Source organism: Camellia sinensis, chromosome 10 (genome assembly GCF_055761805.1).
Source record: "Camellia sinensis isolate YWXY chromosome 10, ASM5576180v1, whole genome shotgun sequence".
In the NCBI taxonomy this organism is placed as follows: domain Eukaryota; kingdom Viridiplantae; phylum Streptophyta; class Magnoliopsida; order Ericales; family Theaceae; genus Camellia; species Camellia sinensis.
Window position 1 is genome coordinate 179,850,167 of NC_138970.1, and position 72,089 is coordinate 179,922,255.

Below are 72,089 nucleotides of genomic sequence, written 5' to 3' on the forward strand. Positions count from 1 at the left end.
TCTTCAACAAAGACGACTTCACCTAGAAGAATCTTTAGAAGTGAACTTAAGTGAAATACTATTGACGCAACCAGTACCGATCAAAAATATCATAGAGTATAACCCAGCGCCGTCGGAAGCGAACCTGGATCAACGCTACACCAAAACACATGTCCGGAGCCGACAAAGTAGCTCGATGTCGCGGATCTTCAGTCCGGCGTAGGAGATGAAGATGAGCGCCAGGATCACGAGGGCTTCGGAGACGAAGATGTATGCGATTGCGATGAGAGGAAAGGAGAGAAGGAGAACGAGGCCGGGAATCTCCACTGGGTAAAGCTTTGGGAAGTATTGGAAGATGAGGAGGACTGAGAGTTGGGTTGTTGGGGATGGCAGTGGGTCAGATGATGAAGATAATATAAAGGACTGAAATTTCTCTGTTGTATGTTTAGGGATCTTAGACATCAAAAAATAATTTTGTGGATCTCTTCCATTATGAAAAGTGGGAGAGGGACCTTAGACCAATTTTCCCTATTCTATATCTTTCGGACATCGTGCTCATAAATATGTTTTAGAATGGTTCCTAAAAATAGCATGTTGTTAAGATACCACTTTTTGCACTAAAACCAGTGTTACAAAGGATTTCGTTTAGGGTAAATTACACTTTATCCCCTGTAATTTATCTAGAAAATATGAAAGTCTCTTTATAGTTTCGTTTATAACACTTACATCTTTGAATTTCATATCAAAGTGTAATTTTGAACGGAACCATTTGTTTCAATAGAGTGTGTGTTGCATGATCATAAAATCAAAATTTCCCCTTCTTAGCCACATTGGATAATTCCTTAGCTGCTTCTTCTTTTCAATTTTTTTGAAAACCAGAAAAGTTAGTTCTCTCTCTAAAATGCTTCCCTCTCTCTCTAGCTTATCTCCCCCATTTCTCCATCTTTCTCTTTCATTTTTGTTTCATTATTTTTCTAAAATCTATATTTATCATTCTCTTAACTCAAATAAAGTTAACTCATAATACACTATGTTTTTTTCAAATTAAAGCCATGCACACACATACATATATATACACTATGTATAGATAAATATGTATTATAAATATCAGTTAATATATATGTATATATATCATATATATATAATTGAAACTACCCATCAATTCTTTATTTGGCTACATTAGCAACAATTTTTGTCCTTTCCTTTATTTATTTTATTTATTTGGTTTATAGAAACTAACATGCATTACAATAAAAGTGCTTAAATAACACAAAGCTTTTTTGGACGGCATTTAACCTGTCTCAAAAAATGGTATTTTGTGACGATATTTTAAACCGTCGCCAATAATACCTTTTGCGACGGTAGTGACCCCGTCTCGAATGAACATACAAGAATATGTGTGTTAAATACGGAAGTATTTACGACACCTTGTGTACTGTCGCAAAAAAAAAAAAAAATTGAGACAAGAAAAATGTGTTGTCGCAAATAGTGGACAAATTATGACGGCAATTATCCATCGCAAAAAAACACTTATTAAAACGGCGTCGATTTATTTGTTAGATTTATCATTTGTGACGGTTGAAATATGCCGTCGCAAAAAGTAATGAAAAATTTATATATCCCACTTTTTTAGTCCATTCGCGCTCGTTTTCCCCAAAATCCCTAAAACCTTTGAAGCAAAAATACCCAAAACCCTTAAAGATTCCATCGGCATATTACGATCTCTCTCTTGCAACTACGACGATAGTGAATGGTTAATGCCGAGCAGCAAGCGACGATGACGAGCAGGAGACGCGACGGCTAGCGGCAGTCAATCTCAATCGCGCCTCTCTCACTCACTCAGCTAGTGACGACGCTTGTATGCTCTCTGTCTCTCTCAAATTCAATTATACTCATTGTAGACACCCCATTTTGACCGGCCCTAAGACTTGGGCGTTTTCTTTTGATTACCCGATGATGACAATTAGAATGTGTTTCTTACAGAATCCTTAGTAAGAGAGATGGAATTTGAGCTTTAATCCCAACCTTCACACATTTTTGGCCAACCTATTTTAGATCTTAAAACCCTCTTTTCAAAATATTTTTTCAAATGTTTCTACGATGTTTTGAGGCTCCCATTTTAATTAAAATATTGCACCTTGCAGTAAACCGAGTAAGGACAAAGTGGAAATAAATGGAAGAGAGGTGAACTCTTTGAGAAATATTTAAAAAACATCTTGTTTATATGTTTGGAGTTGAAGGAAATGGGAGGGGATGGAAGAAAACTAGTTGAGGAAAAGAATGAGCATCAAATCATTAAGAAGGAAATGAACAGCCTTTACTAAATTAGGAATATCTCTTTGTACACTTGGAATTTAGATGTGAGGCCACCACCATTGGAAAGTAGACTTCTGGGGCTTCAATTTAGACCCAAGAATCACCTAAAACCAAGTCCAGATAAGGGAGATATGCCCATTTGAAGTTGGGCTTGAGAGCAGATTTTGTTGACCTGGCCCAAGAGAAATGAACAGCCTTCACTAAATTAGGCATATCTCTTTGTAAACTTAGAATTTGGATGTGAGGCCACCACCATTGTAAAATAGACTTCTGGAGCTTGAATTTAGACTCAAGAATCACCTAAAACTAAGTCCAGATAAGGGAGATATGGCCATTTGAAGTTGGGCTTAATAACAGATTTTGTTGACTCGGCCCAAAATAGCAGCAACCCCACTTTTCTTGGTTTTGGTTCGGTTAGGACACCCCATTTACCCATTTTTTGATCCATTCAAGTGCACCCACTCATCCTCCATTATACCTAATCATCCCACATTGTCAAAAAGAGGTTTTGTTGGCATCCATAAAGGAGTATCCCATGCAACTGCCTTGAAAATTTGTCCTCCTATCACATTCTTGTCTCCTATCTTCTTTTTAACCTTTACTCTCCCTCATTGCCTATATAGAATGAGCATATTGTAATAGAGAGGGAGGACCACGAAATTGACGAGAAAAGAGTCAGAAAAGGGTGAAAAAAGAGAGAAAAATTGAGTTTTTGAGCCAAAAATATTCCTATCTTCCATATACACCCCATACCTTCCATAGCTACTGAAATTCCTCATTTCCATACACTAAAACCACTCCAAAAATTCTGATATAGCCAAAGATAAATTTCCTTGATCATAAGGAAGAGTGTTTAGTGATTGAAAGTGAGAAAAAACTAGAGAGTTGGTCACTTTCCATACCACAAACTCCATAAACTCCATAATTTCGAATTGAGGATTTGAGAACACACTGCCTACACTTGAGGGTGATCAAGAGGAAGTTTAGAAATCAAGAAGTTCAATCTTTCTTTGGAAGGTGAATTCTTAGTCTTTCATTTTCTTATATTTTATATCTTATATTTATTTTCTTGCTTCTTATTTCATAGTGTTTTGTTATAATCCAAGTGGTTTGTTTATCTCATATTTATTTTCTTACTTTATATTTTATAGTGTGTTGTTATAATCCTAGTGGTTTGTTTAGTTCATAATTATTTATTTATTTATTTTTATTCGCATATTTTAATTTCATATTAGTTTTGTTGTAATCTTGCATGTTCTACCTTATATTTATTTTTTTTCTTGTATTAGTCTCATATTAGTTTTGTTGTAATCTTGCATGTTCTATGTTATATTTGTTTTATTGCTTTGGGTTTATGTTGTGAGTTTGCACTTTTTATTTTATTTTATATTTGTTTTCTTGTTTTTTTAATCTAACCAATAGTGGTTAGTTGAGCCAACTACGCATTGTTTGTTTGTTCCTTTTCTTGGTTTCGCAACAAGACAGGTTTTGCTTGGCCTAGTTGGCCGGCCAGCCTATTTGGCCGGTCGGTTAGCTTCTTCCGAACAAGATGGCGTAATCTTCCAATATTGACCAATTTTCGTCGGCAGTTCCAAAGAACATGAAACTTTTATTTTATTTATTTTTTATTTTGAGTGTATTGTGAGGTTTTTATTTTGTTGTAATATTCTTCTCATCCCTTTCTAATTTGGTTTGTAATTATTCTTTAAAATGTTGTAATAATTCCCCGCCCCGCTTCTTTCTATCCCGTTCTTTTATTTGCTCTCTTTATTTGTACATAAACATCATATTTATTTTTCATCATAGTTATGCTTTGCATCCATGTTTCATACATCTTGATTCGGCTAAGTTTGCATTTGTAGATTTAATCAATTCCTATGTGATTATGTGTGCTATCTCATGTTCTTGAGATGATTCACATATCATATTTTAGAAGTCGAATCTTTAGTTGCATCTCATGAGTAAATTGCATTAGGATTTTGTATATAAGATCATGCATATTTTACTAACTTTGTTTTGCAGCTTGTTCGTGGGACATCAAACATGTAAGTTTTTATGCTTTAGCATCCCTTTTGTGTGTGTTTTTCTTACTATGTTTAGCATTCTACCATGAGGCTATTTGCTTATGTGATATAACTCTATAAATGCCAGTGGATCGAGATTGTGTCGCTTAATTTGGAATGATGTTGATTTTTCATGCTTGTAAACTCAATTTATTTGGGCTGTACAGTGTCAAAACTCTTTCAAAATGCATGATATCAAATTGTTCCAAAATGAATGGCATAGTCTATACTTGTATGCTTCACATAGTAAATTTTAGGATTTATTAAATAATCAGAACATGAATATATAAATAAAATAAAATTCATATCATGGTTAGTAAAGGCCGATTTTTGATTGGGTGGGCAGGGTTGCTCATTATTGACCTTCCCCTCTGATACCTAGGTTCTGAGCCAAGCATCCTTGGTTACGACGAGCAGTGGCCTTGGCACGAGTCATGGGTTTCCTAATTTTCCCAAAATAAATATTAGGTGGCGACTCTGAGATCTGATGACGCAGTCCATTTTTGACAAAATTGCAATAAAATAGATTTTCAATAATAGTTGCCAAATCTGGACTCTCATCTATGTTTCACATTGCACTCGTGAGACTAGATCAAAGAGATCTCAAGGGTCCGAACTGTTTAACGCGCGCTGGTACCCCCTCGGGCATGTTACAGTTTCTGGCGACTCTGCTGGAGATTTTATGAAACCTTGAGTCGAACTCCATGATATGACCTTTATTTTCAATTATATGTTCATTGCATTGCATTCATTAATGCACTTCAAGTCCCTGTGTTGCCCAGATACTGGTGGGAACACATGCAAGCTTTTTGTGACACTACACCTATTTTTACAATACTTTAGAGGCCTTGTGTTGTAACCTTTTGAGATTTGTCAAAAGGGTAGCTTTGCTATGTAGCTCTGCTATCTAGCTTTGCTATCTAAGGTTCTCAGACTCCGAAGAGAGGCTATTTGACTCTTCTAATTTCTTGGGATCTTTATTGGTTATGACCCAAAGGACTCTTTGGTAACGTCACCTTGACTTTAACCTTGACTTTAGGGTTTAGGGTTTCGGGTTTAGAGTAGAGCCAACCTTGTGCATATAATGAGCTATAGTACTTTCTAAAATTAGGACAGGATGCTCTCCCATTTCTAGGATGTATGATGCCGCTTGTTTGAATAGTGAAACCCTAGATCATTTTAAAGTTAGGACAGGGTAACCCTAGCCCCCATATGGGTGTTTGTTCTCTTTCCTGCTATGTGTTATGTGCAATGTATGAGAATTCTCATATTCAGATGAGTGGTTTAGTCATTTCAGTTTGTGGGGTTGAGTTTAGTTTTTCACATGAGTTAACAATAATCAGTTGAGCTGGGATGCTAATGAAATTCTGATCGGGGGTCCCATTTTGTTTCAGCAAGGTAGTCAGGCACTATAGCTTCCGACATGTCTGATATCCCCCAAGTTCTGTGGACTCGCATTGGTAGACTTTGCAAAAGTGCAGATTTGGTTCAGGGTCAGCCAGTGTTAGTTTCTTTGCCACCAATTACATGAAGAAAAGCAGAAGCTTCATCAACTGTCTAGAATACTCCTTTTTCACTTGCTAGATCATCACCACTCAACTCACCAGAATCAGTGATGGCTTAGATTCCAGAAAACAAAGACAATGCCGTCGCAAAAGAGTTTTTGGCTACAGAGATAATGCCCTTGCAAAAAAAATATTTTTGCAAGAACATTTTTTTTCCGTGTCAAATAAAATTTATAGCGACGGTAGAAGCATTTCCGTCACAAAAGGTCTCATTTTTTTACATATTATAGGCGATAGTAAAACGTCATCGCAAATGCCAACATTTGCCGTCGCAACAAAAAAGCGACGACATCATGCTGCCGTCGTTAAAACGTTTTAACAACACCCTCTATTGTGACCCCCCTTTGCCATTGCTAAAAGTCATTTGCCATCGCTAAATAATTTTTTAGATGGCAATAGCGACAGCATTTTGCGATGCCGTCGCAAAAAACCAAATTTTTTGTTGTGATGGCTGCCCAGCCAAATTAGGCAAGAAAAAAGACCCTACACAACCCACGAATATATATATATATATGTTCAACATCTATGCCAAAAATGAAAGAAAAAAAAATAGAAAGTGGAGATAGTGGATAATGGCAAAAAGAAAGTGGGTAGTGGTGGGTGTTGGTTGAATGGAGGAGATGGGATGAGGTTGGTAAGTGTTTGCAGCTATGGATTGTTTGTTTGGGTCTAAATTCTAAAGACAGAAAGATTAGTGTTTGTTTGGGTATAAATTCTAGAGAGGGAGAGATGAGTATTTGTTTGGTTCTAAATTCTAGAGAGAGAGAGATATGTATTTGGTGATGGAATGAGAGGTGTGTGGTTTGCCATGGGATAAAAAAGAAGAATAAGAAGAGGAATACAAAAAATTTAAAGAAAAATGAGAGAATATTCTGGTTTGTAATGGCATCAAGAAGAAAATTAGAGAAAGAAATGAAGGAAAGACTTTTTACAACTTCTGTTACATCCATCCGAAATTACACTTTGGTATGAAGATCAGGGTTTTAAGTGTTACTCGAATTACACTTAAAATTTGAGTGTTGACGCACCAAAATCACCAAACGGTGTTTGACTAGCACAAAACTTGGCACACACAACCGCCTAAGCACGAGAGACTTGTTGGAGAATATGGGACTCAAATCGGATTCCCGGTTTGGGAGTTAGAGCCGAATTTCGGTCTCGGCAAACTAGTTCCTTAAGAAACTTAGAATTCGAGATGTTGACGCCCCAAAATCACCAAATGGCGTTGGATTAGCATGAAACTTGGCACACATGACCACTTAGGTACGAGAGACTTATGGAAGAAGACGAGATTCGAATCAGGTTCCCAATTTGGGAGTTAGAGCATGATTTTGGTCTCAGCAAATTAGTTCCTTAAGAAACTTAAAATTCGAGGTGTTGACGCCTCAAAATCACCAAACGGCGTTGGATTAGCATGAAACTTGGCACAGACGATTACCTAGGCACGAGAAATGTGTGGGAGAAGATGGGACTCGAATCGGATTCCCTGGTTGGGAGTTGAGTCGGATTTCGGTCTCGCCAAACTAGTTCCTTAAGAAACTTAGAATTTGAGAGGTTGACGCTCCAAAATCACCAAGTGGCATTAGATTAGCACGAAACTTGGCACACACGACCACCTTGGCACGAGAGACTTGTGGGAGAGGACAGGACTCGAATTGGATTCCCGATTTGGGAGTTAGAGTCGGATTTCGGTCTGAGCAAATTTGTTTACTTAATTATCTTTGTAATTGTATAGTACTTAAATTTTTATATTTTTTGTAATTAACATATTAACACATAATTATATTGTCATTAATTATTTTTATTTTTTGTTTTCAAATATTGCCTAAGTAAGAGTTTGCTTCTTGTGGAATGCATGCCCGTGAAGAATGCGACTAACTTTTGTTTTTGTTACCCACGGAGAATGATGAGGAAAACTTTTGTTTTGGGTTTATGTTATTTTGAATTGTGAACAACATTATGTACTTAAACATTATATATGTATTATGCAACATTATGTAGTGGGGTAATTCGCTGATGTTTAGTTATGAATGCAAGAATATTTTTATTATGGAGAAATTATTATTTCTATACAAGAATTTTTATATTATTATGCAATTATTGGTTTCTTTTTCAAAATTTTTCATTTAATACAGGTAATTTTAATATTTTTTAATAATTTTATTGTATGTTTTTTTTTATATTTATTTTACAGCACCATATTGTCGCAAAAATATTAGACCTAAAATGTAAATTTTTTTTTGGCGACATAGACAATGTCGTCGCAAAAGAGTTTTTGGCTACAGAGATAATGCCCTTGCAAAAAAAACATTTTTGCAACAACACTTTTTTGCCATCTCAAATAAAATTTATAGCGACGGTAGAAACATTTCCGTCACAAAAGGTTTTATTTTTTTACATATTATAGGCGATAGTAAAACGTCATCGCAAATGCCAACATTTGCCGTCGCAACAAAAAGGTGACGACATCATGCTGTCATCGTTAAAACGTTTTAACAACACCCTCTATTATGACCCCCTTTTGCCATCGCTAAAAGTCATTTGCCATCGCTAAACAATTTTTGAGGCGGCAATAGCGACGGCATTTTGCGATGCCGTCGCAAAAAACCAATATTTTTGTTGTGATGGCTGCCCAGCCAAATTAGGCAAGAAAAAAGACCCTACACAACCCACGAATATATATATATATATGTTCAACATCTATGCCAAAAAGGAAAGAAAAAAAAATAGAGAGAGGAGATAGTGGATAATGGCAAAAAGAAAGTGGGTAGTGGTGGGTGTTGGTTGAATGGAGGAGATGGGATGAGGTTGGTAGGTGTTTACAGCTATGGATTGTTTGTTTGGGTCTAAATTCTAAAGACAGAAAGATTAGTGTTTGCTTGGGTTTAAATTCTAGAGAGGGAGAGATGAGTATTTGTTTGGTTCTAAATTCTAGAGAGAGAGAGAGATATGTATTTGATGATGGTATGAGAGGTATGGTTTGCCATGGGATGAAAAAGAAGAATAAGAAGAGGAATACAAAAAATTTAAAGAAAAATGAGAGAATATTCTGGTTTATAATGGCATTAAGAAGAAAATTAGAGAAAGAAATGAGGGAAAGACTTTTTACAACCTCTGTTACATCCATCCGAAATTACACTTTGGTAGGAAGATGAGGGTTTTAAGTGTTACAAATGAAACTATAAGGGGCTCCGTATTTTTTGGGTAAACCATGGGGGATTAAAGTATAATTTACCCTTTCATTTATGTCTTTATATAACATTCAACGTATCGTTCGCTGATCTATTTTTAAAGCAATTATAGAGAGGGGGATGGTGTAATCAATAACATTTTTATAAGTAACCTTTTATATGGACAAATTTAAAATTTGTTTCTTTTTTTTCATTACAAAAATTAAAAACTTAATTATCATATTAACATGAGTTGTCAAGAAATTATAATTTTCATTATTTTGTACACCATGAAGTCATAAAAAAAATCTTTTTTTTTTTTTCTCTTTCTTTCACTACCATTACTTTTATTCTAAAATAATTTGTGCAACAATAAAAAAGGATTTCTTAACCTATAAAATATCCTTACAACAATAAAAAAGCACTCTATTTCTACTAAGTTTGATTTGGAGTTTTCAAAAATAATTTTTTAAAATTTTAATTCATATATTTTTGTTTTTAGTGACTTTTTTAGTTTTGTAATATTTTTTTTTTGTTTGGTGATTTTAGATTCATTTAATCTAGATTCATTTAAAAGATACGAAATTTGTGCAAAAATCTTTCAGAAATTCATTAAATACAACAAACTATAAAAATTTAAACCACCCATAAAATTTTCTATTACATCATTGGTTTGGACTATCATGTAGGTAATAATCCATGCAACAATACTACAAACTAGACTTATAAACTCAACATTTACTCAGAAAAATGAATTGATTGTTCAAATTCATTTTACTCATGAAACCCACATTTCATTAATTTAATTTCTACCATACAAACACATTTGAAGTAAATTATGAGTTGATAAAAATGAATTCATAGAATTTGTTATAATCCATGCCTTGAATGATCGTTGATCTGTTTGTGTGCACGACGTTCTTATACGCGGCGCTGTCCCAATGCGTTTCATTTATTTTGTCATGAGAAGAGAGAGAGAGAGAGAGAGAGAGAGAGAGTATAACTTTGTATATTTCAATGAATGAATATGAGTTAAAACAAGACTCTTTTATATTGGAGAATGAGAAGCTAAGTATGGTAAAAAACAATATGATAATATAGATATATACAACTAACACCCCCCCTCAAGCTCAAGGTGGCAATGCAAATATCAACTTGAGCTTGGAAAGTAAGTCAGAAAAGCATCCTAAAGGATGAGCCTTGGTGAAGATGTTAGCTGTCTAATAGGCGGAGGTAACAAAGATAAGACGAACAGTGCCTCTAGCAACATGTTGTCGCATGAAGTAACAATCAATCTCAATATACTTGGTGTGATCATGAAAGACATCATTATGTGTCATCTGAATAGCACTCTGATTGTCATAATAGAGGTTAGTGGCAGCAGGATAAGAAACTCCTTTATTATAAAGAAGCCAACAAAGCCACATAAGCTCTTGAGTAGTGTTAGCAAGAGCACGATACTCAACCTCAGTACTAGAATAAGCCATAAAAGTTTGCTTCTTGCTACGCCAGGCAATGAGAGAGTCACCCAAGAAGAAGCAAGACCCTATAGTAGAATGGCGGTCAGTAGGATCCCCTGCCCAATATACATCAAAAAAAGTGTGTAGCTGTAGAGAAAAGTGTACTGAGTAGTGAAGACTATGAAACATAGTGCCTTTGAGATAGCACAAAATAAGAACCAAAGCATCATAGTGTGGAGAGCGAGGAGCATCCATGAATTGACTAACAATGTGAACAGCATAGACAATGTCTGGACGAGTAAACGTAAGATAGACAAGACTGCCAATTGGCTGACGATATAAAGTAGCATTAGATAACAAGTGACCATCAAGAGGTGTGAGACAAATCTGAGGATCAACTAGGGTAGGCGCAGTCTTACAATCGATAAAACCAGCACGAGCTAAGAGATCAGATGTATACTTGGCCTGGGTGAGAAAGTAACTAAAAGGATCTTGAGAAATTTCCAAGCTAAGTAAATAGCTAAGTAGACCCAAATCTGTTATCTCAAATTGGCGACTGGGGAACTATTTGAGACTAGAGATACCAATTATGTCATCTCCAGTGATGATCATATCATCCACATAAAGAAAAAGAATAATAATACCACGCTCTGTCTTGTATATAAACAGAGTAGAATCATGGGCATTGGAGGAGGAGCTAAAGTCATAAATGGTGGAACTAAACTTGGCAAACCAAACATGGGGAGCTTGTTTTAAACCATACAAAGCACGACAAAGTTTTCAAACTTTGGTGGAAGGAACTGAGGAACCAGGAGGAGGTTGCATATAAACTTCCTCAGTGAGATCACCATTGAGAAAAGTGTTCTTAACATCCATCTGACAAAGACTCTAATGGCAAGCATCAACAATGGCAAGGAGGCTACGAACTAAAGTAAGATGAGCAATGGGGGGCAAATGTTTTCTCATAATCAATCCCATATTCTTGAGTAAACTCCTAGGCAACAAGTCGAGCTTTGTAACGCTCAATGGAACCATTATAATGGGTTTTGATCTTGTAAACCCATTTGCAACTAACAACACTCTTTCCAGGAGGAAAGTCAACTGCATCCCAGGTATGAGTTTTATCAAAAGCTTGCAGTTCATCAGTCATAGCTTGTTGCCAAAGAGAGTTAGAGTATGCCTTTCGATAAGAAATAGGTTAATGAGAAGAAAAAACAGTAGAACTAACAATGAAATCATAAAGAAGTACAGAAGGTTGTGTTACCCGAGTAAAATGATGAAGAGGTACCTCTGGTTTAGAAAATGATGGAGTAGAATCAAGGGATGCATGAGGCTCACTATGAGAGGGAATGAAGACAAGACTAGGAGGTGGAGCGGGAGTAAGAGCGTAAACAGGAGCAGGAGCAGGAGCAGGAGCAGGAGCAGGAGCAGGAGCAAGAGCAGGAGCAGGAGCAGGCTCAAGATCAGATAGTAAAGCAGTAGGACCAAGAGGCAGAGCAGAATCCTCAGGATGGGCTCGAGTCATCATGTCAAAATTAGGGTCTGTATCAAGCTCATCAAATAGAAGAGAATGATCTGTAAAGAATTGTGTAGTAAGAGGAACGGACAAATGAAACTTAGATAGAGAAAAGAACATCTTGTGTTCCTAAAATACCACATGAAGAGAGACATAGAGACGACGAGAAAGAGGATCCCAATAACTATAACCTTTACATTTAATCCCAGACCCCAAGAGATAACACAAATGGGCGCGAGGTTCTAATTTGGTATGCTCATGAGGTTGAAGAAGAACAAAACAAGCACATCCAAACACACGAAGACCAGTATAGGTAGGATGTGTGCCATACAAACGCTCATGTGGGGTTTGATTGTTGATGGTAAGGAAAGGGACACAGTTGATAGTATAGACGGCTGTGAGAACAACTTCTTCCCAAAAATGTTCAGGACAAGAAGAAGATATTAAAAGAGCACAGACAGTATATAGGATATGGCGATATTTGCACTCGGTACAACCATTTTGTTAGGAGGTACCAGGACAAGAATAGTGAGAAAGTGTACCATTTTGACGAAAGAATCTCAAAAAATAAGTTTCTTTATATTCCTGGGCATTATCAACACAAAAAATTTTGATGGTAGAAGAAATCTGAGTTTTGTCCATTTGTGAAAAATCATAGTATATTTGGTGTAACTTAGAACGAGATTTCATAAGAAATAACCAGGTAAAACAAGTGAAATCATTGACAAATATGATAAAGTATTTAGATCCCCACATAGTGGTATTAGGTGAAGGCCCCCAAATATCAGAGTGTATGAGGTCAAAAGGAGCATGAAACATAGAGGTACTAGTATGAAATGGTAAAGCAGGTTGTTTGGCAAGTTGACAAGATAGACAGTTTACTTTATCATTTGGAACAGGACCTAATTGACCACTTGAAACTATAGATCGTAAACGACCAAAAGACACATGACCTAACTGAGAATGCCATAAAGCAAGAGGAGAACTAGTAGTAGTAGGAGCAGCAGTCTGGATAGGAGAAGTACTAGATAATGAAATGTGCAGATAGATGAGCTCGTACAGATGACCATGTTTACAACCTATCCCAAGAGTATGTCCCGTCTTTGGATCCTACATAACACAACCAGTTGGAGAAAATAAAACAGTGAGGCCAAGATCACATAGTTGACCAATAGAGATAAGATTAACTATAAGGTTCGAGATCAAATAAGTGTGAGGCAGAGAGATATTAGAAGTGGAGATATGACCTATATGACTAACATGCATTTGAGAGCCATCAGCAGTGTGAATAACTGGTAAATTAGAAGAAGATGTAATGGCAGAAAAAAGTGTAGGGTCAGAGGTCATATGATTGTAACAAGTTGAATTAAAATACCAAAAGAGGTACCTAGAGTGACTGAGAGAGCAGTAGAAGATGTACTAGAGGTAGAGGTAGAGGTAAAGGTAGAAATAACTTTTTTCACAGTGGCTTCAATATTATAAGGAGTGTAGGCTGGTGAAGGTACAGAAGAGCGACCTAGAGAATGTTGAGTATATGGTTGGTGATGAGTAGCAATTGCAGCAAAATAAGTCGAAGAGTGATACCGATTATGAGTCGTAGATGGTTTAGAAAAACCACTGCGTTGAGAAGAGTTGTTTGAACGATCATGGAGTGAGCAAAAATGACTCACAAAAAGCATCTAGTGGTGTCAAAGTAGAACTGGGTAAAACTGAGTGCACCAGTGAATCCGGAAGGTTGAACATAGTAAGGAATCAATTTCAATCGGCTCAAAATAGGTCAAAAAATTGAGTGCACCAGCTTGAAAAGAGCCTAAACCAATCAGGAAGTACAGATGACTTCAGTGCATGGTAAGGCTGACATCAGCAGGTGCGTGACACACTTTAGCAGGAGGATGCATGGTGCACTTTAACGGTAGAGGCGTGCGGCGCACTGTAATGATGACGCTGACGTCAGGGAGATGCCTAGGGCTGATGCCAGCGAAGATTGTAGTGGAAGTACGCGTGCATGATAGACACATGATGTGTGATCATCTGGCAACTGGCGAGTGGTAGCGTGTGGAGAGACTGGTGGTGTCTTAAATGACGCGCTTGGAAATAGGTGGCGCGTGTGAGTGCGTCTGGGCTTCCTTTGAGGCGTGGTTAGTGGCTCTGGAATTGACTGGAAGAGACGAATATAATGGTAGTTGTATTTTTGTGATTACAGCCATTGGTGAGAGAGTAGAGAAACAACCAATTAAATTAAAGTTATCAGTGGCTGAGAGTGTCAGTGGGAGAGCCAAGGAGCAAGATTCAAAACCTATACTCTGATACCATGTTATGAGAATAAAAAGAAACTGAGAGAAAGAATATAATTCTGTATATTTTAATGAATGAATATGAGTGAATATAAGACTCCTTTATATAGCAGAAGGAGAAGCTAAGTATGGTTAAACACAATATGGTAACGCACAATATGATAATATAGATATATACAGTTAACATATTTATTATTTTTTTGGAGAAGTAATCATTGACTATTATTTTTATTTTTGTTTTCATGGATTTTCGAAAACAAGATTTTTTTTAAAAAAATTTAAATATTCGATTTTTGTTATTGAGTATTCAAAAATATTTTTTTAAGTTTTTAATTCGTATTTTTTGTTTTAGAATTTTTTTTAATATTTTAGTCATTTTTTTTTTACATCCACATAAACTAGATACATCTAAAAAATATAAAATCTATACAAAAATATTTTTAAAAAAACTCAATAAATACAAAAAAAAAAGTACAAAAATTTAGCATTTCACCTTTGTTATATATATGACAGATAAAGAATAATCCATAGTATAGATTATAATTTTACGAGAATACTACATAAACAACATTAAATAATAGTTCAAAATCATTTAATAATTTTTTCAAAGAGAAGACAACTAGCATCCAGTCGCAAAATTAAGGGTTGGTTTGGCAACCCTTCAAAAAGTCAAAAAGTTATTCAAAAAGTTAAAAAGTTATCACTATTCACCCAAAAAAATATTAAAAAAATAATATACACATATTAATACAAATAAAAAAAAAAGTCCCAACATTGGTACCGACGTGATGGTAGAGTTAGTGAGCAGGGGGAAAAAAAATTATAGTAAAATATTCATGAAATTGGATGGTAGAGCTGGGCCTGTGGGGGCCCACCATGGGTCCTATTTTGATAATCTGAACCGTTAATATGTAATAATTGTCCAGTACTATATGTCTGTAAAAAATCACGTCTATCGGATATCGCTAAATATATGAACAAATCAGTTTTGTATAAAAATGGATGGTGTTATAGTTAACAGTTAACAAAAAAAAATTAACACGATCAGATAGCTATCGATATCCAATCAATGTGATTGTTTACAAATATATAGTACTCGACGAGTTCTACACATTAAAATGTTCCAATTAGTAAAACGGGACTCGTGGTAGGCTCTCATGGGCCGAACAGAACCGACCAATTTATGCCCGAAAAGTAGAGAATCAATCTCCTACACTGCCCTCTGTCGCGCTGCCCTTTAGGCTTCCAACCGTACGGCCTATTCCATCACTTTATTCCCCTATACATTTATTTATACAATTTTTTAATACACATTTTTTTATAAAAAGTCAAAAAGTTAACCAGTGGGGACATAATTTTTGAATGACAACACATGGCCGATGTGTCACCGAAATGCCAACCGAGGTGCCACGTGTCCTGGTCATGACGTCGAGGTATTGTCTGCTAGGCCGAGGTTATCTGCGAGAATATCGGAATCCGAGATAAACAGATAAGAGACAAGAGTCCTAGAATGGGAGAAGACTTCAGTTTGGGTAAAGATGAGACTCTTAGAGAGTTTATCCTAATTCTACTGGGAGTCCAAGATTAGCAGTAATCCTAAGTCCATTAGAGCTAGGCTTCTATTGGGACTAAGATTGTGTTGGCTATAAAAAGAAGGCACCCCCATAGGTCTAAGGTACGCAATTTATATTCTGAACAGTGAGTTTAGCACTATTGATTATCTTTGAGAGATATACTGACTTGATCGTCGGAGTGCCCCCGGGTGGACGAACCACCGTCGGAATCTTCTCTTTCTGTTGCAGGTCAGACATGTGCCATCTATTCTGCCAGTGCTCTCCAACTGAATACTGAGTTGGCAGTGTGGTCAAAAAATCACCCACACAATTTGGCGCTGCCTGTGGGAAAGAAAGGAGAATAGATGGCCAACGACAGACAGAAAGCGAAGGTTGGGGACGACACCCTTACTGAGAGTGGGAAACATATTGACCTTGATGTCGGAAAAGACAACTGCAACAAAGAGACTCGTGATAAGAATCACAGAGGAAATGACATCGGCCAAGAGGGCGGCGTACCGAAGAAATCGGACCGGAGCGGGTATTATAATGAGGACGACCTTCAGGTATGGAAAGATAGATGCCTGTGGAGGTATGACGAGATAAAGGGAATGGCGGACTTGCAAACGGTCGTCAATTTCATGATGCAGAACAACGTCATGCAGCCACCGTTCCTGCTACAAGATACGCCGATTCCAGCGGCCAAGAAAGGGGGGCAAAAAATGGTTCCTGCAGTCCCTCAGCATGGCAGGACCAAGGGACATTCTCACCGGCCTTCGCGGGAGGTCGGGCATGGAGAATCCCAGAAGGCATGTCAAACAAAAGAAACCTGCACCAAAGAACATCGGGATGTTCAGGGGAAGGAACTCTGTTTCGACACGACCAGTGGAGGGAGGTCCAAAAGGACTCACGATGACACTAGAAGTAGTGCGCCAAAGAGGCTGAAATCTGAAGATAGCCGAGCCCTTGGACGAACCAAAGAGGATCTGGGAGATCACCTACAGAGGAAGCAACAAGATGCCGAGGTAACCTCCCCGGTCAAACCGAGAACGCCGTTCTCAGAAGAATTAGACAAAGTTGAGGTTCCGAAGAGATTCAGTATGCCGAGGTTCCAGATATACGATGGGAAGTCGGACCCCAACTTTTACGTCGGGTTATACCTGAACGCGATGGCATTATACACTGGGAACGAGTCGTTGCTCTACAAAGTGTTCCCCTCATCATTCGGGAAAATTGCATCGGACTGGTTTCACAAATTGCCGAAAGGAATTGTGAAAACCTGGGAAGGCCTGACTGAGATATTTGTGGCCAGGTTCGTGACAAACAAACTACAGCCATTAAGGGTAGACACCCTAATGGCCCTGAAGATCAGCAAGGATGAAAGCCGTAGGGCCTATGCCAAAAGGTATTATGAGGTATTCAGCCGAATACCAGGATGCAACCAAGAGGTGGCGGTCATGTCGTTTAAAAACGGCTTAAAGGATGACTGTCTGCTTCGAAAATCACTGGCAAAGACATTGCCGAAAAGCATGGAGGAGCTGATGACCAGAATAGAAAAGTATGCCAAAGCCGAGGAAGACACGCCAGGGACAAAGGCGTCCAAACAAGAGAAGAGAAATGGTTCGCCGAAGCAAAGCCGAGATAATACTAGACACGAGAAGACAAGAGCTTAGCCCAAGTGAGCAGATTCCAGATTCCAGATCTGGAATCCTAGATCCCAGAAGACAAGATCTTGGCTTAGATGATTAAGTCCGAGAAGAAAAGAGCTTAGCCTAAGTTAAAGAATTTTTTCCATAAAGGAGTATGTGGAAGCCATGCAGGGGGCAGATCCCCTACTCATAGAGCAATATCAAGGTCAAAGCCATGTGCCTAATGAGAACCCAAGTGGAACTTAAGTTCACATTAAGGGGCAAAGGACTGAAGAATGATGCTTGGGAGTTGAAATTTCACAAACCGAGATAATGTTTAACACTTGTTGAAACTTGAGAAAAGTTTACAAGTTGAAGTTAAACCAAGATGATGTTTAACACTTGTTGAAACTTGAGAAAAGTTTACAAGTTAAAGTTAAACCGAGATGATGTTTAACACTTATTGAAATTTTGAGAAAAGTTTACAAGTTAAAGTTAAACCGAGATTATATTTAACACTTGTTGAAACTTAAGAAAAGTTTATAAGTTGAAGTTAAACCAAGATCACATTCAACACTTGTTGAAATTTTGAGAAAATTTACAAGTTGAAGTTAAAGCTGAGGCCATGTTATAAGAAGACTGGTTTAACACTTGTTGAAATTTTGAGAAAATTTACAAGTTGAAGTTAAAGCCGAGGTCATGTTATAAGAAGACTGGTTTAAACACTTGTTGAAATTTTGAGAAAATTTACAAGTTGAGATTAAGCCAAGATTACGAGTGAAAGAAGTATCTATGCATGATTACTATGTGGCCAAGACTTGGAAGATAATGGAAGACAGAAGTCTTAAGAAGTAAAAAAGTGGCGAGTTTTGAACAAACACTTGAGAAAACATTTGTTGCAATGTTTTCAAGTGTTAAGCCTAGGCCGAGATAAACAAGACTAGAAGTTGTGTCTGAGGTATTTTACCCCGAAGAGATTACACAGTGAATGTGTACCTTGAAGACATGCAAATTATTTTAAGTATAGAATGCATTCAGAAAAGGAAAGAAGGCACTTCGGCCTAAACATTGAAGAATGATTGTACAGATTACAAAAGTGGTATGTCGGCCAAATTAAAGCTTACATTGTTTCAAAAGTAAGAAAAGAGTACTAAGTACAAAGGAAAAAATCATAAACGAAACTACTCGACGTTAGCAACGGACTATGTCTCACCCCCAGAAGACAGCTGGTAAGACTTCCCGGCAACCTTCTCGGCCTCGAGCTCAGCGTCGGTCTCTTGTAGAGTCTAGTCAATGCTCTTCTTGGCGATAGATACGTCAGATGTGGTCTTCTCAGGGATAGCGTCTTTGAGACCTCATCCCCTTCATCCTGAGTCAAGTCGAAGACTTGTTCATTCAGAGTTGAAGACTTGGCCTCATCAGCTTCTTCATTTCTTCTCGGCCTCAGTTTAAACCTCGGACTCAGCTTCGTCTTCAGACTGGATTGGAGATGGAGGGAATGACAGGACGAGGTTGCTAGCATTCTTGAGAGGAGAATCCTTAGGGACAGGAGCAAACGGATATGTTCAAACATGGCAAACAAGCAGAGACAACAACGTATGAAACTAAAGAGGAAAAAAAAGGAATAACTCATCGAAGAAAATGAAGCCGGTGTTCAGTATGCCGGAGTCAGATGACGGCAGCAATCAGAAAGGATCAGCAAAAGCTTCACCGGAGGAGAAGAATGAAAGTGGTTGCAGAGCTTGAGAGTTTGAAATATGGCAGATTTGGGAGAATAAAAAGAAAGAGAGTCTAGGGACACAGAAAGAAATGAAATGGTTTCGTTGGAATTAGAAATCCTGACATGCCTGTGCTGACGTCAGACAGCGGGGGGCAGAACTGATGCAACACAATGGGGGCGTGATTGGTATGTTCCAAATCTGATGATGATCTCTGATGATAGTGTGATCTTTGTTGAGATGTTGAACCTGGATAAGAAAGAACATGATGATTCTTGATTCTTAATTCTTGATGAATGGACATATGAGTCATAAATTCTTGGCGCCAACAAGCCATGAACTCGGCCGGAGGAGTACATGTATAGGTTCCGTCACCTCAGGATGCCGAGGTAATAGAACATAGGGGGTAGTTGTGGGGACATAATTTTTGAATGACAACACGTGGCCGAGGTGTCACCGAAATGCCAGCCGAGGTGCCACGTGTCCTGGTCATGACGCTGAGGTAATCTCGGCTAGGCCGAGATTATCTGCGAGAATACCGGAATCCGAGATAAGCGGATAAGGGACAAGGGTCCTAGAATGGGAGAAGACTTCAGTTTGGGTAAAGATGAGACTCTTAGAGAGTTTATTCTAATTCTACTGGGAGTCCAAGATTAGTAGTAATCCAAAGTTCATTAAAGCTAGGCTTCTATTGGGACTAGGATTGTGTTGGCTATAAAAGGGAGGCACCCCAATGGGTCTAAGGTACACAATTTATATTCTGAACAGTGAGTTTAGCACTATTGATTATCTTTGAGAGATATACTGACTTGATCGTCAAAGTGCCCCCGAGTGGACGAACCACCGCCGAAATCTTCTCTTTCTATTGCAGGTCAGACAGGTGCCATCTATTCTGCCAGTGCTTTCCAGCTGAATACTGAGTTGGCAGTGTAGTCAGAAAAACACCCACACAAATTAACTCAAACATTTATATTTTTTTCCTCAACTTTTTAATCTAAAAAGACAAAAAATACACACCCCAAACAACTCCTAACTATAGCACAACGACCCACACATGGTCTACCATCAAAACCCCTTGCACACAAACTCACCATTCACACCAGTCACCACATATATGTATAAATGTTTCTATCTATCCGTCGGACAGTAATTGATGTTTCTATCTATCTATCTATCTATCTATCTATCTATCTATCTATCTCGAGCGCTTATTGGAGTGTTCGTAAAATATGATCGTATGATATTTTAAATTGTTGTAATTAATGGAAAAGTTGAGATCCACTAGCAGTGATATATGATAAAAAAAATAAAAAAAATATTGACAATTTTCATCAAATAAATACAAATATGAAAAAGATGGGTCTTAAACACCACTTCTGTCTTATTGTGTAAACAATTTGGCTCCCTTTTAGTTTGCCCTTGCAATCATGATTTCAAAAGTAAACTTTTTAAATCATTTTTCAAAATTTATAATTAAATACATAATTTAAAATTATTCAAAACTTAATTTCAAAATTAATTTCAAAATTCATAATTAAAAATATAACTCAAAATTCAAAATTCTTTTAATGATATAGTGTTAAAGATGGTTAGTGATGGAATTGTTAAATTATTTTTATGAAAAATCTAAAAAAACTAATTTCTATATTTAAAAAATATCTAAAACAAATATAATTTTTTTTTTTCAAATAACATGTTGCAATCGCAAAAAAGAAATAAAAAAAAATTGCACTATTCTAGTCGACCGCCCGGATGTCTCAGAGAATGTCCTGGCGGACGACCAAGTAAATCCAATCCGCTCTTTTCAAAAATCAAAAATTTCTTTCAAAACGCATAACCAAACAAATTTTCAATTACTCAATACTCAAAACTCAACTCACAATTCCACACTCAAATCACAACTCCAAAACAAGAATTATAATTCTAAAACTAAACCAAACACAACCTTTGTTTTTCTAACATAGTTAAACAAAAAAATTATATAGAATATAGGGTAAATTACATTTTGCTCATTGTATTATTTTGATTCCAAAAATTTTAATTAGTTCAATTTTCATCATTAATTTTAAATTGTATATCAATTAATAACGATGATTAAGATTTTTGAACGAAAATAATCACTAAATTGATTGAGTTTAACTAACTTAATTGACTAAATTTATGATTTTACTCATAAAAGCATAGCACATGTTGTTTATGTGTTCATATTCTATATATATATATATATAATAAAAAAAAATACTAACGATTGTAATCAATTGAACCAAAATCATAATTTTAATTCAAAATCAAGCCAATTAAAATTACAGTGATTAAAATAACACAAAGGCCAAAATATAATAATTACTGCTATAATTTTTGTTTTCTCATATGACAAGATGTTAGGAGGTTAATAAGTTAAATTACAACAAAAGAGTCACAGTTGCTTTATTGATTCAAATCTTAAATGTCTGACATTATCACCAAGAGATAACTATGGATAATTATTCAGTATTTCCGGAATATAGACACGTGATACTCTATAAGGTTTTGATTGGAAAAGAAGGATACACTGCTAGAAAGTAGGCTTTTAGCGGCGTTTAAAAAACGCCGCTATAGGTATCAAAAACGTCGCTAATTATTTTTGTGACGTTTAGTACCAAACGCCGACGACGCGGCCGTCGCTATAACTTTATGGCGTTTTGAAAACGTCGCTGTATTAGTATAGGCGCAAAATGTCCTGCCCTAACAATACTGTGACGTCACTATGATTTTAGCGACGTTTTTAAAACGCCTTCATAGGTTTTTTTTAATTTTAAAAATTCCAACCGTTATAGTGGCATTTTAAAAACGCCGTCTTATATTTCTTTTTTCTTTCTTTTTTTTTTGGTTTTGAAATTGTGCTAATTTTATGTGATTGAACTAAAAGAACACCAATAATAAAACTAAATAACACTAATATGAAATAATAACTCCCATTCAAATAACAAATATAGCATTAATTCACTTTCGCATTCAATTTAATATAACATTAATTTTCCCACAAAATAACATATCCAAAAATTGAATTCACAATTTTCAATCAAAAAATTACTACCTTTATATACAAAGCCACAAAATAACATTACCCTCCTCTCTCTCTCACCACTCCCCCATTTAATACAAAAAATAAGAAGTGAACCAAAACACCCACTGTCAGATCTGAGGAAAAAAAGAAAAAATAAGAGAAATAAAAAACCAAAGGATTTTAACACAAAATCCTGAAAAAATTGCTGGCCCTTTGGCAACTAATTCAGAAGTTGTGGTTGGATCCGATGACAATTTAGTAAACAACTTCTTCACTTGCTCAACAAGGTCCTCATGGTTCACAGCTCCAGAAGCAACAATTACCTAGAATAGTAGCTCCAGGTAGAACACCCAATATTTAGGACTTCAAGAAAGTAAATTGACGGCATTGAATAATTGATAGATGAATGAAGGTGAAGCCAACATGTTAACAACTAAATAGAACTAGCAATAAATTATGAACAGACAAAATGCTCATAACTTTATGACACCACCTACCATTCTGGATGTGTGTGTGTCGATATATACTTTTGAAGATGATCTTTGGTGATTGTCCTGACATTTTGTCCTGACATTTAAAGTCAGTCATGTCAAGGTGCTACAAACTGTACCAAGTGAACTCACTATTATCTATTAAATTAACATCATCTCTGGAATACTGTTTTTTTTTCCTTCAAAACAAGAGATTGGTGATCTGGAGGCTGGAACCTCTGATCTTCTGAAGATTCATATGAAATCATTAATCAAGGAAAATAAGAGGCTTAATTCGCCTTGTGAGCTCCACAATCATGTCATACATATTTGAATGAAAGCAGTGTAAACACGTGTAGGGAAGAGAAGTACCCAGCCAACAATGTTGAAGCCCTTCTCAATAAATGCTGCATCAGTGGGTCGCTTTCCACTCACTACTTCAAGAACCAGAACCCCAAAACTATAAACATCAGTCTTTTTTGTTGCTCTACCGCTTTGCATTTATTCTGCCAGTGAAGTAATACACTCAATTCAGAATAGACTACTTTGAATGCTTATACCAAAATCACAGTAGCTATACTACAGCGTTACAAAATAGAAAAAACTTGGGCCACTGCAAAGACAAGTTGACATATTCTTCAGTCATGCACAGAGCAGTATGAATGAAGAGAAGATATAGATGATCGTGACAGATTAGTGTTACCTGCATCCAGGCTTGTCAGTTTCCCATTATTAGTAAATTGAAAAGTGTCACCATTCCATTTGGGTAGTCATTGAAATTGAAAAGTAGGTAGCTTCCTTTGTTAAGAAAACTGAGTCACAAAACTAAAATTTAACTCATAGACAACACCTTAGAAAGTGCAATGAACAGGAAAATAACAATGTCAGCTTTTGGAGATGTAGGTCTTTGGTAAATGTAGGTAAATCATTAATATTCTATCAAAAACAACTATGGATTGAATAACGCATGTCCCATAAGGTGTATTAAAATACTCTTAACTTAATGGAATAGGATACTCATTATCAGAATGATCTGTTCCTTCTAATTTGGGGTTCCCAGCATTGACTAGACCACCAAATATCTGCAAGCAAAAGAAGACACATGAAAGACTAATTATGTTAAATTTTATACCGCAGACAAAGACAATCAGTCAACTAAAAAGAAATAAAATTGAAGACGACATGAAAGCTTTTGACATGACTTGGAATTCAAATTAGGTGAATAAGGAGTTCCATGTTTTGTTCTGAAAGTGAAAGATGTCAGAAATGTTAAGCATAACTAAGCAGAAATTTAGGATGACAAAGGCCACATGAAAAACTGTCTCTACACACAAAAGCCAAGAGAACAAAATGGAAGCAGGTGAAGATAGAACTTGTTTTACCTGTAAACCAAGAGAGCAATAGATGCATAGAATGCAAAATATGATGCCCATAAATGGCATCAAACTTGGTATGAGGGTAAAAAACGTGGCAACAAAGGCACGGTACCGCTGGACTTGCATCAAGAGCCTAATTAATCGTAACATTCTAGCAAGAAGAAGATAACGGATCCTGTAATTGAGGAGAGCCAATTAAATCTATATCATGGAATTTAAAGAAATGATTGTGAGGCTAATCACTCTAGGCAACAGCTAGTACTAAACAAACTATTTTCCAGGCATGAGTATGAATCAAGAAATAGAACTATATGATATGCCGTGGCTATTTTTCACGACATACCTCGGGTTTTCAATAAGGTTCATGCAAGTGGCTCATGATCCATTTTATTTATTTATTTATATTGGGTATGTGTCTAGGGTCATTAAATTGTATGAGATGTCCTGCATAAAAGTGATGAGCACAATTTTTATGCATCTATCAGATAGTAATAAGTTTATAATAATTGTGACTTCACAAATCAGAATCTGTAATCTTCACTGGTCTTAGATACCAAGTGACTAGTAAACAAAACAAACTTAAGCTTTACTCATTAGCTGTTGGTAGCAACAATTAGAAACCTCTTTGTAATAGTCTAAAATCTAAAAAGATCTAAAAACCAAAAAGAAACTAGTATTCCTCAATTATCAAACACATCTGTTAGTAGAAAAATATGTGGGAACATGGACACGTGTTTTCCAATTCATGGTCCAAACCATATGATTTGACAGAGCTTGTAAACAATCAATTTGAATCCTAATGTTTGAATCCAGAAAATTCATTATTCAGAGACCATCAAGTTGTGTTGATGAACCAAAAGATTCACAAACTTAACTCCTAAAAATTAGCTAGAACCATTTGCAATCTCTAGTTCCACAAAGCAGATTTTGACTCTACTAGTACTACTCTATTCCAAATACATGTCTAAACCAAATAAATAACTACTGATCACTCAATAGATTGACAAATATTTGCATCAAACCATAATAGTTGACACTTGCAATAACATAAATGGTGTTCGTCGAACTAGTCCAATTCTTAAGGACACTTGCAAGATAAATCAGGAATGATTTAATTTCAATTATCAGGATGATCTGAACTTGGTAATTTTGGTCTAGCATATTAAAGAGGACACAATTAAACTTTCATCTTAATGCATGTGCATAACTCATCTATCAAATGCACAGAAAATGCCAGCACTAATGGTATACAAACAAATTGTCAACTTTAAATGGAATCTCACAGAAATGAAAAGCTGCTGCATAGTATAAGACTAGAAGGTTTAGAGTTTAGATTGTATACTACCTGGAACCAATTGGGGTTCTCTGGGCTTTGTTGAGCAGCAAGAACTTCAACAAAATTGCTAAGTACAGAAATCAGATCCTCAAGTTGTGATATTTCCTTACCTCCAAACTTTTTAATAATGGCATGCCGAGGAACTCCAGCTCTAAAAAGCATATATCTGAAATTGGTAAGTACACAACTATTTCCAATGAGAGATTGTAACAGAAAATTCAAGGTGATCTCTCTGCTCTAGATATCAAATGGTGACAACAGCCTCCCGTGTTGCCACAAATGACTTGTACTAAACACTGAAATTTAACCAATATATGCACAGCCAATGCAGTATGTAACAAGATTTGAATAAGAATAGAATTCAAGCATCAATCTAAATTCACATGATAAGGATAGACATACCCTGGTTCTGAAACATATACAAGGCCACAGTGGAAACGAAAATTTCTCGCCTGTCACCAAAAAAACAAGAGAAAACAAGTTAAGACATATTTACAACAATAAGCAGAGCAGGTTATCTTAACAGCAGATAAGCTACAACTAAAAAAACACTGGTATCCAACCGAAATTAAATAAAACATAATTATATTTTTTTTCCCTAGCATCAAATGAGAGAATATGAAATAACTAACATAGAATGATATGCTTGAATGTATTAGATATGAGATCACCTTGAAAAACTGTGATGGAATCAAGAATACCCTTCCCACCAGGGTAGGGAAATCATGTGCACCAAAAGCTACAAATTTGTGCAGGTCATGTTGCCAAAATGCAATGGTGCTCCAATCATTCATTTATTGTAATGACAAATGATGAAAACATTACACAAATATGTGCCTAGTTTTACGAGCTTAGAAACCATAAAATAAATGCAGTAGAAAAAATTAAATAGAAGGGATAAAATATATCTCTTTGTAATAGAAGAAAATAGATGAATAGGTAACATTTTCATATTAACCGAATATCTGAAGTTATAACAGCAATGATAAAGATAAAAATTCAGAAAAGTGTAACACTTGTTAGCATACAAAAGCAACTTGAGGTTACATCCTCAAATCTTGGGCCTTCAAGTTTAACAGAGGTCATGTAACGATTTTAGTAAAGAAAAATTAATAACATTTGTAGCAGAAAGTCCAAGCCATCCAGCAAATCTAACAATTAAATTCAGATATTTGAGTGGGAAAGTTCATGGTCACGATGAACTTTTGACTCTGTTCTAGTTATTGCTGTCAATGACCAGAAGTTCAATAACCAATTTAGTCTTCTCTATACTCAGAAATGCTGCTCAACTCAACTATCCCAATTTTTTGGTAATGCTTTTATATGCTCGGGCAATCAAAATATCTATCAACGATTCAACATTTCATTTTTTTTTTTTTTGCGCATTAAAGCAACCATTTTTTACATCTGTTAATGAGGAACAAACATACTTTCTTATTTAATTTTCTTTCAATTTACAACAATTTCTTACATTAATTATATAAATTCAGCAAAAGGGTAGTGTACAAACCGGAATTTTAGCTGCAATGGGGCAGTTTTTATAGGAATTTTCACAGCAAACATTTGTGACATCCTTAAGCACTGCCCTCCTCTTATGCTGAACAGGTGCAGCAGCAGAAGCACTGCTATTCATCTCATCTAAAGCTGCTCTTTTTGAACTTGTCCGTAAAACTTGCTTTTGACCTTGCTGCTTCAGTGCTTCTGTAGGTGGAATCCCTCCAAATGCATGACAAGCAGCAGCTCGAGCTCGTGTCATTCTAATAGTAGGCTCCCCAACATTAGCAATAGCAAGATTTTCTTCCTTCATGTTTACTGGCCTTAGAGAAGAGCAAGGCAAGGGTTTCTAAATTCAGATAAGACTCATGAAACCTGCAACAAAATGCATATCAGGACAAAGTGAAATAAAGGACAAGCTGCTGAAGTGAGAAGGGGCTCCAGAATAAGGAACTCATAGGCTGCTAAAGAAATATCGTAAGCGAGTAAAAGTACAAAATAAAGCATAACAACCTAGAGCATCTAATTTTCCAGATAATCAAAGTAATGTTTGTCTTTAAAGACATCAAAACAGATGCACAACCATGTACAACTGGTGTATAAAAAGCTACACACTGCTAGGGAGGTAAAGAAATGGTTCCAGAAAAGACTTTGAATCTAATAGAATGAAATAAAAGGTAAATATCTTAAATTCAAAAATCAAGAGTGAAATAAAGCCATTAGAATCCAGTGCTGGAAAATATTGTTTTCAGCTCCTGAAACTGCTAAACATTGTAATTTGATGATTCTAAATGAAAATGATGATCTCCAATCAGTGATTTACATAAAACACTGATATTTTCTACTTTGGATCTCCAGGTGTGGTGGAGCTCCATCTAGCAGCTACCTACGTATCCACAAACCAAATGCAAAGACAGAGACAAAATTCAATATATTCAAATAATAGATGGAATGGCTTTTTAGCTTAAAAAAATAAAATACTTTGGAGCAAAACTTGCAATTATAGGAATCACTTCAAGTTCATTATAGGAATCACTTGACGAATACACCATTCAGCCACTTTTTTGACATTGTGGCATGTTTCTATCCCTTATTGCCTACCTAAGATTCTAAGAAGCATGAACACAGACAAGTGATATGACACGAACATGCCAATACAACAATTTTCAAAAAATATAGGACATGACACATGAAGGACACACATAAAATATATAATTTTGTATATATTTATTATATGCTATATATATGAATATATCATTCAAAGATAATTAAAAAAAAATGAGAGAGACGTGTCCAAGTAATCGTTGCACATGAAACATGACAATAACTTACCAACCAACCAGCAATCCCAGGAAGTTCTGTAACATGAGTGAAAATAGGTTTCACTGTCATCTGAAAATATGCTATATATATATGACTATATCTTCTATTTTTCTTCATGAATGAAGTCTTAAAAGGGCTATGATGCAGCATCACAACTTGCTACAAATTTCTCATCATCAAACAAATCTATTAGTTGAAGACAAGCACCCTAATAAAACATCAAAGGGCTGAAATAATCAAATTTAATAAACTATTAAGTGAAACCCTCACTTCAGTGAATTCCAATCCGTTGTTTTAAGCAAACATAGCTAGTTTTTGAACTTGGCCGTGCTCATTTGATACATAATTCAACATATAATCCATATGAATATATAAAAGGTTACAGAGTTTCTTATTGAGATCTATTTTTAAAAAAAATTGTCAATCTATTCATATATATGTATGTATGTATTTTGTGTTCAATTTTAACATCTACAATACACATATAGATCTTCAATCGAAACCTACCATACTTGAATCGAATCAATAGATCTTTAATCTGATCTAAGAATGATAAAGTAGATGAAACCTAGCATACTTGAATCGAATGATTCCGTCAGTAAGAAGATAGAGATGAGACTGATCAACACTTACTATGAAGAAGAGCTGCGAACGCGAACGCGAACGCGAACACGAGCTAGAGAAGAGGCTTGAATCGATCTATGAATACTTGAATCGATCTGCAAATACGAAGGGGTTCAGCTACGGTTCTACAAATATGAAGGGTTGTCTCTGAAACAAAGGGGTTTGAAGCGAGAGAGAGTGAAATTAACGGTTTAGAGAGAGAGAGAGCAAGACTGAGAGTGAATAATACTTTAATCGATCTACGAATACATGAATCGATCTGCAAATACAAAGGGGTTCAGTTGCGGTTCTACAAATACGAAGGGGTTTGAAGAGAAGGGAGAGAGAGGGAGGGAGAGAGAGAGTGAAATCAAGGTTTAGTCAGAAAGAGGGAGACGAGAGAGAGTGAGCACGCTACTTGATGTTCTCATATATTAAAAAAATAAAATATAAAAAAACACATTCGAAGGCGTTTTTAAAACAACTTGTGAAATGAAAACGGTGTCGTATTATTAAATGAAAAATGCGACGTTTATAAAAACGCCGTTAAATGTTAGAAACGGAGGCATTTTTTTAAACGTCGTTAAATAAACGCCGTTAAATCCCAGTATTCTTGTAGTGGTAGGGGCTCACGATTTATGTTAAGAATGGAGAAATAGTATGAGACTAAATAATTAGTGATTGGTTTGGAATATAACCACGTAATATTCTAAAATTATTAATTAATTTCCCAATAACTGACTAGTTGCTTGCCGGTATAATTTACCCCAAAAATTATCTATCTATACATATTATTATAATTGGTAAAAGGTATCACATTTAACTCTCAGCACCCAATAATTTTTCCTATTGATACCCATAAAACTGTCTGTGCGTACAACTAGTAAAGACACCACACAGCTCTCAATACCTTTCTCACTTCGCACTCTTCATTCACACATCCAACAAAATGGGAGCCCAATCTATGGTTGTTTCAATGGTCTTGTTTGTCTCTGTAGTTGTTGTTGTTGTTACTGCTACAACTACTGTTGAAGACCAGTGCAGCAACGACTTCGAGATGCTGGTGACGTGTCTGAACTACGCGACGGGGAAGGCTGCGGCGCCGACGACGGAGTGTTGTAACTCGGTGGCGGAGATCAAGGACAAGGACCCTGTGTGTCTTTGTTATATCATTCAACAGACTTACAATGGTAGTGAGCAGATCAAGAACATGGGTATTCAACAGTCTCGTTTGCTTCAACTTCCCTCTTCTTGCAAGCTCACTAATGCTAGTGTCACTGATTGCCCAAGTAAGATCACCCACCATTCTCTCTCTCTCTCTCTCTCTCTCTCTCTCTCTCTCTCTCTCTCATATGTGGTCGGGGAATTGACTGATTTAAGGTTTTTAGAGTTTTTACGAAACGACGTAAAGAAAAATCATTTTATAATTTTTAGTGACTTTTTTTTTTACTAAGGTCAAGTTTGAGAAGACTAAATAAGTGTACTTTTTGATTTTTTTTGTATTATGTGTAGAAAAAGTAGAGAGGAGATATTAATTGATGTGATCCAAAAAAGATAAAAAGATGAAATAAGTGTACTTTTTAGGTTAGCCAAACTTGACCTAAAAATTTATCCTTTGTTTGACAACGTGGTTGAGACTGATTTAGCTTATCAAAAGGTAAAATAAGTAAAAAATCAATAAAATAAAATATTATATTCAAATCATAAATATTTTATTTTTTCTTTTATAGAATTACAAAAAAACTAAATTCATCCTATTAAATAAGTTAAAATAGTCACACACAAAAAAAAAAATTTAAAATTTTTTTTTCCAAACAAAACCTTAAGCTACCAAACGATAGTCTTGAAATGTCATTTTGTACTGTCTACATGAGTGTGACATACGTGATAATTTAAGCTGGATTCTGATTTATTTCATTAAATACTTGTAATGGAAAGGTTTCATTATACCATGAAACGATAAATGTAATTTAAAATAATCATAAGTTTATATTACTATTTCATTGAATGGAGAAGATCAAAGACCATTTAAACCAATCATAGGTTGTTTTAGGAAGTTGATTAAACGTTGATTTTTTGGTTGTCTGTTTTTTTAATTTTTTTGAAAAAAAAAAAGTATAAAAAGTAGAGGGTTGATGTGACCAAAAATAGGTTAAAAACCAAAATTTGACTACCAAGTTTCCAAATTAGGCCTAGTGAAAAATTTTCCGAGTATATATGATCACGTTTGAAAATTTGTTTTTTTAGTGACTTTTTTTTCTTATAATATTTTTCTCGTTGTATAAAAAATCATGAATTATTGACACGTTTGATTTTTTTCTTGTTTTAGGCCTCGTTTGGAAATAAACTATTTTAGTAATTTTTTAATTTTTTTACGAAAAAATGTACAAAAAAATAGAGAGAGTGATGTAATAACTTATAGTGATTTTTTGATATTTTAGCTAAAATATATAGTTGATAAACAAGACTTTAGTGATATTTTAGTTTTTAGTGACTTCTAGACTATTTTACTCAAAAAACGAAATTGCCAAATGGAGTCTATATTGATTCACTTTTATTAGATAGGTGAAATGATGTAATTAGTGTATTGTGATTTTTCATTGAATGATAGTAGAGTCTAATTTTGTTCACACGCTATCAATGTACGTGAAAAAAATATAAATTTTATTAATTTAAAATAATAGAGTATACAATTTTTAAAAGTGAAACTGGCAATTTTATTGTGTACCAATCAAATGCAACCAACGTGTGAACAAATTCATTCGGAGAGTATCACAATGCCATGTGATATTTTGAAAATATTTAATAATTTTCTTATTCGTGTGAGATCTCTTGTCAATAATGTAGCGACAAATTTTATAGCTAAGACAATAACAAGCATACTAATGAATATACCAACTAGAGACAATGTTAGATGTCTCCAATAAAGTGGTGGTCTTATATCTTGATTAGTATATTTGTTGGTATTTTTTTATTACTAATACTAATATAATTTTATTAAATAATTTTAAAACACCAAATAATTTACATAATTTATCTCATAATTTTCCATTTATAAGAGTACTAGACATGACATTTGAGGGTTACCTATTAAATTTCCTACTAGTCTATTTATAAATGGTTGTGTTGTGGGCTATTGTGTAGTTTGTTTATGCGAGACAGACAGCTTAGTTTTCTGCTCAGTCAAGAAAAAAAGCTTAGTTTTATGCTGGAATCTTTTGACTAGATGGCCACTCATGAAAAATTATTAGTTGGCCGGCTTTGCAAAAATCACTTTGGCGTATTTTGAAAATTGAGAAAAAAAAAAGTTAATTTTGTTAATTTTTTTTAAAAAATGTACCCAAAAATAAAAATAGAGAAGTAATTTTTTAATGTGACCCAAATTAGTCAATAAATTAATTTTTTTTAATTGTCAAAATAGGCCTTTGTCATTAATAAATAACGTGAAGCACATTTATATCAAAAGAAATTGTGAATTGATGAAAATAAATATTTTCAGATCTCCTTTAAATTCCACATTGGTACTTATTTGATTTGTATTAGAGATCAAAAGTGTTGGAGAAAATACCAGAAATTAAACTATATTATTGATAAATGATGCAAAGAAAATGAGATACAAATAGATTAGGCTGAGGTACGGATATCTCGTTTTCTTTAAGGAGATCAAGCCCACTGCGGTAGGAAGAATCCAAATACCGATGCAGCAGTCACAACACTATGACTTGTCCCCTCCAGGATACAATAGCCCGACCACTTGTCGTATGGTTCAGGCCAACTCTGCACAAGATGGTGAACCCAAAGCTCCACCAATAAAACACCCTTCTTTGCTAGTAATCTCTCTTGTATAGAAAATAGTTAATCTGTATAGATAGAAAAGAGTAGACTATATATAGGCTATAAGGACCTTACAGTTACACCAAAAATAATGACCATTAAACAAGAAAATGGTTACACCAAAATAATGACCATTAACCAAGTTCATGAATTCTATTTATCCTCCATTTATGACCAAGAGGTTACCAAAGTAATAAAACCCCATTTATGAAAAAGATAAACCAATAAATAAATATAAGATATTAAAATGGTCCAACAAAAAGTCATTCTAATATTTAAATTAATAAGTTCGTTAGCAAATATATAAGTTTTTTTTTTAATCCAATAATACACTTGTCTACCAAAAATTTATTATTTAAGACTTCTATTTTGGAATTAAAAAGTGGATAGTTTATTTTTAAATCATACTTGTCATTTATTTTTTTTAACACAAATGTAATAAAATTAGATTAACTGATCTATTTGATATTTTTAAGAATGATCTATACATAATTCTCGACAAAAAAAATGATTTAAAATTTTAAAATAGGACTTGTGATGGATCTCACTCTACCACTTTAGAAACAATCTTGTCCTTTTTAAATTTAGATGAGTTTTATGTTAAAAATAATAATTTCCCTCAAAAATCCTGTATATAAATTATATGATAATAGAAATTTTGGGAAAAATAATAACTTCCGAAGGCCTTGTTTGGTTTGTTTTTCAGAAAAATTTTTGAAAAAAATTCTCTACAAATAAATTTTTAAGAGTAATTAAACCAAATAAATTTTTTCAAAAAAAATCTCAAAATTTTATTTAGTTACCTACTTTCCAAAATCACTCTCTCTCTCATACACATCAAATCAATCACTTTTTTTAAAACTCTCTCTCTAAAATAATTTTCCAAAATTATTTCTAAAAAAAGGCAAATTAAATAAATTTTTGTATTTTTTATCTCAAAAACTACTCTACAAGCACAAACCAAACTCATTTTTCACTGAAGTGCTTTTTTGACATATTATAGCGCAAAATATGTTGAACTACTTTTAACAGCTAGCAAGTGCTTTTGGGTCAACACAAGGCAAAATAATAAAGAAATAAAAAGATGATATCTACCCAAACCTTTAATTTTGAGTTCCACATAATAAAGAAAAAAAAATCCACATTCACTTTTATCATATACCAAACTTGACATAAGAAATACCACTTAAACATTTGGCTCTTCGGTTATCTTATTGAAGTATCATTTTTTGCGCTTTAAAGGGCTTAGGGATGTAGTAGATCTTCCATATATACTACCTTGAACATCTCCAACCAGTACAAGGTGGGTCTTGGTAAGAATTTAGATACGTATTTCCGAACACCTTTTTCTTTTCCTTCACGAATTTCTACTTCAATCTTATATCCAAACACAAGTCTAAGAAATCGTAATTAGATTCAGATGCTAACTTTGTGTTGTGCCTTTTTTTTCAATGAGTAGAGCTTCTAAACATACCGGCAAGTTCTCCTGACTACAAAATATTCACAAATCCTTCTTCTCCATCAACCACTCATTCCACGATGACAGGGACATCAATGACCCCTGCTAGTACAACTACCGGAACTTCATCGCCGATAAGATCCAGCAACTCGAGCTGGTCTGCTCATCGACCTCGACTTGCGGGACTTGTCTCAATTGTCATGGCCATCTTCTTCAATGTGATCCCGGTTGAGATTGTGTCTACATTTTGGCCATGTTTGATTCCATAAGATTAATAGTGAGGTATTAATAATCCTATTAAATTAGTGTGGTATTCACAATCTCACCCCTACCCCATTACTAATAATCCTACAAATTTGTTGGATTAATTATCCATTGGATTAATAATCCTAAAACAAAATGTCAAAACAAACATGGGATAATTGGCCCCACGGATTAATAATCCCAATCCCATGTTCTAATCCTTCCAATCAAACATGCCAGTATGATAGTGAAATTTCACTAGTGAAGCTTCTGCTTCTTTTATCTTTGAGTTTTTTCACTCAACTTATATGAATCATTGGACTATAATGTGGAGTTATTTTTTAGCTGGATCCATTCTTTTATTTTTGTTGTATGCATGGTTAGATACATTAATATATCCAATTAAGCTCTATTATGAAAGGCTTTCATTTGGACTTTTATCTCACAAAGAGAATTTTTTTTTTATATTAGTTATAATGATGATATCGCATGATTAATGTATGGTATTATCATTTAATCATAAATTGTCATGTTGGCATAGCGTATCCCACTTGTGTTAAGTCAACACATTGAGTTGGATAAGATTTACATTTACATAATGAAATTCATATTTTATTATTGAACGGTAATATTGTGTGTAATGTTGAAGTACTCATCTGACATGATGTTTAATTTATTTTGACCATTTCGAACAACGATAAAAAAATAAAATAAAATAAAATAAAATTTCACTGAAGATTTAACAACAACAACAAAAAAACAAAACAAAACAAACCCAAAAAATTTGGCTTCAACACTAGCTACACAGGTTGAGTTTGCTGTTATTTTTTCGTTTTCTTTTCGTTTTTTGTCATTTAAATTAGCCGAAATCAAACAATCAATTTTTTTTTTTATAAATAATTTAAAGAGTTAATTATCTAAAAATCCTATTTACAAATGTTATAGTAGTTCAGTTCTTATTTAAAAAAATTTGAACCAATAAGTCCTATTTAGTAAAACTGATAATATTTATCAATTTTTCTCAATTTTTAAAACTAAGAACATTATCAATTTTACATAATAATGTTCTAGATAATTGTTTCACTAATTGATGAAAAAAACTGAGTATCAGATTAAACGTTTTTGCCCTTCTACTTATTGGTATGATTTAACTATCCAATAAAATCGAGAACATTATCAATTTTTTTCAGTTTTAAAACTGAGAACATTATCAGTTTTTTCATTTAAATTTTTTTTTCTTTTAGTTTTGTTCATCAATTTTCCATCATCATACTCCTTTATAGACACAAAATTTTTAATTTTACACAAAAAAATAATTTATTTTTTTTAATTTTTCAAAATTTTTTGTACATTTTTTTAGTTTTTTCAATTTGAAAGTTAATATTTTAAAGTTTTAAAAATCAAAAAAAATGTCAAATCACCATGTTCCTTTATAGATAATTATAAATGATGAAGAATCATTATTTGAATGGCAATTCCGACTATTAAAAATTTAGGGATAATTACATTTTACCCCCTATGGTTTCACGTGTTTTCACATTACCGCCTTGACGTTGATAAATGCACTCATAAATTCCCTGTGGTTTTGACTGAAGTGCAAAAGTGACGGGACGTGACGGAATTATTGAAAAAACTAGAATTCCCTTATTTTTTTTCTTCAATTTTCTTATGAATGACATTTTACTTCCATTTTTCTCACAATTGAACTCTCTCTCTCTTTGTGAACTCCCTCTCTATGTGTATATGTATATAGATATATAATGCATCCAACCCACAACCCACAAACCCATCTCTCTCTCTCTCTCTCTCTCTCTCTCCCATCTCCATGTGTGTATATATATATATATATGAAATGCATCCAAGCCATCTCTTCCATGTATATATATGAAATGCATCCAACCCACAACCCACAAACCCATCTCTCTCTCTCTCTTTCTGTGCATCCAACCCATGAAATGCATCCAAACCCATCTCCTCCATGTATATCTATGAAATGCATCCAACCCACAACCCACAAACCCATCTCTCTCTCTCTTTCTCTCTCTCTCTCTCTGTATATATATATATATGAAATGCATCCAACTCATGAAATGCATCCAAACCCATCTCCTCTATGTATATATATGAAATGCATCTCTAAAACAACTTTTCATATAGGCATATATATATATATAAGAAAGTGGAAGGGTAGATTGGTCACTCAAAATTTTAAATTTGGTACCCAAACCCTTAATTTCAGTGCAAACACACTTCTCTAGCGCATCTGCTCCACGCACTATTAAGTCTACCAGATTTCGTCACTTTTGCACTTCAGTCAAAATCACAGAGAGTTTATGAGTACATTTCTCAACGTCAAGGAGGTAATGTGAAAGCCTATGAAACCACATAGGGATAAAATAAAATTATCCCAAAAATTTAATGGGACTTGAAGGTCTAAAAAATCTTAGTTAGGACTTCATGGAGTATAAGTTCATAAATTAAGACTTGTGTGTAAATATCTCTAATTTGAAAGTGATTATTATTATTTCTGAGAAAATTACAAAAAAAAAAAAAAATCTTATGATTTGATCATTGTAATAAAATAAATCTTAAAATTTTAATTTTATTAATTTAAACCTAATATTTTGATTTGTTTTCAATCCAAACATTCATCTATTTTCGTGAAGTTAAATCGACGAAAAAATAGCATTTTAGTCATTAAACTCAATGTAAGTGTACATAAAATGTCAAAAATACAAATTTTTGTTAAGTTTAAGGATTAAAATACTTTTTTTGGTCAATTTTACTAAACAAAATAGGCATGTTTAGATTAAAAATCAAGAAATTAGAATTTAAATAGACATAATTAAAAATTCAAGATTTATTTTGTTATAATGGTCAAACTTTTTTTTTTTTTTTTTTGTAATTTGTCATTTAAAAAAAAAATTGATTCATCCTCCTAATTTTGCTCCCTCAATTCCATCCCAAATGATGTAAAATTACAGGGGCTAAAGTTAGATAAGAGAGAAGTAATACTGCATCCCTTAATTTTGCCCCTCTAATTTCACTCTTATATAAAGTGATCCTACATTCTTCTCACATAGGTGGAATTTAGGAAGGAAAATTAGAGGGATAAATTATTTTTCGATAAGAGAAAAGAGTGTAAAACTACTTTGGGGAACTGACCCAAATGTCTAAGCCCAACATATCACGCCCCATTTAGATCCAAAACAATTTCAATACTCCATTAAATCCTCAAATTAGCAATCAGACGAAAATACCCTCACATATCATCCAATTTAGACGCGCGCAACCTCCGCCCACGATCATCTCACACCAGTCTAACCAGTACACTGTCACATTTTCGCCGCTCGGCTCTGCATTCTCAATCCCCCATCTCTCAACCGTTCGACTCCACTACCTCTGAAACCCTACCCTAACCACAAAACAAAGCCGTTCATCTTCTCCAATTGTCGACTCTCAACAACACAACACGAAGCCGTTCATCTTCTCCAATTGGCGACTCTCAATAACGCGAAGAACCATCACGACTCTGAAGAAATTTCATAATTTCTGACTTTCAATTCACAAAAATGGGGGAAAAAAAAAAGGAAAATCTCTCTTCACCTTTTATTTTTCATTCAAATTTGTACATTATTCTTTGATATTCTGTATATATCATACCATTTCAATAACATTTTCATAAAAAAAAAAAAAAAAAAAAACCATGTATAAACACATTTTACATACTTCAAAATGTATAAGCCATATTTTACATATTCTACCTACGATTCTAGATCTCTTTTTCATTTTATTTTTGCTTAGATTATTAATCCCCTATTTTTACACATTCTAATTATATTTAATCCCCTATTTTTACACATTCAACTTCTTGTTCTTGTTCTTATTCTTGTTGTTGTTGCTTTTTCTTGTTATTAAATATTGACTTTTCTTCTTCTTATTATTGCTACATTTCGTTGAATACTTCATCTTCTTGTTGTTATTGTTGTTGTTTACAAGATATAATGGACTGCTCTTATTGTTGCTAGTGTTTATAAAGCTGAAACATCATACAGTTTCATCACTCTACAAGTAAATATCTAAATTTATTCAAACTGCAAATGAAATTGCAAAATTACACTGTTTAATCATTATTCAAAACAAATAGGTAAACTTATTATAAAGTGAAAATCAAATTGCCAAATTATACAGTTTTGTAATTATGGGGAAGTATTTTGAGATGATGCCACGTGGCTAAGGTGACGCTGAGGTGTCAGCCGAGGTACCACGTGGGTAGATCAAGTTTGCCGAGATGTTTAGGGCACTGTCGAGGTATTCTGTAAGGATATCAGAATTCGAGTTATTTGGATAGAGGAATAGAGTCTTAGATAACATCAAGCTACCTATTTGGATAGAGATAGGACTCTCGAGGGAGTTCATCTTAATATGAATAGTGTAAGTTGTGATAGATGTTATCCTTGTAAATGATGGAGTCCCATGAACTAAGACTTCTAAGGGAAGTTAGACACTAACCATTATAAAAGTGAGGCATCCCCGTGGGTCTAAGGTATGCTTTTATGTGTGATGTACTTGAAGTTCTTTCTTGTGAGTTTAAGCATAATTTGCTATCTTTGAGAGATATTGATTACTGACTTGATCGTCAGTGTGCCTCTAGGTGGACGAACCACCGCCGGATTCTCATCTTCTTGTGCAGGTTGTTGGGCTTAATTTATTCTGTCAGTGCTCTCCAACTGAGTTTCCTGTTTGGTTATGTGGTCGGAAATCAACAACCACAGTAACTATTAACAACAAATATATATAACTTAATATTAAACTACATATAAAACTGTCAAATTATATAGTTTTGTAACTATTAACAACAAATATATATAACTTAATATTAAACTGCAAAATTATACAATTTTGTAACTATTAACAACAAATAGATATAACTTAATATTAAACTGCATATAAAACTGCCAAATTATATAGTTTTGTAACTATTAACAACAATTATATATAACTTAATATTAAACTGCAAAATTATACAATTTTGTAACTATTAACAACAAATAATATAACTTAATATTAAATTGCATATAAATTGCAAAATTATACAGTTTTGTCACTATATTACTCATGCCCTACTGTTACTTTCATTTTTTCAGAAATAGCTGTTAGAAGATATTGGAAGAAGCAAACCAATATGTCTAAAAATCCAATTAGGGATTTAAGTGTCTCCCCTTTTGACACTCCTTTACCCATATCCACTGACATGCCATCATCTCCTCCACCACAAAAAACCCAACCAACACAACCAAAAAAACCACACTACCTACAAGAAAAAGCCTAAGAACTACACCACAGACCACACCCACACAACAAACACCAACCACACCTCTAACCACAAAAAAAACAAGAAGCTCCTCCAACAAAAAAAGGAAAGCTCCAAGAAAGCCTATCAAGTCCCGAAACACAAACTAAGACATCAAAAGGGAAAATATGAGCAGTTCCTGCAAAGAGAGTCCAACAATTTAATTACTGTTCCAACATCGGAATGGTAATCAAACTGTTCAAGGGGGGTCAAATTCACAACAACCCAAAAGATAGAGCTGCAAAAAACCCCATTTTGGGCCATTATAAATGCTCTCTCCTAAACACAACTGAAGACCTGTTGGTGCAGATGCTACAATTCCATTGTAACATAAATGACAACACTCTACAACACCAAAAAAAAAAAAGATTATTTATACTTGGCAAAAAGAAAAGGAAACTCAGAAACAGTGATGTTAGGCTCATTTTTGGTATCGACTGTGGAGAAGACAACATCACCACCAAATCCTATGCGAGGCCAAAAGGTTTTGAGCTTGTATTTTACAAACGAAGATGCAAATCAGTGAAGAGACTAGATGCCAAGTCATTGACCAAAATATTTCAAGAAACAAAAAAAAAAAAGAAATCAACACATGACCATCAAGATCTTGCAAGAGTCATCACCCTTTACTTGTGCTTGAAACTTCTCATGCCTACAATAGGACATACATTTAGTTGGAGTTTCCTCAATTGACAATCTCAACAACATCAAGAAGTACAATTGGGTTGAGGTAATAAAAGACACACTGATGAATTCAATGGCAAATGCAAACAACAACCCAAGGCATGTCACTAGATGCGTCATGTTACTCTTGGTAAACACACTACTCAACTACTTCACACAAAAATATCAAACATCTAACTATCTCAAACTATCTAACATATTTCAAATTTTTTTACAGTACTGGTACTGTGAGCACAGTAAACTCCTCCGACCATCCAATAAAGAAGGTTTCCCAAGATTTATGAAGTGGAACCTTGGCAAAATGTACTCAAGTGGAAACACATCAGCCTTACTGATTTTAAAAAGGTATTCAAACTCTTTTATACTCTCAAAGCACAAATTTATTCAACACTCTTTTCACAGTCATTGCAGTAACAATTATGTTATGAAACTGTAAAAGTTTACAGTTTCAAAAGCACAAACCTATTTAACACTCCTCTCACTCATGTTATGAAACTACAAAAGTTTGCAATTTCAACGCACAAATCTATTCAACACTCCTTTCACATTCATTACAGTAATAATCATGTTATCAAATTGTAAAAGTTTACAGTTTCAAAGCACAAATCTATACAAGACTCGTTCCACAGTAATTACAGTAACAATAATGTTATGAAACTGTAAAATTTTACAATTTCAAAGAAAAAATCTATTTAACACTCCTTTAACATTGATCACAGTAACATTATGTTATAAATTTATAGTTTCAAACAACATATTTTCAACACTTCACTCACATTACTCACAGTACAAATCATGTTATGAAACTGACCAAATTTTCAATATTACTAATATATGCCACATTGTTCCAATACAGGTTGACCAAAGTGCGTTAACCCTAACTGAATAAGAAATACAGTTATTGTATATCAATCAAAGTACATCAACAGATTCTTCAGCAAAGAAACATGACCACAAAAAGAACAAGAAGCGAAAAAATAAACCAAAGTAACAAAAAAGAAACTTCTAGACAGTGATGAGGAAGACTTTCTTGAAGAAGAACACCAATCAGAATTAGAACAAGAACAATAACAACAACAACAACAACAAAACAAAGAAAAGAAAGCAAAAACCACAAAAACAACAAATTGAAGAAGCAGAAAATGATGAACAACAAGAACAGAATGATGAAGAAAAAGAAGAGACTAATGAAGAAGAACAACAACAAGAAGAAGGTAATAAACAAGAAGACATTGACGAAGAAGAAGGCTAACAAGAAAAAGAAGAAGAACAACAACAACAACAACAACAACAACAACAAACAGACTAACAAAAAGAAGTCAATGAACAAGAACTGACAGACCAACAACAACAACAACTTGAAGAAAAAGAACAAGAAAACCAACAACAAGAAAAAAAGGGACAGAACAACAAGAAGAAGAACTCCAAGAGAAATTTGACACATTTCATGCACAAGGTAAACTTTTGCCTAATACTGAACAAAACTGCAAAATTTAATTATACTAACCAAAACAAAATGCAACATTTTTATAAGTGATCACCAAGTACATACATTAACCCAAGATGACGACAAGAACAAACTCATAGCATCCATGAGAGAAAAAAATACAAGAAATGGAACAAAAATTCATAGCTGAATTGAGTAGAAAGGAAAAGGAGTTGAAGGCAATGTCCACCAATCAAGAACAAGCAGGAACAAGTCCTTAACAAAGATCAATGGTCAAGAGAATAAAAAAAAAAATTCAAGAAAATGAGCACATAAACCAAATTTTGAATACTAGCCAATGACAAAAGCCAAAGAAAATCTGCATAAACAAAATGACAAAGAAGATACAAGGAACGAGAAAGACGCTGCTGCTGATGTATCCAAGCCAAAAGAGGGTACCGATGAAGAAAAAGAGAAGGAGAACGAAAAGACAAAAGAAGAAATCGAAATAGAGAAAGAACCTGTTGCTGAACCTGAGCCAAAAGAGGGTATTGATGAAGGAAAAGAGTAGGGGAAAGAAAAGACTAAAGAAGAAATCGGCCAAGAAAAAGAAGCTGTTGGTGAACACAAACCAAAAGAGGATGCCAATTAAGGAAAGACACAAGTTCAAACAGCTCCTGATTTTGAAAGTGATGATGACTTCAAGGAAGAACCAATCCACAACAAGCCACTCGTCCTTTCATTCTGCAAAACAAACAAGGTTTGGCATAGCCTATTCCAAAAAGACCAAGACCAAATTCAACTCATCAACAACACACAATCAACTGCTTGTGCCTGGTCTGGTAACGAAAATGAAAATTGCATATACTTTTCAGACATATGCAGATTGTGCAACAGGGAAACCTTATATGGAAATGTAGGTCTTAAACTGCACAATTTTATAGTTTTTGTTCATGTTCAATAACCTATTCCACAAACGTAACACATTCTCATATATAACAAGTTTTAGGTCATTGATGCCTTCGCAGAAATGAAATTTGCACTCCAACCATCAATTGAAGAATTTGAGAAACATAATCTAGCATTTGCAAGAAATCTATACGCAGGAAAATCTTACGTTTTCTCAACACTCGTCAACGTAAGCAAAACTATTAACATACCTTTCAATATTATTCAAACTGTAAAATTTTCTACTCTTGAAATTGCAAAATTATCCAATTTCATGACTCAAACAAATAGATTAATTACATTTCAAAATTGTAAATGAAACTGTAAAAGTATATAGTTTTGTCACTACGAAATATTAAATAAATACATCATGTAGTAAAACTACAAGATTATACAGTTGCAACAAGAAATTTTCAAAAACTTTATCAGTATTCCAAAAAATAAAAGCAACCAATTCCACAAACCAAAAAAAAAAAAAAAAAAAAAACTGTTACAAAACAACTTCAATAACTAAAGAAAACATCGAAAAAGAAAAAAGAATGCAACCACATTTATTCATTACTTCCATAATAGCAAGTATCACATTTTATTATCATAATTCCTTAACTTCAAATACAAATCCAACGAATAGACTATTGCCTCAAATAGCACCCTTGCCCGTGTTCTTATTGTGATTCTCATATTTCAAGCACCTCCCACACTTGATTTGCTTCACATTCTCACCCCTAGAAGGTATCCTCATCTTCTTGTTATACCCGGGCTGCTTCTTCGTTATAGGAGGTTTGATAATCGAACTACTAACACCATCAAAGTCAAAATTCTCACTTGAAGGCACTAGATAAACATATTCCTTGTACGACTCTCTAAAACAATCCACACGAAAAAAAGGATCAATGAAATCATACACATCTCTACCACTACTAAGCAAAGCATGCGCAGCATGACAACAAGGAAAACCATTCAATTGCCATGAATGGCAAGAACAAGTCTGTCTACCAATATCAATCTAAAAAGAAATAGAAGAATGAATCTCAAGCACAGTATCACTAGCAACAATCACATCCCAAGACTTAGCTAGTTTCAAAGAGTCCACAAACTTTTTTTCCATAACTGAACACAATTTGGTAGTCCATCTTTTAGATTCAACTCTCCTATTAGACAACCGAGTCATGATTTGAACCCTAATCATATTAACCATACAAGTAATAGGTAACTCACGAGCCCCACCAATCCAATTATTGTAAGACTCGACAGCATTAGATGACATTTCACCATATCGTTTCCCTCTAAAAAATGCATTCGCTCACTTATCATTTTACAAACCATCCAACATATTATTGTAACAACCCCTATCCGTAATTAGCCACTAATCTGTATTTAATGATGTTAATGAGTGGATTAAAATAAATTATGTGTTTCCTCTGCACTTTGTATGATTTTGGCTTTCTATCTGTTACTTATAGAAATATCTGTTTGGGATTTCACTTTAATATGTAAATTGAAAGCCTTATCGGCATGCGAAACCGAAATTGTCTACACCAATATGTTATTTGAAATTTTTAGAACCATATGGCAAGTTTTATTAAAAATTGATTCAGTCTGATTCATTAAGTCGTGTTTGGATGGACCAAATGCTCTAATTCATGTATTAATACATCACAGGTATATAAAGTGCCTAATAAGCTCATTTAAGCTCATTTCTTTCATCTCCCTTAGTGCACAAATCTGAGAATTCATCTTAGAGAGAGAAAGTGCAATTTTAGAGAGAGAAAGGTAGAGATAAGGAGAAATTGAAGGCTTTGACTTGAGCTCACCAAGATTGTGCTTGAACAAGAGTAATTCAAGACTCTAGGTAAGATTACAACCTCTAGATTGTGTAACTAAGTCATTTAACATGAAATCTCTTCAAGATTATGAGTTTGATGTGTATATTGAGCTTAGAATAAAGATTTGAGTTGCAATTCATGCATGAATGTACATTTTCTTACAAATTGAGCATGATTTCCATGAATCCTCTCTTGCATGTTTGAAATTCATCTTCATTTGGGGAAATCATCAAGTTTCAAGTTGTTTTGTGGTGTTTGATCATGTTTTGGGAAGCTCAAGACCAAGAAAACCCATGCATGTTGTGTTCATGAACATTCATTGTGTTTTAAGTTGAAATTGTGAGTTTTTAATAAACTCTTGGGCCATGATTTTATGAAATAATCCGTAATTCTTCATGTTTTACAAGTTTACTATGTTATCTCACGTTTTGGGGCCCAAGAGATGTGTTTTGAAGTTTGGAATTCGAGTTTTGAGCTTAAAGGTGCAATCTAGAAATTCCAGAATTTGCATCTACGCTCGAGCGTGGGAGTTCACACTCGAGCAACCAATCTGAGTGCTTGCACTCCGCTCGAGCGACCAAAAGTCCACTCAAGCGTGAATTGCAAGCTCCCAGAAGTTTCATGTCTCTTACAGATCACTCGAGCGAAGGAATGTGTGCTCGAGCGACCATTCACATTTTGCATGTCCGCTCGAGCGAGGAAATCTATGCTCGAGCGTGGACCTTATTTTAAAAAATTTTGCTTAAGCGTTCCAAGGCATGTTTTGACATCCTCATTGCATCTTAGGCATTTCTAAGACCTAATTAAGCTTTGATAATGAGGTTATGGATTAGAAACACACTAAGAAATGAATGTACTAAGTCAAGGAATTTCAAGTGTGTATGTGTGTGTGTTTAAGCATGTGATAAGAAAGAATAAGGACCAATGTAATGAAAGCTAAGTCTTAATGGTCACTTGAATGTGTAATGATAAGGCATGCTTGTGTTATGTATTTTGTGATTGTAGGTCAAGACTCGAGGATTGATTGACCATTGCTGGAACCACTGTGAGTAACGTTATTGTAAAGATACGTTCATATGAATTATGTTCCAAATGAAATGTGATAAGTTATGATTTCTGAAATGATATCTGTTTATGTGAATGAACATTCCAAGTTTGAAATCTATTATGGCATCCATAGATAGTCCCAAGTTATGGGGGACGGCATGAAAATGCGGGTCCATGACATATAAGTTTACGAGATCTCGTTAGCCACTTCATTGTGGTGATACGTGTTTAATCGGTATCCGGAACTGATTACTCTAGTCGGAAGACGTTATGTGATGTGTTCTATGGATGTACCATTATTATGTTCTGATATGAGAATGATTATGCTTTAGTCTGTTTTCTACTTATGATATATTCGGATTTCGTTCACTAACCCCTTTACCTTAATGTTATTCTCTAGGCTTTAGCTCATTGTGTGTATATATATGTATAGGTGAACATTCTGGAGCCCGAGCCTGAAGGCTTTTTGTCTGGATCTGTGTTCCGTTGTCAGCCAACCATTGTACCTCGCGTGGAGGTTCCCGAAGCATCCTGTGTTTAAGTTCTGTGGTTTCTGTTTATTTAAGACTTGATTTGATGTCGTTGGTTGTACTTAAGATACTATAATGTGTGTGGGTATAATGTATGAATAACTATTGCATACTTATATAAAGTTTTTAAATATTCTGTTTCATATAAGTCAGCACAGCTCATTGGACAATTATATTTACGTATTAGCTTCCGCTAGCCCCTTAATTTTGTTAATCTGTTCAGAGGTCTTCAGTAATCCAAGGATTACTGGCCGGTGACGATGCTAAACCTACAGGGGTGGGTTTGGGTCGTAACAGAGTGGTATCAGAGCACGAGTCATACTGCACACACGCGTCCATATGAGTTATAGGATGTATTGGAAATGAAATAAGGATATTGCTCTTTATTGAAAATGAATTGAAATGAAACCTTTGTGCATGATCAAAGAAGTTAAGTGGAATAACATGTAATGTTAATTTCAATACCGAATGTAGAATCTATGTGAACATGAACGCATGAAAGTAAGGGATCATGTGACTGTATCTGAATTGAAATGAAAGTATAAACGTGTCTAATATGAAATGAAATGTGAGAACAGTGAGAACTTTCCTTATATTAATAAGCACCATGTTTGTGTGTAGCCAATGGAAAGGACAAGAAATATAGACGAATCTGAATCTTCTAACGCTAGAATTAGCCAGTTAGAAAGAATGGTTGAAGCCTTAACCGAAAATCTGAAACAACAGCAACAAGGGAAAATACATGTACCTGAACCAGCTAATTATGATATGGTAACACTGACACAGAAACACAACAAGATGAAACTACCGGAATTTCGGGGGGGTATTGAACCGTTAAAAGTTGAGGCTTGGGTCTTAGAAACTGAGAAAATATTTGAGGTATTTCTGTGTACTGAGGCACATAAGGTTTTGTTGGTAACATTCACACTTAAAAAGGAAGCTAGGAGATGGTGGATGTTAGTACGAAATGATAATGAAGGTGTGACGTGGGAGAGGTTTAAAGAAATTTTCTTCGAAAAATACTTCCCTTAATGCATCCGGGATAGGAAGGTATCCGAATTTGAACAACTAAAACATGGCAATATGACTGTGGCCGAATATGAAACTAAATTCACCGAACTGGCCCAATATGCACCCCACATGATAGACACTGACTACAAAACCAAACCAAACCAAACCAAGTCTTAAGTCCCATCAAATGGAGTCGGCTACATGAATCCTTCTTCTCCACGCGGCCCTGTCAAAGGCCATTTCATTAGTCAAATTAAGTAGATTCATATCTCTATTTAAAATGCTAGTCAACGTTAATTTAGGTCTACCCCGTCCCCTAACACTTCCATCTACCGTTACAGCATCGCATCTCTTCACTACTGCCTTTGTTGGTCTCTATTGAATATGACCAAACCATCTCAAACGATTCTTTCTCAACTTATCTTCTATCGGTGCTACTCCTACCCATTCCCGAATGCACTCATTCCTAATCCTGTCTTGTCTAGTCTTACCACACATCCACCTTAGCATCCTCATCTCAGCCACACTCATCTTATCTACATGTTGTTTCTTGGTTGCCCAACACTCTGTCCCATACAACATAGCCGGTCTAATAGCCGTTCTATAAAACTTACCTTTTAGTCTAGTGGGTATTCGTTTATCGCATAATACCCCAAACGCACTTCTCCACTTACACCATCCCACCTTAATCCTATAGGCCACATCTGCATCAATCTCTCCTGCTGTTGTGATAATCGACCCTAGATAACGAAAGTGTTCACTCTTAGGCAATTCTTGGTTCTCAATCTTCACTTCTCCTCTGCTTTCATTGTTACTGTCACTAAATTTACACTCCATGTATTCTGTCTTAGTTCTACTTAACCGGAATCCTTTAGATTCAAGAGCTTTTCTCCAAATCTCTAAATTTGTGTTAACTCCTTCTCTAGTCTCATCCACTAGCACAATATCGTCTGCAAAAAGCATGCACTATGGCACGTTATCCTGAATATTTATCGTCAACTCGTCCATAACTAAAGCAAAAAGATAAGGACTTAAGGTAGATCCTTGGTGTAACCCTACAGTGATAGGAAATTCATTTGTCTCTCCAGCTGGCGATCTAATAGTGGTCACCACCCCTTCATACATGTCCCTAATCACGTCAATGTAACCTTTTGTCACCCCTTTCTTCTCTAACACCCACCATATTATATCCCGGGGCACTCTGTTATATGCTTTCTCAAGGTCGATAAACACCATATGAATGTCTCTTTTCTTTTCTTTTCTTTATACTTTTCTATTACTCTCCTCAAAAGATAGATCGCTTCCATTGTTGACTTACCAGGCATAAACCCAAATTGATTCTCTGACACCTCTGTTATATCTCGCAATCGGTGTTCCGTCACCCTCTCCCACACTTTCATTATATGACACATTAGCTTAATTCCTCTATAGTTGTTACAATTCTGGACATCACCTTTATTCTTATAGATTGACACTAAAATACTCTTCCTCCACTCATCTAGCATGTTCCTAGTCAACAAAATTTTGCTAAACAACCTAGTCAACCAACCAACTCCCTTTTTACCCAAACACTTCCAATCTTCAATAGGGATATCATCGGGTCCTAAAGCCTTATTTGATTTCATCTTCTTAAGTACAATTTCCACTTCAAAGTTCCTAATCCTGCGATAGAACCTATAGTCTTGGTTTATTGTATTACTGGCTATTTCTTCCATTATTGTCGTACCTCCATGTTCCTCATTTAATAGTTTCTCAAAATAATTCTTCTATCTTGCCTTAATCTCATCATCCTTCACCAATACCTTAGAATCCTCACTCTTGATGTACTTTACTTGATTAAAATCTCTTATTTTCCTCTCCCGTATCTTAGTAAGTTTGTATACCCTCTTCTCTCCCTCCTTACTATCTAGTCTAGTGTATAGGTCATCATATACTTTCAATTTGGTATCTCTCACTACTCTCTTGACCTTTTTATTAGCCAATCTATAGCTCTTAAGGTTTTTCTCAGTTCTATCATTCTGCCACTTTTTAAAGCACTTTTTTTTTGCCTTAACTACTGCTTGAACCTCTTTCCTTCATCACCAAGTTTCCCTAGAGCTGGGTCCCGTTCCTTTTGACTCTCCAAGCACTTCCCTTGAGATTCTCCTCATACAATTGGCCATCGAGTTCCACATAGTGTTAGCATCACCTTCTAAGTTCCAAGTACCTTCCTTATCCATTCGATTCTTAAATATTTCTAGTTTATCCCCTTTTAGGTCCTACCATCTCGACCTACGACGCCCACCATCCTTCTTAGCTTGGTATTGCCCTTTAAAACATAAATCTAGTACCAAAATCCTATGTTGAGAGACCAGACTCTCTCCAAGAATCACCTTACAATCATTGCATTTTAGGCAGTCCACTTTTCTCACTAAGAAGTAATCTATTTGACTCTTAACTAATCCACTCTTAAAGGTTATCAAATGTTCCTCCCTCTTCTTATACATAGTATTGGCCACCACCAGGTCAGAAGCCAATGCAAAATCTAAGATACTCTCTCCAGCCTCATTTCTGTCACCAAAACCGTATCCACTATGCACCTTTTCATAACCTAGTTTATCTATGCCCACATGGCCATTAAAATCTCCACCTATAACCAGGTTCTCTTCTATGGGTATCTCCTGTAAGATCTCATCCATTTGCTCCCAAAAATCCCTCTTAGTTTGATCATCTAACCCTACTTGAGGGGCGTATGCGCTAATAATGTTCACTATATTCCCTCTAATAACTAGTTTAACTAGCATAATCCTATCTCCTTTCCTAGTGACCGCCACTACACTTTCCACAAGACCCTTGGCAATTATGATTCCTACCCCATTCCTGCGTCTATCCTTACCACTATAATATAGTTTAAAATCGGTATCCTTAATTTCCCTAACTTTCTCTCCCGTCCACTTAGTCTCTTGTATGCAAGCTATACTAACTCTCCTCCTAATCATAACATCTACCAATTTCATCGTCTTACTAGTTAAGGTTCTTATGTTCCAAGTGGCTACCCTAAACCTATAGTCTTGGACTAGCTTTTTTACCTGTGCTCGTCTAGAAAAGCGCGGAAACCTTTGCCCATTTTTCACCGCACCCAGGCGTCGATGCGGCGCCCCTTGCTCACTTTTCGAAACACCTAGAGGCAGGCGCAACGCGTCACTTAAGGGGAATGACCTAGCATTTAAACGATTCAAAGTAGGATTCATTTTCATAAGGGATCCGAGCAACTTTTTTACGTGTTGGCTGTCGGCTACCTAACACACAGCCCTCCTCCTTAACCCGGGCTTGGGACCGGTGGAGTTGTTAACAACCCCGGTGGAGTTTAGACACTGACTACAAAAAGGCTAGAAAATTTGAAGGTGGGCTTGACTTAGATGTGTTTGATCGAGTTGGCGTCTTAAAATTGCCAAAATACGTGGATGTTCTTGATAGGGCCTTAATGTCCGACGCAAACATAGCGGCCTTGAAAATATCAAAATCCACATCATCAACTGAATCAGAAAGAGCGAAACAGAAAAAACAGAAGGTTGAAAGGACTAGTAATTCGATAACTTCTGCGAATGAAAAATCTAGGGCAAAAACTGTGAACAAAGAAAGCCGGGGAAGCAATGTGAACAATGGTATACCTATTTGTAAAGAATATGGGAAACAACATTGGGGCATTTGTCGCCGCCTGTCAGGGGCTTGTTTTAGATGTGGTCAGAGAGGGCACTTGGCTAAATCTTGCCCGCGAACTCATCCGAACAACACTAGGCCTAATGCTAGTACGACTGGTTCTGTTCTATACCTTAGTTCTAGAAAATGCTCGGAACACCGAAATAACTGATGCAGGTATTACCTTAACTATGTGCAATTGTTTATATGGGAATTTGTGTGGAAGTGTACATTCCTTAACTTGATATAGATTGTGGACATGTTAATTGAACCAATTGAATTATTAGAATTATGAACCCCTAGTTATTGACTGCCTCAAAAACTTGCTAATTTTATGTGAGATGCCCGAAGCCCTATAATGAATTACCTGAGCTTTGGGAATTGTTGAGACTTATGGACAACGAGAACTTGCTGGGTTAAATCCTTGTACCGTATTGCAAAATTTAATATGAACTGTTAGGTATGACCGATTTGAAACTTCTGTATAACAATCTGCTATTGTGTACCACCGAGAAACTTTATATGATACACCGTTGTGTACCTTATGCTTACATGAAAGGCTCATTTGGGAAATTGCTATATTGACTGTGATGCTTACCTCTCGATATGAATAACTGCATGCCTGTGCATTTACCTGTAAAATTATTGGGAGGAAACACATTGTATATGACCTGAAACACTTTGACATGAACTACTATGATACATGACTCTGACGTGACTTTGAGAATTGATGAACGTAGAACTAAGGTACCTCAAGTGGAGATGATAAAGATAGAACTTTTACCTGATCTAACCTAATAGAATCGTGGTTTGATGAGACCCTTGCTTAATTGATGGAACTTCTGTTTGATGACTCACGCTTTGAACTTTTATTTAAAGTGACGGGGTAGAACGTTCAGTTGATATGACCTGGTTGAACTTTCATTGATTTGATCTGAGGAGACCTTTATTGAGAGCTATTATCTGATTGATTACATTATGGGGAAGTGTGAATTACTTACGATTGAATAACAGGGCCGTGTTGCTAAGGGAACTAACCGAATGCGAACTAGAATCAATCTTGAACCCTTGGGAAGAATGTGAACCGTCAACAGCAGACTATGTGATTACGAATAGCTTCTTACCATATGTCTGTAACCGATTGGGAAAACACGTGAACGAGATTATGAAATTTGGTAACTTGTGCTTAGGGAATATGGGAATACCGTATACGTGACACGTGGTTAATTACTCCGGTATTACCGTTACTACCATGAACTTGTTTGACTAAGAGAATGATTGCTTTTGTGTTACTATACTTCAAAACTGATGGAATTTATTGACAACAGATTGGTTCGATTATAAACTCTGACTACCTGGGAGGATACGCAATCAGTATGACTGCTTCTGTATTGACACATAGTACGATTGAATCTGTGGAAATTGAGGCTGATGAATAGTATATGAATGATTACTTCAGAATTTTGTTTACTGCTATGGGGTTAATGTACGAAATTGTCTTGTATTTCTGCCATACTTTGGATGACCTGGACTAACTGTAATGGATTACCGAATTGAAAACCAAGTTGAACAAAGACCGGATGAATGACTTGGAAATGAATAAATCAAATCTCTGTAACTTAACGGGGGAAATTACTTATGAAAATGGAAACAGTGTGAATCTATGACCCCGATAAGTACTTGATATAAGTAATGTGAATAATAACATAGTAAAGTTGTGTTCAACTGTATTTGTTTTCTGTGTGTCTAAAGGGGATCTGTTTTCTAAAATATTGTGTGTTGTGCAATGAATAATTGTCCAATCTCTGATATGTATTCGTGTGACTCTTGGTATTATGTGATATCTGTTAGCTGTTACCTGGTATCGGAGGTTCTTTTATGGAACTTATATCTGTCTGCACTCTGTTACCCGTACCGGAGGCCCCGTCATGGAAGCTCAGCTTATCTGTCCTCTGCTCCCGAATTCGAAGGTTCCTTTATGGAACTGGATATTCATAACCATCACGTGTCTGCATCTGTTCTGTATCTGCTATGTTTGCATCTGTTCTGTATCTGCTCTGTTAGTGCTAATGAATGCACCACGTATGCTTAAGTAAGAATTGTGACATCTGTGTATGATCTGGACAAGAATATGAACATGGACATGTATCTGAATCTATTCTGGACTAAAATCTAAATGCATATAAGACTCTGTTTTGATATGAACCCTGAGTATGAGCATATTTATGAATATGGTTATGCTCCTGTTTTGTAAAAAATTGCAGTTATATTTTCGATGAACATCATTTCTTTTGATATAAGATAACTTGAGTTTGGAGGACCAAACTTTTTAAGGTGGGGAGACTGTACTAACCCCCATCCGTAATTAGCCACTAATCCGTATTTAATGATGTTAATGAGTGGATTAAAATAAATTATGTGTTTCCTCTGCACTTTGTATGATTTTGGCTTTCTATCTGTTACTTATAGAAATATCTGTTTGGGATTTCACTTTAATATGTAAATTGAAAGCCTTATCAGCATCCGAAACCGAAATTGTCTGCACCGATATGTTATTTGGAAGTTTTAGAACCATATGGCAAGCTTTATCAAAAATTGATTCAGTCTGATTCATTAAGTCGTGTTTGGATGGACCAAATGCTCTAGTTCATGTATTAATACATCACAGGTATATAAAGTGCCTAATAAGCTCATTTGAGCTCATTTCTTTCATCTCCTTTACTGCCCAAATCTGAGAATTCATCTTAGAGAGAGAGTGCAATTTTAGAGAGAGAAAGGTAGAGATAAGGAGAAATTGAAGGCTTTGACTTGAGCTCACCAAGATTGTGCTTGAACAAGAGTAATTCAAGACTCTAGGTAAGATTACAACCTCTAGATTGTGTAACTAAGTCATTTAACATGAAATCTCTTCAAGATTATGAGTTTGATGTGTATATTGAGCTTAGAATAAAGATTTGAGTTGCAATTCATGCATGAATGTACATTTTCTTACAAATTGAGCATGATTTCCATGAATCCTCTCTTGCATGTTTGAAATTCATCTTCATTTGGGGAAATCATCAAGTTTCAAGTTGTTTTGTGGTGTTTGATCATGTTTTGGGAAGCTCAAGACCAAGAAAACCCATGCATGTTGTGTTCATGAACATTCATTGTGTTTTAAGTTGAAATTGTGAGTTTTTAACAAACTCTTGGGCCATGATTTTATGAAATAATCCGTAATTCTTCATGTTTTACAAATTTACTATGTTATCTCAAGTTTTGGGGCCCAAGAGATGTGTTTTGAAGTTTGAAATTCGAGTTTTGAGCTTAAAGGTGCAATCTGGAAATTCTAGAATTTGCATCTACGCTCGAGCGTGGGAGTTCACGCTCGAACGACCAATCTGAGTGCGTGCACTCCGCTCGAGCGACCAAAAGTCCGCTTGAGCGTGAATTGCATGCTCCCAGAAGTTTCATGTCTTTTACAGATCACTCGAGCGAAGGAATATGCGCTCGAACGACCATTCACATTTTGCATGTCCGCTCGAGCGAGGAAATCTACGCTTGAGCGTGAACTTTATTTTCAGAAATTTTGCCTAAGTGTTCCAAGGCATGTTTTGGCATCCTCATTGCATCTTAGGCATTCCTAAGACCTAATTAAGCTTTGATAATGAGGTTATGGATTAGAAACAGCCTATGTTTGGCAAGTGGGTTTGCAGGCTTTTTTGGCTATTTTAGCTACAAAAAACAAAATAGGCTATTTTAGCTATAACAAACAAAACATCACATCCAACCCATAATCATTACATTTTTCTCTCACAAAAAAACTCAAAAAAGTCAAAAAGCCAAAAAGCCCTTCCCAAACCAAGCTTTTAAGCCCAGGCTAAAATAGCCAAAAAAGCCAAAAAAGCCAACCCACTTCCCAAACGGAGGCTAAGGAATGAATGTACTAAGTCAAGGAATTTCAAGTGTATATGTGTGTGTGTTTAAGCATGTGATAAGAAAGAATAAGAACCAATGTAATAAAAGCTAAGTCTTAATGGCCACTTGAATGTGTAATGATAAGGCATGCTTGTGTTATGTATTTTGTGATTGTAGGTCAAGACTCGATGATTGATTAACTATTGCTGGAACCACTGTGAGTAACGTTATTGTAAAGATACGTTCATATGAATTATGTTCCAAATGAAATGTGATAAGCTATGATTTCTTAAATGATATCTATTTACGTGAACGAACATCTCAAGTTTGAAATCTATCATGGCATCCATAGATAATCCCAAGTCATGGGGGACGACATGAAAATGCGGGTCCGTGACATACAAGTTTACGAGATCTCGTTAGCCACTTCATTGTGGTGATATGTGTTTAATCGATATCCGGAACTGATTACTTTAGTCGGAAGACGTTATGTGATGTGTTCTATGGGATGTACCATTATTATGTTCTGATATGAGAATGATTATGCTCTGGTCTGTTTTCTACTTATGATATATTCGGATTTCGTTCACTAATCCCTTTACCTTAATGTTATTCTCTGGGCTTTAGCTCATTGTGTGTATATATATGTATAGGTGAACATTCTGGAGCCCGAGCCTGAAGGCTTTTTGTCTGGATCTGTGTTCCGTTGTCAGCCAACAATTGTGCCTCACGTGGAGGTTCCTGAAGCGTCCTGTGTTTAAGTTCTGTGGTTTCTGTTTATTTAAGACTTGATTTGATGTCATTGGTTGTACTTAAGATACTATAATGTATGTGGGTATAATGTATGAATGACTATTGCATACTTATAAAAAGTTTTTAAATATTCCGTTTCATATAAGTCAACACAGCTCATTGGACAATTATATTTATGTATTAGCTTCCGCTAGCCCCTTAATTTTGTTAATCTGTTCAGAGGCCTTCGGTAATCCAAGGATTACTGGCCGACTACGATGCTAAACCTACAGGGGCGGGATTGGGTCGTGACAATTATCAACTCTACTATTTCCAGTAATACAACTCAATTTCTCCATATAATGTTGGAAAGAAGCAATAGTTGGTGCATAAGCACATTTAACTAATATTTTCATCAAAGTTAGCTTATAGTTAGTACGAAGTCCCACCAATTTGTCAATCAAACTTCTCTTCAAATATTTTCAAGCAATATGCATGATGTGCATTGGAAAAAACTACGGAAAGAGTGTCAAGCAATCCATGTTGACAGTTGGACACAAAGGTCAATCTCCGGATTGAATAAACAAATTTCAACAATTAACTTAAAAACTGTATACAATTATCTTGATTTTCAGCATTAACAATCGTAAAAGCCAAAGGAAACATGCCTGAAAACAAAATAACACGAAACTACAAAAGTTAACAAACTCACAATACAATAACAGAAACCAAAATCCACCGACTATCAAGACACGTTGACAAACCAAAACTATACTAACTACAAATAAATATATACCTTGATTACCATCATTTGATGTTACTGCAAGCAAATGCCCCTTATAACGCCCTTTCAAGAATGTACCATCAACAAACAACAACGAACGACAAAATTGATTACCATACAAACATCCATGAAATGCCACAAATAACCTCCGAAAACACCCACTACTTTCATCCACATCTAATTCAAACACACTTCCGGGATTCGTTCTCATACCCGTTTCAAGGTACTATCGAAGTTGGTCAAAAGAAGATATAAAATCACTAAACAACTAACCTCTTGCCTTATCAACTCCTAACCATGCAACTCGATATGAAACATCTATACCATACTGTTTCTTCAACTTTTTTTTTTAACTTCAATAGGACGAGTCAACAGATTATCACTAATATCATTATGCACAATATCAAAGACAAGTCTAGAACCAACCATTTTGCTACAAGATTTACGAGCAACAACCCCACAAGTATGCACATTATCCAACTTCATAATAAAAAAAATACTAGAATTCATCAACACCCTTCCATGCACAAATCATTTACAACTTATAGACAACTTTATCATACATTTAGTAGTTACTCTTGTTGCATCATTCTCCAAATAATTCACTGCAAAACCACACTCAACTGCATACTTAGCCAATGCAATGCGGAATACCGGAACTCCACTGTCAAATTCTTGACCAACATTGTGTATAATCCCCTTCCAACTAGCAGACAACAAAACTCTCTCTGATTCTGGATAAGAACTAGGCAACAAACCACCAAAATCATCACAATCGTTGACCAAAGAACTCTCACAAATTACAGAATCAATCATACAAGAATTATAATCAACCTCCACAATTCTCCTATCACCCACAACAATATCAACAACATGAGAACCACTAGAAGCTACCATTGACATCATATTTCCCAAATCATCATCACATTCAACAATACAATTAGAATATCCAAGAATAGAGAAAAACAGACAACAGTTACCAACACTCAACTCCTTGAACTTCACACATATTTTCTTAACAATTCATGATAACTACATCCCTCACTAATCTTAATAGTAGCACTAGACTTACTATGTTTGCACATCAACATGAAATACCCCCCATATTACAAATCACAAATCAGCAAACAATTGTTCACAAATATCAAATTGCAAAATTATACAGTTACAATATATCAGTATCAAAACTTCCGAATTCATAATTCCAAACTACAAATTCAAAACACATTTCACTATACAACAAACAAAATCAAAATCATTATACTATATCACATATAAAAATCACAAAATAAGTATCAAATAAACAAAATCTATCACAAAATAAAGAACTATAACAACATTGACGAATACAAACCAGAAATTACTCAAATTTTCTTATCTATATATATACATATATATATGTATCGAGAGATAGAGACAGAGAGAGAGAGACACACACACACACACACACAGAGCGTACACAGAGATTGCCTATACACAGATTCAGATTGCACAAAGTGATCGACTTCACAGAGAGAGATCGAGATCGTAGACAACCTCGCATAGGCGAGATCCACAATCTAATATTTATTTTTTTGCGTATATATATATATATATATCTCAAATCAAAGGGTAATACATTCATTTAAAAAATAAAAAAATAAAAAATAGGATTTTCGGATATAAAACTTAAAAAATTGTGAATCTGTTAATCTATTAAAAAATATAATAAAATTAGAAAGGAAATAAATCCCCTACATACGACTACATAATAATTTTCTCAATTATTTTATATGAGCTTTAACCACGTCATCATGGGTGAAATTGGAGGCCTCAATTAAGGAAGGTGGCTAGATAATGGGTGATTGGGCGGGCTAGAGCAGACAGATGCATAACTGGATTGGGCTGGGCCACCATTAACTTTGATATAGCAACCATATATATATATATATATGCATGAGTGTGTATGTGCCCTCGCGACTCTCTCTACCCTATCGAATCGATAACTCTCGTACGCCAACAACTCTCTCTCTCTCTCTCTCTCTCTCTCTCTAACCCAACCAAAATCTTTCCGATCTCTCTTCTCCAGATCTCTCGTCGATATGTCTCAGGTGATTTAATCTTCTTCTTCACCGCTTAATTTCTCAATTTCTTCCTTTTAATTTTTCCCCCTGAATCAGATCGATTTCTCTCTCTAGAAGGTAGGGTATTTGAATGTCTGCCTGTATATTTTGATTGTTTGGTTCAATTCCATGGATGCGACAAAAAGTTAGGTATTTATGTATGAATAACCTGATATAAATATGTATTGTGGGGATTATGTATGCATATATTTCTGTATATTCGAGTAATCATTGGTGGAGCTGCATAAACCTACTCAAAATTGGGATTTTTTTTTTGCTTACATATGTATATTTATGCAAAAGTTTTGGGAGTTTCAGAAATTGAAGGCAGTGGAATAATTAGAAAATTTTAAATTGGGTTTTTTTGGTTTGTGCTTGAATCTTGGATTTGGAGAGTGATTTGTGGAGGCAAAAGGAAAGTCATTGGAAATATGAATGAAAGATAAGATATATATATATTTTTTTGCCCTCCCCTTCAAAAAATCTCTGCCCATAAAAAACTTTAGTATGTATGTGATTACAAGATATTCTTTTGGTCCTGTGATTACAAAATATCTGTTTTTATGTGAAGGACTACCTTTTTTTTTATATTTTATATTTTTTTATATTTCTTAATCTCAGACAATGTTAAGAAAATCTTCAAAATTGAATTTGAAACTCTTACTTTCAAAATTACTTTTACTAATATCACTCGGAGTAACCTGGTTCCATTCCTCTATTTTAGGTGTCAGCAGCCAAGCGAGCTCGAACTGATGGTATGCGCTCCTCTGTCCTGTTTCTCAAGGATGGTTCACTTGTGTGTTTTATGTGTGTGTGTATATATATAATATTCTTGTGTGTATTTATCATTTATTTGTATTTATGCTTGTGTCAATAGTTGACTCGTATATATCTCATTTTCTTGGTTTATGATGGATGCTCATTTATTAATCTTTCTATGTTTGTAGGCGGTCGCAGGGAAGATGACTGGACCTGCCCTAGCTGTGGCAATGTCAATTTTTCATTTAGGACGACTTGCAATATGCGCAACTGTACTCAGTCTAGGCCAGCAGATCATAATTCTGTAAGATATGAAATTACGTGGCCTTTTTAAAATCCCCCTTCCCCATTCTTATCTTTTCCCTGGAATGAATGAGATCATTTAAGTACACATAATGTTTCTTATAGCAATTATGTAGCGAGATTCATGCATTAATTATTCATATTTTGTTTGATAAGTATGTTAATACTGCATTCCTATCTGGAGCTGTTCTTTTTACAAGGCACACTAATGCTTTTGCAAGCATTACCAGAATTTGCAAATACCCTCACGAATTATGTTTTGGAACGCACTTTCCGAAACATGTTACATTTTTGTTCCAAAACAGTAAATTTAGGCATCCAAACGATCCCAAAAGTATTTCCAATTTAACCTTGAGCAAGTTATGTTGTTATTTGATAGTAAATTTTTCTTCCGAATTCCAATTTTAGATGTCTTGTGTTTGCCCTATTGTGAAAATAGTTGTGATCACTCAGTGTTAAATTCTTCCAACCTAGTTTCTTTCTTTCCCATGTTTCAGAAATCTGCTGCAAAGCCCATGCAACCCATGCATGGCTACTCATCATCAGCTCCCTATGTAGGCTCTGGTGCACCCTCGTCAATGTACATGGGTGTGCCACCTTATGGCTCTTCTCTTTTCAATGGATCATCCATGCCTCCTTATGATGTTCCATTTTCTGGGGGTTCTGCATATCATTACAACTATGGTAGCCGCCTTTCAGGAGGCAGCCCATATAGACCTCTGCATCTATCTGGTCCAACACCATATTCTAGTGGATCGATGATGGGAAATGGTATGTGCTCTCGTGTTTCTAATTGGTTAGATATTTTTAAAACAATATTTGTAACTGCTATAATACTTTTTCTGCTTCATGGTTATGCTTCCATTTATCTACTCTACTTTTGTTTCTAAAACTGCTCCCCTCAACGCACTCCCCATATACACATCAAGGAAGAATGGTAATTGTAGTATTAGGGTTTTGTTTTAGTAGATATACACATATTGAAGGCTTGTCAATATGATAATTGGCTCAACTGACTCGTGGTCCTGATCCACAACCTCTATTCTTTATGGTCAGCACATTATTCTGCAAACCCTACCCTTATTCGGTTGCACATTTTATCTCATTTACCGTTCTTGGGTGCTGCTTTTGTAAATTTCTATTTTTATTTCTTTCAGGTGGGATGTATGGTATGCCACCCATGATGGACCGCTATGCCCTGGCTATGCCCATGGGCCATGCTGGCATGGTATGTGTAAACTGTAAACAGTTCATCCTAATGTCTATAGTTGTTAACCTGGTACTTTGTTTGCAAAGAAGCATATTGCTTCACAATAATGTCTTTGAATACATGCTACGTTCATAACCATCTTGAAGTTACCAATTTTTTTTAGAATCTTACGTTTTGTATATTTTCATGTTTTGGAAAAGTTTTTCACTTCACCCCCTCCTGTACCTGGAAGCCCATCATTTTTTTCTTTTTTCTGTTTTCATTTTTTCTTTTCATGTAGTGTTGAAAGCTCTTTCATCGCAGTAGATTTTACCTGTGTTGGATGTTTGACAGAACTCATGACTGAAATTTTTTTTATGCAGGGACCAAGGCCAGGATTTTTTCCTGAAGATAAATCTCAAAAGAAAGGTGCAAATTTTGTCATAGCTTGGCTGTTTTTGAATCTCAAAGACTAATGGTTAGGCGTCATGCTACCTCTTTTTGTACTAACTTTATCTGCCTGTCTTCCAATATACCTGTAGATGGAACGCGTGATAATGACTGGACGTGTCCTAAATGTGGCAATGTCAACTTCTCTTTTAGAACAGTTTGTAATATGAGGAAGTGCAATACTCCAAAGCCTGCGTCTCAGGTGAGAGCTACTTTTATTTATAGATTTCACAAGCCTTAAATACAAAAATATCAATGGATGACAAAGTTTCTTGTTTTCAATATTTAAAATGTCATTGGTGTTATGGCTTGCATCAAGTAAATGGATGCTTCGACATGTGTTTAAAAATTGTTGACCTGAAATAATATTTTCTTGAATATGCAGGTCGCGAAGTCTGAGAAGAATTCTAGTAAGTTCTTTTAAACCTACATTTTGGCTGGCTGGATTGTTTAATATGATAATACTCATAATATCTTTTGTCTTGATCTTGTAGAACCGAAGATGCCTGAAGGGAGCTGGAAGTGTGAGAAATGCAATAACATAAACTACCCTTTTAGGACCAAGTGTAACAGACAAAACTGCGGGGCTGATAAGCCATCTGACGCAAAGGAGTCCCCTTCAGAACCAGCTGATGAAAATGATCAGGTCTGTTGTGTGATATGTTTATTTCTCACGTTCTTTTGTTGCTTGAAATTGTCATTCAGTTTGTTAACCATCCATGTATATATTACAAACTCAAAAAGTAATCAAGTTTACAATCTGTCTCTAGTTACTTTGACTAGTAGTGGATGCTTTTATGTTTTCAATTTTGATAGTTCTTCTACCTCGGCATTTATTGATTTCATAATTGTCTACTGTTCCAGTGAGTTCTAGGACATGTTTGAGGGTTGGGAAGGTCCAGAGTTGTCGTCCAGTCCAGCAATTGCTCAGTATGGGTGTCTGAAAGTCAGTCATGTCGTCGTCTTCATGTTGCAGCGGTTTGTCGAGTTACTTACTCTTGCCTTATCATGATCTGTGTGTCAAGTTGTATAAACTGGGATGGAATTTGTGTGGTCTTTTATGGATCCCCTATTCAGCTGCATTATTGTGTCTGCTAGCTTTGTCTGGCAAGATTTTTATGGTAGGTTATGGTTACATTTAGATAGGATTTTGTTCTATGTTAAAATATGCATTTGACCTATGCTTTAAGTTGTGGAAGGTCCTACTGCAGCCCTCTGTTTATTTTGAGTAGTAGTCTCTGCTCTAGCATCTCTAGCAGCAGCAGATGCTTCTCTCCAGGATGATAATTAGGTTTATGTGTCCCACAATTGCGCGGGGCGGCAGTCACAACTTAAGATAAATTTCAAGGCTAATGACTGAGAATTTGTGCTAGGTGTAGGCCACCGCCAAGTCTGAACCAGGTAAACAGGAGGGGAATCGAACCCTGATTGGTAGCGTGGGAGCATACCCACTTTTGCTTTGATTTTAGTTGAACTCTCCATGTTTGAGGTTCTGCTATGGTGGCTGGGAAAGTGATGCATGATTGTCTACTAACACGGCTAGTTTTTAGTTTTTAGTTTCATAAGTAATATCAATTTAGTCCATAACTGAAGATCCTTTTAGTCATGATCAAAGTCATCTCAATGGCCTAACTAACTCTATGTTATCAAAATTTGTAACAGGATGTTATCAGCTTTGATTTGATAATTTGATAATCATTCCACCACAATTGTTTATAATTTACCATTGTAATGATTTGTAATCAATATCAATTAAAACCAGGATGATCTTTAAGGGAACCTTGTGTAAGCTTTCATTCCTACTGAACCAGACTCCTTTTTGCTGGCAAGCCTTTTAGCTCTCACAACAAAAGTGCTCTATGTTTTACATTAAAGATTTTTGAGTCAAATATGATTTGGAAAACATTAAAGAGCATGACAGAATAAAGAGAGAAGAGAATTTAGTAGCCCAAGATTTTAGTTTGATTTTACTTGCATCTTTGATTTTCTAGCTTGAATTTATCTATGAAATTAACCGATCACACATTTTTGAGAATGCCAAGGCCAGGCCTAAGTTTCGAAGACAACTAGAAAGTTCGAAGACAACTAGAAATTATTCTCCGCCTATCACGTGACCACGCAAATGGACATCTTGTTTAAAAAATAGTAGACAAGACAAAAGTGTATATGTAATCTCTTACTATTGAAATAGCACACTACAAGTGTACTATAAGTAAACCTAGCTAGATAATTTCTCGAAGACAAAAAAATAAATACACACCCAGACCAAAAATTTCACAAATTAGAAAACCTAAAACAGTAGGTATTCGGATCTGCATTTGAGGTTGGTCCCTTTAATATTTGTCCTAACGAAATAAATTGGAACTATGATAAACCATAAAATTGTTGGATGACATCAGGCACACAAAATTTGAATCTTCCACATGAAATGAATTTGATAGTCAAGTAGTGCAATACTAAAACAAAAGATTTTTTTTTTTTTTTTCCTTTTTAAGAAAGATAAAAAGCAGTTATATTAAGATAAAACAAACAACATACAGAGTAAAATAAAAATAACAAGACCCTAAAGGGCCAACCAAACAACAAAAACAAATTTGTCGATTCAAGGAAAATCACCAATCTTCTCCCAGAGTTGAAAAAGATAAAGACAGTTAAATCAAAAATTTGTTTGGCAAGCAGTGAGGGCTCTGAGACCAGATTGTTAGCTGTCAAGGGACGATTTACAACTCCATCGAGCCAAAAAGCCTTACCATGAACCCTGAGAATCAATAAATAGATTTATCAAGGCTAATTTAACTAGTTGATAGTAACACTCCGTTTGTTTCGGCACAAATTGGTTTACCATGTTTGGTTGCTAGCTTAAAACGGCTAGTTATATTAATGGTGGGGTGGTGGTGGTAAGAGTTAAGAAAAAACATGTTTTCCACCTTTGAAAAGTGAAAACATTTTCTGTCCAAATAAATTTGTTTTGACCACCAAAAAATAATATATATTTCCATCTTTCATTTTCCATCCCACCAAAGGTGTAAAACTGGAAAAAAATGTTTTTCCGCCGAAACAAGCAGAGCAAGAGCATAAATGGTTTAACCAACCCGTTCATTCCCATTTTGGAAACATCATTAAATAAAAAAATAAAAATTATGGATGTTAACATCTAACCTTATCAGGAAGGAAACAGCTGAATGGAGTCCGAGTTGTCAGTTCAACAGATTGGATGACTTGAAGACCTTGATTCCCTGGAAATGGCCACTGTCATTTGTAGTCAAGCTATGCGCACGTCGGGCATCGGTAGACCATTCAGATTGCCAGTATTCTGAAGAAGTTAGTGGCAAACCTTGGGGAAGCATCGCACACTGAGGCATGCTAGTGAAATTTCTTTGAATGGGGTGGTCAGGTATGATGTTTGGTGACTCAGAACCCCAAGAATCAGTTGACAGAAGAGAGAGAGCACGATGAAGATTGGGCACTGCATCCAAGTTGGAAGAGAGCATAGATTCCTTCGGACCTGCAAAAGTTACATGTATGACTTGAATCAAATATTTCACTTATGGAGGGATAAACACTCAAAACAAGAAGGAAATAATCTAACAGAATAAATGAAATTGCAATTTGTGGGAAAGTGGTAAAGATTGAGACATTGAGTTGTGCCAGGAAAAGATTTTCCCGCACTCATGTTTCCTCTAGGTCCCCAGTTCTGAGAATGCCATATTCTTCCCTTCTTCAACATGACATACAAAAGTCTCCACCTGTCTAGTATGAATATCCCCTTATCACTTCTCATTTTGTAAAAATGGAATTGTATATCCGAATTCTAATTTACACCAACAACATAATTTTCAGAAATAAATTATTTCTGAATGATAAGTAGCAGCTGAAACACATTCATGAAAATTTTTGGTTCAAAACTTATTTTCTTCTAAGGTTCTTGAAATTGAGTGAAATGATCAAACAGGACATCATTCCATAAAATAAGGGTTTTGGTCCGACTCCAAATACGTGATGGCCTACTTTTGGAATTCTCTATAATCACAGAAGAAACTACCGACAACATTGAGCCAAGGCAAGAAAAAGAATGCATAATGCCAGGGGTACATAGTTTTTTAGAGGGATTGAGAGGTAAAGATATTAGATCAATCAATCACTTCTTCTGTCGCAACCATCTATTCAATTACAAAAAAATGCACAAATCATCCCAATCACAACTTTTTTTCATTGGTTAAAATAGCCAAAAAGCCAACTAAAATAGCCAACATCCCAAACGAGGCCTAAGTGAACAAGCGGTGCTAGCCAAATCATCCATTGCAACCCATGAACCTGGTGCTTTCCTTGCATAAATTGAATGGTACTATCGACCAACTAAACTCTACCAGCAGTATGACGTTAAACTATTTCAACAACATTTAAGGCTCAATTTCCTGCCAAAGAAGAAAGACAAACCTCGAGTGAAAATCTCAGCTCTGGTGTTCTGACCAAGCATACTGATGGAATGTGAGAGCTCAATGCCTGGTAATTGCGGCTGCCCATCGATGCCTCCAGTTTTTCCAGATCTCGATAGGTGCCCTTTTGTTAGTGTGAAGTACTTGGAACTGCATGCGCTTTCCCAAGTAGGATTTGCAGAAGATCTTGTGCGAAGAAGTGGGGTATTGTTCAGTGCAAAACACATCTGTTGCTTCCCATCTGTGCATTAGTATTAGATTAGATCAAACTAAATGCATAGGTATGGTGAAAAACCCACAACGATACTCATAATGATTCATTTGTTATACTTTAAACCATCTTCAAATATACTCCTGAAATATTTTTTTATTATTCAATTACTTCATAATACATGGATTAATGAAACAAGTAGAAAATGTCCAAATAAGAACAATAAAATAAATTAATCTAGGGATACATTACCTACAGATACAATAGCCTAATCACTCGCATTTGGTATATCTCCAAGAGTTTTCTTCTTCTTCCTTCTTTGTTCAAAGAATTAAAATCTCCAAGAATGCCAAGAGTTTTTCACATAATAGAATTATCAATAATTAAAATGTGATGTGATTGTTAAGTGAAGTTAACTATTTTATTAGGAAACAAAAGATAATGTTATTAGAGAAATCTACTTCATTTTCTCAACTTTAAAGTGTTCCTTGTTATGGTTGAATTGGTTAAATGAAAAGATAGAAGCAAAATGACATTTCCATATGTGAGTACCCCAAAAACACTTTTGGGTTGCACGGTTCCTTGTTGCTAGTGCAGATGCCAGAAGTTCGTCAAAAAAAGAAGAAATCAGAAATTGAGATATCAAATCACATTTTCTCGAGGGAAATCACGGCTCAAAACTAAAAAGCAGTATTGTGTGGCATGTTCAAATCCTGTCTACTCAAATTCAACACTAACAAGGATGCACTCTCACAAAGTTTTGAGTTAAAAACAATATACCCAAAAATGGAGAAGACAGCAGCATTGATGAATCAAACTGAATTGCATCTTGTTGTGGTTTGCGACGACGTGCATTATGATCAGAAAGCCGCTTACGACAGCTTCGCTTCTTCTCATCAAATTCTGACAAATTGTGGAACCTTCAAAATTGCAAACAAGCCGCTGTTGTGTCAAAATCGCTCATTATAAGCAAAGAGAAGGGCTCTAAGCAGAGTAGAATGAATATACAATAGATACTCATTATAACCAAAAAAGATTTGAGGTGACAACATCAAGAGATGGATGCAACTATCAGTCTAAAAGATGCAGGCAAGGGCAACCATGAGGAACCTGACAATTTTAAGTTATGGAACAAAGCAGTCCTGGGTTCAGGTTTTTCTACATTGTCATACAAAGTTTACCTGCTACATTGTTGGCAAAACCGACGTTCTAGACCACATACAACCACCTTTGCGCATTTCGAATGACTCTCACAAACTCTATGCTTCCGATGATACTCTTTAGCCGATGAGAGGTCAAGGTTGCAACCTTCAACTTGGCAGCGTGGGCGATGCGTCTGACTAGATGATTTTATTTTCTTTGCTGTGGAGGCAGCAGATGATACAGGAATCACAGACAAAGATGAAGTCTTAGCATTATCCCCAGCATAATTATTTTCAAAATATGTCCGCTTACCAAGCTTCAGACCAATCAACAGTTCACCAGAGCCAACTGAAGGCTCCAGTGGTAGAGAAGTTCCAGCTAACTCAGTTCTGGCCAATTCATCCTTCTTGCCAAAATCTTCAGGAAAATCATGAAATGCCTCGACAGCAATCTTTGACATTTTTGATATCTCCTTTGATGAAGAATCCATGGAAGCTGATACTGAGCTCCTTGCTGAAGAACCATGTGCCAAATCAGAGCTGGAACCAACAGCTCCACCCCCAGATAGATTAAAAGACACTGTATCAATTTCTCCCTCCCCAATTTCCCAGTCTGTTGGTTGCTTCTTAGGACTTTCAACAGTTTTTGAATTGAACGTGATTAGGTTTTCCCAGTCCCACTTAGCATTCCAATCCATTGCAGATAGAGAGTTTATGTTTTCATTTCACTCAATCTTCCTCGCCACAGAATGCACAAGCAACTGGGTATCAGATCTGCATCTTTAACATGCAGATAAATCAAAGTTAATTTAGATAGAATAACATCTGATTTAAAAAAACTACAATTAAAAAAAGGAAAGAAAAATACAATAGATCATGTAAAAGGCAGAAAGAACACAAGAACAGAACTAAAACTATTAAGATGTTCTAGAAAGATTGGATTACAAGAGATGTAGTGGATGAGTAATCCATGTCACAAGAAGAAAAAGACTATCTTTAAGACTCAGCCCATGAACCTGCAGAGCATATCTATTTCAGGAGATTGATGAATTACACAAAGTAAATGCCAATATTTCCTTTAAATAAGTATCAATCACTTGTTTCAATCATCCACAGGAATGGTGGTGGGGCTACTTGGGGACCAGAGGGGGCTGCTCCCCCTGAATTACAGTTTGCCTATTCATAATTTCTTTTCTTTTTTTTATTTGGATTACACCTCTGAAATTGTATGTCACTTAATCTAAATCTTTTAAAACTCTACTCTCTTTTTTGCTATCAAAAAAATCCCTGCAATTTGCTCCCTCTAAAGGTTATTTGTACTGTAAATTCTCCATTATTTATTTCACATATAACATAATCACAATGCTTAAACTTATCTTGTTCTGTCTTTCTCTACTTAAACCTCTTTGTTCTCTCTCTCTTCTTATTACTAAATTAAGTGAAAATCCAAGCATTAAAGTTACCTGGGCCATACCTGGACTTAAATACCTTCCTGCTACAATTCGAGAATAATAACAATGACTGCAGCATAACACCGAAAATAGTTGCAGTAATCTGAGAATATTAAGCCAAATTTTACACGGTTGTATTTGGTTTGGGGAAGATAGAGTGCAGACATTGTTCTAGTACTTTTTCCTTTACTAAGCAAAGAGCTCAATAATTTGCTCAGAATAATCTATAAATAATCCTTTTAACACTTTGGTATGCACGGGCAAGGAATGCTAATCCAACAAAATTTAGAGAAGGGATAATTCGATAAAGAATCGAGTTACTAGAGTATGTAGCTTACACATTAGTCTTGGGATTCTTTGAAGTGGTTCATTATATATTATTTATCATTGCAAATTACACAAATACTTCATTAAGAGAAACATTTTATTGATACGTATACACACTCAGTCAACAATATATTTAACATAAATGTGAATATGATAATTTTTGGTCAGCTGTAAGTATTATTATTTTTGTATACAGAAAACACAACCCTTTGGCTGAACTTAATATTGCCCCCTCTAAGCCAAAATTCTGACTTTGCCACTGCACAGGAACCACTGACCCTAACCCAAACTTCAAAATATGCACACGCACTCACCGAGTGAGAAAGAGAGAGAGAATTAACTAAGGTGAAGAGATATTTTATCAAGCAGTTTGCCTCCATAGCTAAGCATACAAGTAGGTATTCTGAGCCAACATATAATTGATATCCAAACAACTAATATGCACAAAACTCAGAACTCTGCTACTCCAAGTTTTCACAATTGCCAGGTTTGACCTAATAATTTAGCATTTTACTACTATGACTATCCAAAATTTGTAAAAACCTAAATTCGTAATCGAGACATAGTAAAATAGCACAGAGCAGCTCTCTCCCTCTCTCTCTCTCTCTCTCTCTCTCTCTCATTATTTCAAGAGATACTGGAAATGTCTCATCTTTAATTGCCACGTACATATAAGCTGTAATTTGACGCTTTCAGTAGCAACATTAGGCAACCAGCATGAGCATGATTGGTTTGGACCCTAGCTAAGTAGTAAAATTATGCTCCAACAATTTACACCGAACATACATCCTCAACCTAAACCATATGTATCTAAACGCCTAATAGATCAAATTAGTGCAAAAAACAAACCCAGAAGAAATACTCAACAAAAAAGAATGCTTTCACTGAATCATTGATCAACAATGAACAAATAATAATAATAATAAAATAGCTCAATTGTTTTGCTCTAACTATCATTGACATGAGCATTTACTTTACCCATTGACTTTCCTAAAGAGGAAATCCTTATAAACTTTTTTCAGGGTTTTGAAGTGAACTGTCAGAAACAACCACTTACAAACAAAGCTATGGCATCCTTTCTAGGGTTTCATTGAAACAAGAGAAAATCTTTACATAGGAAAAAAAAAAACATCTTTACCGTTTCCAAAGCAAAAACTCATCAAATTTTGGAAGTAACAATAAATTGAAGTACCAAACATCGACTAATTTGAAATAAAGAAGCATATGTTTCACCGAAATTGGGGTAAAATAAAAAAATTTAAAAAAACTACTGTATTAACAACTACAAATTTAATGCAATCGAGTTGATTCCTGTAGTATGCTCAATAATTTTTCTTCTAGGGTTCATAGCAACAGTAAGTTGAGGAAAAGTAAGCCAAATCGTAACCAGAAATAACCTCGAAACAGCTTTATATTTTCTTTTCTCGCAAATTCCGAGAAAACGAAGGAAAATGAGCGGTTTTTAACAGTGGCTGTTGAAAATATGATATGATTACTGCTCCTTTTGGGTTTGTATACGGATATGTTGTGAGAGGCTTACCGATTCAGAAACACTCAATGCATATTTTTTACAACGAAAAGCTAGGAAAATCGGACGGTTTTCCACTTTACCAAATGGAGAAAGTGGACGGAGATGGATAAAAGGAGGTGGTGTCACACTTGAGTAAAAATTTGATGAAATGCGATGTGATGTGACGTGTGCTTGTGGTTTTGTTTGATTGTTTTTAGAGTAATGATAGCGATATCAAATTTTTTATCAAATAAATGATTAAATGTCTCATATGGGAGTGGGTGTGGAGTTCACAATTTTGTGGCCCTATACCTATGTGAGACATTTAGCCTCCGTTTGGGAAGTGGGTTGGCTTTTTGGCTTTTTGGCTTTTTTGGCTATTTTAGCCTGGGCTTAAAAGCTTGGTTTGGGAAGGGCTTTTTAGCTTTTTGGCTTTTTTGAGTTTTTTTGTGAGAGAAGAATGGAATGATTATGGGTTGGATGTGATGTTTTGTTTGTTATGGCTAAAATAGCCTATTTTGTCTTTTGTGGCTAAAATAGCCAAAAAAGCCCAAGAACCAACTTGCCAAACAGAGGCTTAGTCATTTATTTAGTAGAAAATTTAAAACTTCTAGCATTTTCCTTGTTTTTATTTTTTTATTTTTTTTTCTTGTTTCATGTGTATATGATGTGACGTGTTCCTGTGGTTGGTTTGTTTGTTTTTGTTTTTATTTTTATTCTTATTTTTTCCCTTATTATATGCGTAAAATTTCCTTTAAAGTTCAAATTTTAAAATTTTCTATTATTGTTGAAATTTGATTTGATATAATGATATGTTATTTTTCAATTGTTCCATTAAGGGGATGTTTGGGAAGTTAGTTTTTAGGTTTTTTTTTTGTTTTTTTTTTTTTACTAAAAGACAAATTAGTTACAAAATAAATAAAAAAAACAAATTCAAATAAAATATCACGTCAAACCTCATAATCATTTCACTTTTTCTCTCACAAATATCACATCTAATCACAAAAAAAATTTAACTATCTTCCTAAACACCCACTAAGTTTGACCGATTGTCTAGTTAATTATCTTGTTAATCGTCTGTAAAATTTGATAAAAAATTAAACCTTTTTTAATTTGATGAAAAATTTAACCTCATTTTTATTTGATGTGTTTGTTACCATAGTTAGAGTAGAAAAAATAGACAGGTTTCATCCAATTATCTGAGTAAGTATTGGAAACGCTTTCAAAAAATAACGTGCGAGTGATTTTTAAAGATTATGGTTTCCTTTGGAAAGTTGGTTTGGCTTTTTAGCATTTTAGGTCTCGTTTGGGGAGTGATTATTTTAGTCAAAAAGTCAAAAAGTTAACTAAAACTTGTCACGTCACCTCTTTACTTTTCTGCACATCTTTTCATAAAAAATCAAAAGGTTACTAAAATAGCCTGTTCCCAAACCAGGCCTAGTCTCGGTTAAAAAATTCATTTGAATTGATTTTTTTGACTTTTATAAGAGAAAAAATAAAATAATTATAGTTAGAATATAATATTTTATTTTATTAATTTTTAATCTATTTTATCTTTTATACTAACTTAATCAAAAAATCAACCTAACCCACCCCACATCCAATCGACACCTATAATTGACCACTTAACTATTAATCAAATAATATTTTATTTTATTGGGGGATTTGGTGATAACTCCCTCACTATCTAATTTGTCTTTCAAAAGGACAAGAATTATATAAGTATTTTCAAAACCCCCTAATATTTTAAAACTTGTTTCTTTTACCATATTACCCTCATAAAATTTTACTTTGTATGAAAGTAAAATTTTATTCTGTATGAAAGTAAAATTTTATATTCTTAAACT

The 72,089-nt window shown here is 35.1% G+C and overlaps 4 protein-coding genes and 2 long non-coding RNA genes across 22 annotated transcripts; 2 read left to right on the forward strand and 4 right to left on the reverse strand.

Moving 5' to 3' along the window:
• Positions 1–22,316: 22,316 nt before the first annotated feature.
• Positions 22,317–23,384, reverse strand: LOC145801458 (uncharacterized). Of its 2 annotated transcripts, none has more exons than XR_014343003.1 (3): positions 23,151–23,384; positions 22,806–22,862; positions 22,317–22,631 (listed from the first exon to the last, which is right to left on the reverse strand). It is a non-coding gene; the product is annotated as an uncharacterized LOC145801458 (long non-coding RNA). The 2 variants fall into 2 exon arrangements; XR_014343002.1 differs by having other exon boundaries at positions 22,806–22,875.
• Positions 23,385–23,399: 15 nt separating this feature from the next.
• Positions 23,400–24,620, reverse strand: LOC114278238 (uncharacterized). The gene is made up of 3 exons (XR_003634837.2): positions 24,161–24,620; positions 23,796–23,860; positions 23,400–23,572 (listed from the first exon to the last, which is right to left on the reverse strand). It is a non-coding gene; the product is annotated as an uncharacterized LOC114278238 (long non-coding RNA).
• Positions 24,621–25,433: 813 nt separating this feature from the next.
• On the reverse strand, positions 25,434–28,266 carry LOC114296216 (cyclin-A2-1). The gene is made up of 3 exons (XM_082890668.1): positions 27,001–28,266; positions 25,893–25,942; positions 25,434–25,656 (listed from the first exon to the last, which is right to left on the reverse strand). The coding sequence occupies exons 1-3, from the start codon at positions 27,295–27,297 to the stop codon at positions 25,434–25,436; spliced, it is 570 nt and encodes a 189-aa protein (XP_082746794.1). The 5' UTR covers positions 27,298–28,266.
• Positions 28,267–29,782: 1,516 nt separating this feature from the next.
• LOC114312640 (non-specific lipid transfer protein GPI-anchored 1) lies at positions 29,783–34,472 on the forward strand. The gene is made up of 2 exons (XM_028258902.2): positions 29,783–30,199; positions 34,204–34,472. Exons 1-2 carry the CDS (start codon positions 29,860–29,862, stop codon positions 34,470–34,472), a joined length of 609 nt encoding a protein of 202 aa, XP_028114703.2. The 5' UTR covers positions 29,783–29,859.
• Positions 34,473–58,168: 23,696 nt separating this feature from the next.
• LOC114312644 (ranBP2-type zinc finger protein At1g67325) lies at positions 58,169–62,346 on the forward strand. Its single transcript, XM_028258910.2, has 10 exons — positions 58,169–58,452; positions 59,189–59,219; positions 59,412–59,527; positions 60,024–60,297; positions 60,684–60,754; positions 61,099–61,144; positions 61,258–61,367; positions 61,551–61,575; positions 61,660–61,811; positions 62,030–62,346. The coding sequence occupies exons 1-10, from the start codon at positions 58,444–58,446 to the stop codon at positions 62,030–62,032; spliced, it is 837 nt and encodes a 278-aa protein (XP_028114711.2). The 5' UTR covers positions 58,169–58,443; the 3' UTR covers positions 62,033–62,346.
• A 1,397-nt stretch (positions 62,347–63,743) lies between these two features.
• LOC114312642 (squamosa promoter-binding-like protein 3) lies at positions 63,744–70,428 on the reverse strand. Of its 16 annotated transcripts, XM_082893004.1 has the most exons (8): positions 70,130–70,371; positions 67,268–67,734; positions 66,994–67,174; positions 66,593–66,732; positions 65,603–65,842; positions 64,500–64,670; positions 64,325–64,401; positions 63,744–63,923 (listed from the first exon to the last, which is right to left on the reverse strand). In XM_082893004.1, the coding sequence occupies exons 2-8, from the start codon at positions 67,650–67,652 to the stop codon at positions 63,912–63,914; spliced, it is 1,206 nt and encodes a 401-aa protein (XP_082749130.1). In that variant the 5' UTR covers positions 67,653–67,734; positions 70,130–70,371; the 3' UTR covers positions 63,744–63,911. The 16 variants fall into 16 exon arrangements, with proteins under 16 accessions (XP_082749130.1, XP_028114710.2, XP_082749124.1 ...); XM_028258909.2 differs by having other exon boundaries at positions 64,325–64,414; positions 66,994–67,734; positions 70,130–70,428; XM_082892998.1 differs by having other exon boundaries at positions 66,994–67,734; positions 70,273–70,425.
• Positions 70,429–72,089: the final 1,661 nt, after the last annotated feature.

Coding starts and splice junctions, on each gene's coding strand:
- LOC114296216 (XM_082890668.1), bottom strand. CDS start 27,297: ATGAAGGAAGAAAATCTTGCTATTGCTAATGTTGGGGAGCCTACTATT. Junction 25,943..27,000: donor CCATTGCAGCTAAAATTCCG/GTTTGTACACTA, acceptor TTTTGGTGACAG/GCGAGAAATTTTCGTTTCCA. Junction 25,657..25,892: donor GTATATGTTTCAGAACCAGG/GTATGTCTATCC, acceptor TACCAATTTCAG/ATATATGCTTTTTAGAGCTG.
- LOC114312640 (XM_028258902.2), top strand. CDS start 29,860: ATGGGAGCCCAATCTATGGTTGTTTCAATGGTCTTGTTTGTCTCTGTA. Junction 30,200..34,203: donor TAGTGTCACTGATTGCCCAA/GTAAGATCACCC, acceptor TTCAATGAGTAG/AGCTTCTAAACATACCGGCA.
- LOC114312644 (XM_028258910.2), top strand. Junction 60,298..60,683: donor TGGATCGATGATGGGAAATG/GTATGTGCTCTC, acceptor TATTTCTTTCAG/GTGGGATGTATGGTATGCCA. Junction 61,576..61,659: donor GAAGTCTGAGAAGAATTCTA/GTAAGTTCTTTT, acceptor TTGATCTTGTAG/AACCGAAGATGCCTGAAGGG.
- LOC114312642 (XM_028258903.2), bottom strand. CDS start 67,652: ATGGATTGGAATGCTAAGTGGGACTGGGAAAACCTAATCACGTTCAAT. Junction 66,733..66,993: donor TTTTGCCAACAATGTAGCAG/GTAAACTTTGTA, acceptor GCAATTTTGAAG/GTTCCACAATTTGTCAGAAT. Junction 65,843..66,592: donor GCTGTCTTCTCCATTTTTGG/GTATATTGTTTT, acceptor ACTAATGCACAG/ATGGGAAGCAACAGATGTGT.